Source organism: Cystoisospora suis (assembly GCF_002600585.1).
Source record: "Cystoisospora suis strain Wien I chromosome Unknown contig_979, whole genome shotgun sequence".
Classification (NCBI taxonomy): Eukaryota; Apicomplexa; class Conoidasida; order Eucoccidiorida; family Sarcocystidae; genus Cystoisospora; species Cystoisospora suis.
The window spans coordinates 1-68,037 of NW_027153780.1; the positions used below are offsets into that span (position 1 = coordinate 1).

A 68,037-nucleotide genomic window follows, 5' to 3' on the forward strand; every position below is an offset into this window, starting at 1 on the left:
GGCTTTGGCGGGCATATCACAGTGGACTAAAGTTCTGTGTAGCAGTGGTTGATCCAACACACTGCAATGTTGCGCCGCACTTTTGTTCGGGTCGGCGGCCCTCAAGCTTGCCGAAACAACCGCAGACTCTTTCCTCGCGCGTGTAGTTCAAAGTTCACCATGCGTGACACTCGACTCGTCGGCAATAAGGTAGTCGGTCAGCAAGTTGACACAGCCAGGGCAAAACCCGTCGTTCCGTTTCCTCGTCGCACAGCACTCTGCCGTGCTGGCCGACTCGATCTCCAGCCGTTTTATCAGACTGGCGAGTTCGCAGTCTGCGAGCTTGTCAAGAACAGCCCGTTCTTCGCGGGCTCTCTGGCTCAGGCATCCGAACAGTATCCCCGGCAAGGCACTCCGCTCTAACTGAGAGGACACCAAAGAGGAGTCTGCATTCTGACGGGGTAAGTGTCTCCCAGAATCTCACTACGGAGACGACAATCTGAAGTTTCTTTCGTGCCCGGCTTCAGAAACGAGGTAAAAGCCGAACCAAAGATTCCTTTCGAGTCACACGCGAGGTAAGAAGAGCCGACTACGCTGACCTGCGTTCCTTCCTCAGACAGTGATACTTTATGTGCGCTTCTTGTTTACAAGCAACTTCGGAGTGTCGTTGAAAACTGCAACGGGCTGTAAGCCAGGCAAGGTGCTTCCACCCCGGACAGATCTTCCGCCTGGATCGCGCTCATATTTTCCACCTCCGTTTCTCCTGGAGGGCATCGATGTACCACAAAGAATTTCTTCTTTTTTGGATAGAGACTTGCATTTTTTTCAGCAGTGTCTCCTGTCCTTTCTTCTTTCGTGGTTCCTCTCCGTTCGAATGGTTGGCGGGCACACCGCGAAACACCCATCTTTGTGCAGGGCGCTCGTGCTCTTCAATTTGCGACACACCACCACCGGGCGGAAGACTTGCTAGTGAGTAGTCGGGTACTGTGGTCCTTGGTTTGTGCGTGTATAAATGCTGTTGAGTATGTTGCTCAACTCACGAATTTCAGAAGCCCTTCCACAAGGATTCGACAGGGGGTTTTCGTCGTCGCTAGGTATACACGCCTTCCTTCCTTTTCAGCTTCTCAGTCGCAACTCTCTTCGCCACCCCGGCTTTACCCCCAGACTTCTTTGTGTCTTCCTTGCTGCTACTCTTTGGTGGACGGCACTGAACGCCAAGTGTGCTGCCGGGTTCCTGGGTCGTAGCTCTCTGAGAAAAGATCTGCAGCGACTTGGTTTAGCATTTCCAGTGGAAAATACTGCGATTCTTTCGGAAAGTCGTCCTTCTTCCCGGGAACGAGTTCGCAGATTTCCAGACTCCGCTTCTTGTGTCCATGAGAACCATATTGCTTGGAATTGTTTGGGTCCTTTGCGCAGCAGACACCGCTCTCTTCTCCTCCCTAATTGTAGTGAAACTTCAGTGTTTTCTCCTCGCTTTCTTTCTGGCGCCGCCGCTCTTCCTCTTGCTCTCGTCGGAGACTCCGCTAAGCCACTTGCCGCTATGCGCCGCGGTGTGCTGTCGCCTTTCGTTGAAAGAACTCGATCTCGATTGGCTGATGTTTGTGTGTGTTCGGGGAACTCTTTACTAGCTGTCAGTGACTCACTCCGCCGCCCTCCTTCGTGTTTTGGCGATACTCGTCGTCATCTGCGGTCTCAACAACACATGAAAATAACTTCTGCCATCGGGCTGAACAGCTCTCCTCTGCCCGAATCTTCCATGTCAGTGCTGTTACGTCGCGTCATCTCATCGAGACTTGCCTGCTTTCTCGCATCCTGCAAATTCAGCAGTGGTAGAGGAGGTGGAGGAGTTGGGGCGACTACTCTCAATCTTTCGAGACTGCCATTCCTGAACAAGCCTTCAGCATCTGCTTTACCTCTTCTTTCTTCTGCGCCAAGCAGTGCTTTTCATTCATTACCCGGAGATCGGAACCACGTCTGTTTTTCTGCTTTTGCTGGCAAAATGGCTCACAAGATCCCATCCCCTCCAACTGTAGTTAAGACAGATCCTACGGCAATCCCACTTGTGGGTTGCCAGCCTGCTTCCAAGGTAACCAAGATATTCCCTATTGCTGTATCAGTCCTTGGTTCCTCTGTGTTTGTTGCGTCTCTTCATCTGCCGATATCTGTAGATTGTCTCGTCCGCAGCGACTACAGGTCCTCTGTACCCGTACAGGCCCTCAGTTAGGCTTTTCCAGTGCCTCCTTTCACGGTCTGTGCGCAGTATGTCTCTTTCTTTTCACTTCTCTTACTCCTCTACTCTTGCTTGACTGCACGCCTCGCATTTACGTGTTTCATCTTCCTCTCATTGATCAGTTTTCCCCTTGCACATGCTGTCTTCAGTTTTTGCTGTGAAAAAGACATCTACCTTTGAGCCTCGTCGTCGCTTCGTACTTTATGCAAGGTGACTAGTTCTTTCTGTTATCCGATCCCTTCTTATTCCGGCCGTCCTCGCCAGACCTCCCTCCTTCCTTTGTTCGTCTTACTCTCAATCGACTCTCGGTTCCTTTCTTTCCAGGTGAAGATCGAGACTGCAGATATCGCGAACGTAAAGGATTTCAAGGGTGACTTCCTTGTCTTCACGGTCCTGGCTCCTGGCTCGTTTCACGATGGCCCAGCAACCTGCCAGGCGTCCTCAGGCGCTACCGTTGGGTTACCGGATGCTGCTAAGGCAATCGATGACTCGGTAGGGCACGGCCTCCTTCAGGAAGCTGTCGAGGCTTCCGATTTCAAGGCGAAAATGGGGTAAGCTGTAATAGACGTGGGTATACAAATGTATGTGTAGCAGCTCGGCGTTTCATACGTACGGTTGTATGTATGCATGCCGGGCTGTTTGGAAAGAAGTATCTGACTGGAGATTCGGTTCCCCGCGCTGAGCATGTGGGGAAGAATCTTCTCATCGCTCTTAGCAGTGGAGAGCGACAGCAGACTTCCTTATCTGTGCCCTTCATACAGATAAGACTTTTCCAGGCAGCGCGGTCAGCATCACCGTACGTGCTAGGTTGCGTATCTTCTATCCCCTTCTCTCTCCTCCTTTCGTTTAACACTTACCGCCTGATCACCCTTCTTTTGCGCCATAGAGCTGTTATACAACGCATATCTATGATCATAGGTTGACCACAGGATACCGTTCGGGTATCATATGTAGGCAGACTCTGTGTTGATCTAATATCAACAGAGAACTCATTAGTTGGGACCTAAGTACGCTGTCAGATGTTTCAAGCCATATCTGGAACTTCTGTATCTCCTGGAGATCTCTAAAAGTAATAGACAGAGAGCATTCTGCAAGATCTCAAGTTCGACGCGAGGAAATCAGAAGGAAGATGTACTATTCTCCGTCGCGCACGATGACATACCTCGCTCCGCCTTCTCAGCCGAGTTCAGTGAACTGCTCAGTTCGAGCTCTTTTGCGTGTAACGAACTTTGCACAAGACAGCTTCACACGGTGCGCCTCGCCTCGCTGTCTTCCTTTCTTGCCTGTGTACGAATGCTTCGACAATCAGGTGTCATATATCTGTACGACTCCCATCGAAGGATTCTTCGTCTATCCGTCAGCTAGGTTTACTTGGATTCGGGGCTATCTCCGAGCTGAAGCCAGCCACAGTCACGAAAGCGGCGACAACTCTAGCAAATGTTCTGCTCCAAGGTGCTGCGCAGAAGGCAAAGACTGTTGGTGTTGTGTTTCCGTCCTGCGGCAAATGCTGCCCAAGCCCCGAGGGTCAGAAGGCCGCTCTCCACCTCAAACAGAAAGTCGCCCAGAGTTTCTTAGAGACGCTTCTTATTGAACTCCAGCCGGATGTCCGGTAAGGAGTAGCAGCGGACTCTTCAGCTGCCCTTCATCAAAGTTTCTCTGGACACGGGGATGGAGCCGTGCACTCAAGTTTTAGTCTTCGAGGGAACTATAACAAGCTTTCTAGATGTGAGTAATGTGGGTATATATGTATATATACCCGCCACACAGGTACCGTACAGATATATATATATATATATACGGGTATATACGCCGGGGCCTTGTCTACACGACTGTGTCTATACACTAGGGTTTGTTTGAAGATGGCGCGCGGATGAATGCAGGGGTCGTGCTCTGTCTCCTACATCCAGTTTACCCTTTTGGAGACTTCGCCTTGCATTTTCAGTGTGCAGAAAGAGTAGAGGGTCAGCTATATCTGAGTTTGTAATGCGTATGTGCGAGGTACATTTGTATATGACCGATATGGAGTGACATACGGAGAAAACTGCATGCACATTGGTGTTTGTCTTTTCGTTTCACTTGTAGCTTCAAAGGACAGAAAGAAGGCAAAGAAGAATGCTCGACACCCTCATTTAAATTGGAGAATCTCGTCCTTTTTACTGACACTGTAGATGCGGTCAAGCCAGCAGTCGAGGTGAGCACCTCTCCTTACTACACAAAGTAATATCTAAGGGGGGGGTGGCGGGCTGGGAGAGGTATCAATCAACGGCTTGCTTGTTCCGTGTGCGCTTTCTCCACCTTCCACAATGATCATCTAACGCACTTCATCCTATCACATTTGCGGTGTCGTGCTTACAGTACTGTAGCTACGACTCAGGAGGTGGGGGTGATGTCTCGCATCTTGTATCTATGAGGGATTTCATTCAACCCGCTCTAACACGAGCTTCACTTTGGGCGGGTTCTTTCAGCATGCTATCTTCGGTGTACATTTCTTACTGCGTTGAACTTTCAGACTATAGATACATAGAGATAATACAGTCTGTTTCTTTTCTATAAACATCCACTAGAGGCACTTCGGTGATGGTCTCTACGGTGCCTTCCGGGGACAGGGAGGAATCGTTATTTCTAAAAGAATGATCTAGAAGCGGGATGCAAAAGAAAGGCAGTGTAGACTAGCAGGTAGTGGCCAGAGTGGATGCAGGAGGTATCAGGGTTTCCGTGTACTACTTCGTGATCTTAAGAAAAAGATTTCTCTTACAATGCCCTTTGCAGCCAAAACAAGAGAGGGCTTCAAAAGAAGGGAAGTCTGTGATGTCATCAAACAACACTTTGAAGTAACCCAAGAACACTCGACATACCTCTCTCTCGAATCTATCTATGGGTCGCCAGTGTCGAATAGTGAAGTCAAGAAATGAAGACGATGTCTGTCTCATATCTGTCATTATGAAACGAGAGTGTATTCTGCGTGTGATGGGCGGTACTCCTCGCATATGTGTATTATAGAATGTATCTCTCATTGAACCGTAGACTCCGTTTATGCGAAGAGAGTCTGCTTTTTTCTATTTGGAAGCTTTCATCTCTCTAAACCACTCACTTGTTTCCTTTCATATCTTATTCCTGTCTTCGTCACCCGCGAGTCTTCCTTAGCCATTTGAGTATGTCTCTGCTGTTCTCGTCAATGCCCTTCTTCTTGAAGAGATTCATCTCTCCATGTATCATCATAGTGGTTGCTTTATGCACCTCTGCTGCGGATCCATTCAGAGAGCTCGCATCATGGCTCCGGCTGTCTATTTCGCTCAAGAGCTTGTGAACGCTCCAGCGAACTACTGCAACCCTGTCACTCTAGCACAGACGGCGGTCGATATGGCGAAGAAGGTATGATGAGAGGGCAGTCAAGAGAGGGAGGAGAGAAAAGGGAGATGGGGGATTCAATAGAAGGGACAGAGAGAGAAAGGAATGGCATTGCTTGCGTAGTAAGACAGAATGAATCAGAAGGAAGAAGAGCGACGGAGAAGAAGACAACAGATGATAGATGAAGGAAAACCACGTTTTCTGTGGTGCGTGCTCTCCCTGTTATGATGATGACAGTAGAGATAGGTAGGGCCTGATAGCTAAGGAGGATAGGTATGCATCTCAGCACAAAGAAAAGGTTAGAACATTTCGTCACCTGGATGATAGGTATCTACGGTGGGCAAACTATGAATGCTGTGTGACGTCCAGGCAAAACGATGACCCTTTTCTTATGAACCCTGTGCAAGGAAAGAGTATGTTCCATATCTCTACGTATGTGTGTACGGGGTAGGTATGTATCTGCTTCATATATGCAGGTATTATATGTCATATATATATGAAGTAGAAGAGGTTCTCTAGGCACGTATATATCTGCATCTAATCTCTGTTGATGATGGTGTATAGAAAGAGTCCGTGTAACAATTTCTTTTTGTCGGATTTTGACAAACCATGAGTCGTAAAACAAGATACCATCGAGAAGACTCCTTCCTTCCTCTCAGATTGTACTCTTCAGAAATACAGCAGCACGGCCTGCTTATATTGCATTACATCTAGATTTCTCTATCCCCAGAATTGCAGCTGTCCTCTATCGTATTACGCTCACAAGCTCATACATATTTCTTCGTCTTCTTACGCCTTCGTCTGATTCTGCTGCTTCCCTTCTCTTTTCTCCTCTCTCGTTTCTTTTCTCTTCTTTCCTGCAGATGGGCTTAGAGGCAGAAGTTCTTCAGCAGGATGAGATTGAGAAGCTCAAGATGGGGTGTTATCTCTCTGTGAATAAGGGCTCTCTCTTTCCCCCTCAGTTCATTCACTTGACATACAAGCCATCAGGTGCTCCGAAGAAGCGACTTGCTTTTATCGGAAAGGGTGTATGCTTCGATGCTGGCGGCTACAACATGAAGTCTGCTGCCTCTCAAATCGAAATGATGAAGTTCGATATGGGTGGAGCAGGTAAGAGAGAGGCCATAGCTAGTATGTCTATCTATTTTTTTCTCAGTGGATCATACCCCGCGTTGGCTGTGTGGGACTCTGTGTGAAGGTGGGAGAGGTGCATGTGATACCATCGGTAGGCGAAGATGAGAGAGGTCATAAGAAGAGGAGGACAGTCAACACGTCGATTTTCGGTTGTTGTGAGAAATCTCTTGATTGATGAGTAGATCCACTGCAGAACTCAGGTGTCTCCGGGGCCTAAGTGGGTCGCTAACTAACGGCTCTCTATGCTCTTGATTCATCTTGTATCGTCGTGTTAAGGGGAGGTTCTATTCTCTCTCTTCTGTCGCTCTCCCATGTTCATTTAGTGTCAGAAGATATGCTGCTTTAGACTCTGTACGAGAGGGGGTCTGTTTATCTGAGAAGAGAGAGATCTCTTTGTTGCTTGATCTATCTAAAACTGTTCATATCTCCTTGCTTTTCTTATCTATTCAGCCGCTGTCTTGGGAGCAGCTCAAGCTCTGGGAGCATTGAAGCCGGAGAACGTCGAGGTGCATTTCCTTGTGGCTGCGTGTGAAAACATGGTATCTGAGAAATCCTATCGGCCAGGAGATGTGATTACAGCTAGTAATGGAAAGACAGTGGAAGTTGGGAATACAGATGCTGAAGGACGTCTTACTCTCGCGGATGCTCTTATATATGCGGAGAAAAACCTTCAAGTCGATCAAATTGTTGATGTAGCGACTCTTACAGGGGCTATTATTATCTCTCTTGGATATAACTATGCTGGCTTATTCTCGTCAAATGAATGTATGGCAAACAAGATTCTCAATAGGTAAGAGGAAAGCCTGAAAGGAAGAATTAAACAAGTTGGAAGTTGCTTCTTGTGAAGAAGAGGAAAAACAAAGGATAAAAAAGACAAGACAAGATGGATTCCTAAGGGAAAAAAGAGGAAAAGGAGGGTGACTGATGAAAGGGCTATACGAAGATGCTGTAAATACAGTAGATCTAGTTTGTCCGTTCGAGTAGCAGGCATGATGGCAAGGTGTCGGTATTGAGTCCTCAGCAGGTGGTATGTGTACGTATCAATGTATAAGTGAATATCTGTGCATGAATATCTGTATCTCCTTGAGCTCCTGGTTGGGACAGGAGAGGTAGTATACCTGCCAAGCAGCATGCATGCATGCGTGCATGCATTCGCGCACCTCGTCGCAGTCACTGGGGGATAAGAGATGTATTCGTTCATTCTCACTTGTACCCACTATCTTCTTACTCCGTGGAATTTCTTCTCAGACTCTATCGTTGTTTCTCTCTGTTCTTCAGAAGACCGTCAATTTGTATAGCAGGGGAAGCGTGCGATCATCCATGTATCAGCTTCGCTTAAATCACAGTCTTCTTAGAGCATTCCGTTGTGATGTCTAGGCCATCCTTCCAGATTGGTCCTCCTCTCTTCTTTCTTAGGTTTTTGTTGGAAGCCATGAAATACAAACAGAAGAGACAAGAAGATAGGAAATCTCGATGTCGTGAAGAAATGGGAGAGATACATTGGTTCGAATACTAACGTATACTCTAACAGAATGTATGTCAACACCGGGATACGCAACACAGCACTTACAGTTGAAGGATTTCTTCATTTACTCGCTCTCTCTCCGGATTTTGTCCCTCTGGGTGTATGCACGTACAGCGCGCAAAACACAGGAGAACTCATGTGGCGCCTGCCTTTAGTGAAGGAATACATTGAAGCACTAGAAAGTAAATGCGCGGATATCAACAACGCAGGAGGAAAGGGGAAGGGTGGCTCAATCATTGCGGCTGTCTTCCTCAATGAATTTGTCGAAAAGGTCAGTTCTTCGCCTCCTCTCTTCTACTCCACAAGTCTTCCATGGTGTCTTGCCGCTGAGGATTAACCTATGTACACAGTTTCTTGTCTTGCCGTCTACCGTGTTTCAAACGTGAACCTGTTTCGTGAGTCATCTCTGTCCTCTGAACACGTGAGCGGGCACCGTGCATCCCCTCTGTCTTGTGTATATCTACCGTCTTGACACCTATTCTCAGTTCTGCACATCTATTTAAACATAGACAGATTGTGAATTTCTTGAATGACAAGGGGTGGTCTCATTGAGGCTCTTGTCGAGAGGAATAGATCGATCCCCCTGTCATGTGGAATTTTTGGATTTGATATCCAAAGAAAAAATATCAGGGAAATCTTCAGCGTGAGCGGAAGAACTCCTCTGCTTCTGCTCTCTGGTTTCTCTTTGTTTAGACCCCATGGGCACACATCGATATTGCTGGAACGGCATGGGACAATAAAGCGAACAAGGCAACGGGCTACGGTGTACGTACACTCACGGACTATGTCATGAGCGTGAGCGAGGAAGCTAAGACGCAATAAGAGGACACCAAGGAAGAGGAGGGGGGGGGGGGCTGTCCCTTTTGATCTACCAAAGATACAACGCTCATAGTGACTTGAAGAACAAGTCACTATGAGCGTTGTTAAGAAAAAGATGTCTCTCGAAAGAGAGAAAGAGGCTGTGTTGTCTTGTCTGTCGGTGGTGGAAGAAGGGAAGTGGAGGCGCAAGGGAGGCTCGCCAGTAGTGAAAGAACGACGTGAGGGTCATCCTCGGTGGGGTGTACGTACACCAGAAACTCGGGGAAGGAAGTGCTGGTTGGTGAAGTCTCTAGTTCCGGTTAACGAAGGGCCCTGCACACATCGTCATCTTTGTCTTTTCCTTCTTTCAGGGGCGTTGTATCTACGATTCAGACGGGAGGGACGGCGATTGACAGCGTTCATTGATTCTGTCGTTCACGTCTCTCGCTTTCTCGTGTCCATGTGCATGCAAAGAGCGTAAGCTCAGTCTTGGTGTACGTACACTCAGCCACCGGCGTGGTCGTTTGTCCGAACTCACAGACATTATCATGCTCAACCAAGTGAATACCCAGAAGAGAACTTCCTGAGAGTCACATATGTGATGAAATTCTGAGCAAGAGATACATGCAGAAACGTACATATGTACATACCTACATGGGTACGCTTTTTCTCCAAGGACAGAGAAAGGACGGCTCTCTCCATTGAACCAACTCAGCCCAAAAAAGCCCTCCAGGTAGCATTGTCGGAGGTCACACTTTTTGAACTGAGGAGCTAGTTCACGAAGGGTACGTGTAGTTGGTTTCTATCTTGTTACGCCTTCCAGAACCAGAAAGAGGGATGTGCCATGCATTATAGACGTCTCTGTCTCGAGTAAACACAATCTCTTCAGTGTGACCACAAGAGCATTTTCGAACACTGAAGCTTCGGAAGTAGGTCGACTGCGAGGGTAGAGGAAATGGGAAATTGACGAGAATAGAGACGCCGAAGGGGAAGGTTGTGATTGTTGCTCATGCAGTCGCACAGATCGCACAGATAGGTCCCTAATCGCATAGTAGGCCTTGGGTTTCAAATTTGTTCTGCCCTTCCGGCCTTGATATACACTGATGCGCACCATGTGTCCAAGCAGAAAAGACGAAGCAAGAATATCTCTATGTACTCATGCACACATCCAACATCTACAGAGATAGGAGAGACAGGAAGAATTCGAATGCCAAGGACAACTTGATTTTGCGTGTCTGTGTATGCTTCTGTAGCTGTACAACTAGCTGTATGCGCACGCTCGGTCGAAGATCCTTTTGTATACCGACACGCCTTGTACGTCGAGCAGTCGTTCCCTACAGGGATGCTGGCCCGTGTTGTAAGTGTGACGTTCTTTACATACATGATATGTATGTATCTATCTACATACATGGCATGCAACGCAAAGCGAGCGTGAAAAGGAGGACTCTCGACTTCTGTCGACGCATGCCCTTTCCCGTCGGTTTCTGTAACCGCTCGTCTTGTGTTGTACGCCGAAGGTCTTACCCTCTAGTTCGCCGCTGACTGAGCAATCTCGAAGAAACAAGGAGAGACACCAAGACATGGATGCCTGCGTAGGCAGCTTTGCCTGAATGGCTCGTGCTTTTCGATCGACAGCATCGGGTAAAGTTTGCGATCTTAATGCCTTGTTGGATCAGAATCATGTCTCTTTATTATTCCAGTCTCAAAGGGGATGGAGTGAGACGTCAATGAGAAGGAGATGACAATGCGCGTGCATGCATGTATGCACACATTTTGACGATGTCGAGAGGTAATGGTCAGTGATAATGGCCTGTCATGTTCCTTCTCCGACGAAGGAACGCGCTTCCAGGAGATTGGTGGAGCGTCTATGCAACCGTGATTCATTCGTGCACGGTTGATGCAGGCGCCAAGGGGCCGCCGCCCTGTATCGTCAGCAAGTGACACGATATGTGTCACCAGTATGAGTGTTATACTTTTGGCACGGTCGGTCTCAAGGAGTCAAAGCAGTCAGTCGAGGTTAGAGTACCCGCGGGCGTGTTGGGTGGATCGAAGGCGGGTCTAGACGGCTATGTTCTTCATCTCAAGTATCAAGGTCAGCACTTAGAGCACGCGCTCTAACGCGTGTAGATAGATTTTTGATTAGAGGAGTACACAAACGTGCCTGTAGTGTCGAGGAGGTACAGAAAGGGGGGGGAGGACATATGGAGTCTGACCGTTTGTTTCTGGGTAAGCGCTGAGAAGAACTCTTCACAGCGACGCTTCGTCTGCTCTATAGACCACTCTAGACCACTCGTTTCAAAACATTGACGATTCTGAGGAAAAGTTTCCCAGAAGTCCGGGAACACGTCTCCCGTGGCTGCTGAGGTGCGCTGAAAATCGTGCAAGGAGAAATGATTGAATGAGCTCTTTCTGTGGACTAGCCCACAGCAAGCGAGTTCAGTGCCTTGCATTGCCAAAAGAAACGGGGTGACACCAAGGATCGCAGTTCAATCGGACAGCACCACGTATTAGAACAGCGGCTCCGCCCAGGTGTCAAAGCAGATGCCTCTCTTTCTAGCGCCGTCGAAAGAACCGCACTTTCTTCTCAGTTGCCACCCATCTGTTCTCACCGCAGGGATCAACTTGTAAGAACTGAAATTGGTCACCAACTACAGTACCAGTGTCAGCTGGATCGGCTAGCAGACAGGCTGCGCTAACATGTCACTATTTTAGTATCAGGATAATCAGCGACCTGTCGGTGGTCGGCTACCTGACAGAGAGTCACTTGAATCGGCTACGAGACGAGAGTCATTTGAACCGGATAGTTGGACAGCGGGTTATGTGAATCAGCTACCTGACAGCGAGTGATTCTAATTGGCTATTGAAAAGCGAGTCATTTGGATCGGCTACCTGACAGCGGGTCCTTTCGATCGGCTACCTGACAGGGAGTCATTGGAATCGGCTAGCTGAGAGGGAGTCATTGGATTGGTTACCTGGGAGCGAGCCATGCGCATTGGAAAGCTGAGCGAGTCGTTTGAATTGGCTACCTGACAGCGAGGAGTCCTTTGAACAGGCTACCTGTGAGCGAATCAATCTAGCCGGCTGCCCGAGGGCAAGTCATCTGGTTCAGCTACCTGATAGCGAGGAGTCACTTGAATCGGTTACTGATAGCGAGGAGTCACTTGAATCGGCTACCTGACAGCGAGGAGTCGTCTGAATCGGCTCCTGACAGCGAGGAGTCATTTGAATCGGGCTACCGGCGAGTCATTCGAACGGCTTCCTGACAGCGAGTCAATTGATTCGGCTACCTGACACCGAGTCAATTGATTCGGCTACCTGACACCGAGTCAATTGATTCGGCTACCTGACAGCAAGTCCTTTGAAGCGGCCACCTGGCAGCAAGAAGTCATATGACTCGGCTACCTTACAGCAAGTCCTTTGAACTGGCTTCCGAGCGACTCATCTGAATCGGCTGCCTGAAAGCGAGCCGTTCAAGATCGGCTACACGACACCGACTCATCTGAATCGGCTACCTCACAGCGAGTCCTTTGAACCGGCTACCTGACAGCGAGTCATTTGAAGTGGCTCCCTGGGCGTGAGCCATGTGCATTGGATAGCCAAAGGAGTCAGCCAGTCATTTGAACAGGCGCCCTGACAGCTAGTCTTTTGAACCTGCTACCTGAGAGCGAGACACTTGAATCGGCTACCTGACAGCGAGGAGTCATTTTGACTCGGCTACCTGACAGCGAGGGTCATTTGAACCGGCTACCTGACAGCGAGGGTCATTTGAACCGGCTACCTGACTGCGCGGAGTCTTTTGGCTCGGCTGCCTGACAGCGGGGAGTCATTTGACTCCGATCTCGGCTACCTGACAATGAGTCAATTGATTCGGCTACGTGGCAGCGAGTCACTAAATCAGCTATCCGAGGGCAAGGCGTTTAAAGCGGCTACCGGAGAGGGAGTCCTTTGAGTCGGCTACCTGAGCAAGTCCCATTTGAATCGGCTACCCGAGCCACTTGATTCGGCTACCTGAGAGCGAGTCACTTGAATCGGTTACCTGACAGAGAATCAGTTGATCGGTTACCACTGTCCCTCGAAGGAATGGCACAGGCACCTCGAGGTGACTTCGACTTCTTCAGATTTCCTGACGGAAGTCAGCTGCCTCGACTGCCTGAAACTTTCAGCTGAAGCGGCTAGCCGGCGCCGCCAAGCCATACGGCATGTATGCAAGCGAACACAATAGAGTGCATGGCGTGGCTTTTGCCATCGGCCCGGCGAGAAAAAAGAATGGGTAGGTTTTCTCAAGCATTCAAAGTCATTTCAAATGATGGTGACACTACCTCGAGAGACACGGACAGAATACAGAGAACTGCAAACACGCATATGCAGGTATACGTTTCTTTTGGGCATTGCGGTGACGCAGGACCTTTTAGAAAACACCTGAACCCTACCTAGCTCGCATAAAGAACGGTGATGGGATCCACCTTGGTGCCCCCGGTCATCGTCGGGCTTCTTGCCGCTGACTAGCTTTCGCGGTCTTTCGATCCACTAAAAAGCTTCGATTGCTGCGGCGTGCACGCACCCTGACGATTTGATAATACCCTCTTGGCCTCTTGCTATACTCTACTTCCGTGAACGGGAGAGAAGCAAAGCAAGAAAGAGGTGGAGAACGGCAAAGTGCAATGGTTGTCACAATACCAGACCACACCTTATGTCCTTGCTGTATTTCCTTATTCTCGTCTACCGCACGATGGCTGCGTTCTCTGGCTCCTACTGCCTTCAAAAAACAATCTCTTGTCCATTAGGCCTCAACGGAAAGGGTTTAGGCTTCGACCGCATGCACGCCCTGACTAGTTCTATGCACTGGTGTGCGCGCTCTCCCCTCCCTAAAGCGAATACATGCCGGAGGGAGAAAATTATGCTCCTGCTGCTGCCCTGTGAGAGCTGTTGAAAAGCCTCGAGCAATCAAGTCGATGTTGAATCGCTAGAAAGAGAAAGACCCTTGCAAAGCCTCGAGAGCCTGCACGAGAGACACAGTTGGGAACCCAACGCATCTCAAAAATGTCTGGGCACGCACAGCGATCATGTTTCTCTGCCTGCAATATTCCTGATAGATGGTTCATAACCGAATTGCATTGTAGGCCCACAATTCCTGGCACACAATAGAACAACAGAACCACGTAGCTACCGTACGTCCACGTGTATGAAAACATACGAACAAAGACCAAAAACTCCTCGACACCGTCAGTCTGAATTTCATTCACACCACCTTTCGTTGCTGTTCTGGGATTGCTTTTGGTGCACCCAGAAGCGACAATTAAGAAAAGATCTACATACCTGTCTGGCTTCCCTTCTCTCTAATGGCGTGTCTGCGTGCTTAAGCTGACGTGATAAAGACGAGAGAAAGCAAAACGGCGGGTCTCGGAAGGCAGATCTGAGGAGGTCAAGAAAACAATGAGAAGGAAAGGAGGCCAACAACAGTGGCACATGGGATTGTCCACACCTCAGGAGATTTTCTTTACTACTCTCTCTTGACTTTCTGTTTGCACGCATTCATGAACGGACTTCCGTAGAGGCTTTTCCTTTTTGCAACGCGATGCATGTGCGCAAGCCTCACACGGTTGAACGGTCTGTGGCGCTCTCTCAAACCACTCCGGCCTTCTAATTGGAGATTACTAGGGAAAAACAATCCAAAGTGAGAGAAAGAGACATGCAGGTTTGCGTGCCCCACTCATGTAGAAAGAGATATCGCACAACCTCGTGTGCAGCGTATAGGAGAGTGTCGCGCGAAGCTGCGTAGGTATATTCGGGAGGAGATATTCTTTGTTGCTTGATCTATTTGTTTATATCTCCTTGCCTTTCTTATGTAATCAGCCACTGTGTTGGGAGCAGCTCCAGCTCTGGGAGCATTAAAGCCGGAGAATGCCGAAGTGCATTTCCTTGTAGCTGAGTGTGAGTGCCGCTCCTACGACCCGAACACACATCCATATAAAAACGACTTCACTACAGATACAAGCAAAGAAGAATTCACTCCGTAGAAACAAGGGTAGCAAGAAAGGAGGGGAGTCTGGCGTGGTGGGATTTCGTCGTAGGACCAATGACAACTCTTACCCTAGACTGGAGAGAGACAGTTCCTGCAAGTGTTGCGAACACGCTTCCCTGAGGAGAAGCATCCACACTCCGCTGCTCTGCAGGGACGATAGACATATTCCTTGCACGGGTTCCTCGAAGTTTCTCTCCTCTCCTGTTGTCTGTAGTGACATAGCAGTCTTCCTCTGTTCTTCAGATCTCCTTGTACATAGCCACGCCCACCATGCCGTCCGCAGAAGGAACCCACTGGAAATGTAAGCTGTTGGTGGGATTTGAGAGGGGAAAGTTGAAATCTCAACAGGCAGATTCGATCCCGTGTTGTCCAGACTCTTCTGGGAGGGTGTTTCATGTTGTCGAAAAGAAGAAAGAAAACTCCAGAACGAAGGTAAAGAGGAAGACAGCGCACAGGTGGCCCACCCTCGATGAAAAGTCCGGTCCCGTGCGAAGTCTCTAACAGCTCGCATCTACAAAGGATAGGACAAAAGAAAAACACTAGGTTGTTTTTCGATCGTACTCTGCAAAGAAAAAAGGATGAAGTGAATAAAGATATGCCTTCAGTTGAGAACGAATGCTGAGAGCAATACATCGACCTCCAAGTGCCACACGTAAGGCCACACACACACAAGCGCATTTCACGCATGCATGCAGCATTGTTGTGAGTATTCGCTAGATGAAGTTATTCTCCTGTCTCCCCTTCTCCTGCAGAAGACAGGATTCACACATACTCACTCCTCATACATGCAGGCCACAAGCAAAGTCACATTCACGCATAAGCTTTGAGAAGGGGCTACTCGACGCCAACCAAAAATGTGTAAGAGACAACAGTGAAGAGTCACGGTATCTGGTATGAGTCCACGGGCCAAGTGGACAGGAGGTACGTATACACGAGATGGAGAGGTAAGTTCTGTCATCAATAGAAGTCCTACTCTCTTTGACAGACCGATACAGGAGAAGGCCTCGAAGGAAATGCCCATACAAACGTGACTGCGTTTCCTCCCCTGTACGCGCCTAACATCGGATACTGAGACGCCACCCGGGCTTGAAGTTGGCTTCCAGCGATGGTGTTGCGGGAAGTCCTCAATGACACAAAGCTTTCTCCGATCAAAAAAAAAATCGGAAGTCGCTTTGTCCTCTAGAGAGGCCATCCTGGACACAACCCGAGGGCCTATATCTTACCGACGGTGAGACCGAGATGTGTAAAGATAGGCAGCGGATCCGCATTACTACATCCAGGAACGCACTCGACAGATAGACGAACGTGAGAAGAAAATAGGCAAAGACGCAAGTAACATCTCAACCTTACTGATTACACCCGGGTACCCTACGAGCCGGAGCGAAACATTTTACAGTCGCGAGTTCCCTTGGTTCTCCGTATGAGGTTATTCGTGTTACATATTCACGTAGATATAGATATACTTGAACCAACACACGTGCGCTTACGTGGATAGAATACGCTAGTTGAAGTAGTTCATCGACGGTATAGCTTGTGATCCCCTTTCTTGCATCTCTTCCTTCTTCGTCTTCTTCCACTCCTTCCTTTTCCTGCTTTTCTTCCCCATCATCATTCTCTTTCGATTCCCGAGTGACAGACGATGACTTCAGATGTTGTTCCGCTAAGGTAAGAGTCTGATCGAGGACAATCTGGTGAGCGATAGAAGGTAAGGGAACTCCCAGATCGCCAGCATCATTATAGATCTGTTGATTCATGCACCAGCGGAGAAAAGGAAGCGAACAAGTCGCACTGGAATCTCAGTTTCAGCTGGCTCCTGGTATCACATGCTCTCATGCAAGTTGTCTAAAGGTGTACCTTCAGGGGCCGAATCCTCTCTAAAAGAGAAGAGAAAGTTTCTACACAGAGCAACCCCCTTTTCTCCTCCTCCCTTTACAGGTTTTCTCTCGTCGCCTTATATCCCCCGTCGAACCTCAAACCGAGCGAGATGATAGTGGAGTAGGCTGCCCACCAGCCTCCTGTTGAAGAATGACTAGCACTTCTTACAAAGCTGATACAATCCACTTAGAGGGCGTCTTTCCGAACAGAAGAAATACACGACAGAGAGAATTAACAAGCAGGTACGTCTACCTTTGCCCAGGCTCTCTTGACATCCAGAGTGAAAAGCGTGTTTGATTCAGTAATAGCGTGAACGAGAGACACATATGTTAGACCGAAGACCATACACGGAGATGCATTGCATTCTATACGAACACCATACGTACATAGTACGCACCTTGAAGGCACGCACGCACATTCACACACCCGCTATACTTCGTAGAAGCAAACTCCTGATCACAAGACACACAAAACGCGTACACCCCAGAACAATGCATTAACGGACAAGGCAGACACGTGTGATATGACACTGCCTGGAACCGCTACAACTATGCACTACTAGGGAGTTATCCTCTGCTTCTTCTACATACCACCATAGCTTCTTTGAGACGAGCATCAGGTGAGCAATCTGGTATGAGGAAGACTGAACGAAGCGTTACAACATAGGCGGCAGGGGTGATCGGGATTTGCCTACAGTGACAGAAAGAGAAAGAAAAGGATATTGAAAGACCGGCATAATCCCTTCGACACAACTACCGTTGGAAAAAAGGAGCCGTCCGATATACGGCGTTCTGCCTACGAAACGGAAGGCTTGTGAAAGTGCTGAACACCACGCGAGGCAGAAACTGAATGACCTAAAAAGGGACCTCATTAAAGAAGCAGCACACTCCCGGAGGACGTGTACCGTTAGTAGAAACTCGACCACACCCTGACGATTGACGAAAACTCTATGTGAAGTCCTACCAAAAGAAAAATAAGGTTTGAATCCTTTCGATGCATTACGATCCCTCTGTCTATATATGTCACTATCCAGGACTCTCCAATACAGAGACAAATGGTTCAGAGTTACTAGCGGACGAACTTCCTCCAAGAGTACGACTGGCAGATATTTTGATGCGTAGCTTGCGCTCTTCTCTGCAGGAAGATGCCTAGACTGATGCAGTTTACAGCGTCGCAGGAGAACCGGCAGCGAGGGAAGGAAGCCAAGCATATGAAGCCCTTCAAGGTCTATGTGGATTACCGGGAGGGAGTCAGAGCTAATTCAAGAGAGAGAGGAGTAATACTTTGATAGGGAGATAGAAAGGGAGTTTTGGGTGAGGGAGACCAAGAAAAAACAGAGATCAGATAAAACGCTTGTTCTCTTCCTTCTCTCGCTCACCAGTTTTCTCTCATAACAGCGAAATACTGCCGAACCTCCTGTGGCCTCCCGGCCTGGATGGCCTCATCCATAAGAGCGAAGAGAAGGTGAGAAGAAGGAGGGTACCGTAAGAAATGTTGAAACAGACTCAAGAGCTGTAGACACATGACGAAAGAATGAACCAGTCCGAATAAAGCACGTCACGTATATGCTGCGAACCTACAAAACATAGTCTACTAAGTCCCCCCTCACTGATCTAATACGCCACGGATCCCCTTCAATGTGGACACCATTCTAACAGGCAGGTTCACTCGGGGTAGCACCGAATCAATGAGCGACGACGCCAGTGAATGACAAGCCAACCAACAGACGAAACGATAGGTTGACAGGAAGCGGACATCTTGCTTTCTTTGTCCAGGACCCCAACTGCCTAGGCAGCTTGCTCTTGTGCATGGCAGGCATCGGGGGAAGCAAGTAAACCAAGGAAATTAGGAACTATATGAAAAGAAACACCATAAATCTCGACCCTCTGTAAGCCGTAAGAGTCTGGTTAATGTAGCGTGTGGCTTCTTCTCAAGCTCACACGAAGATGCGGTACCTGAGAGGCCTCGTCTCTGCGGTTGCAGTGGAGGGCAAGAGCGAAGAGCTTATCTGAGAGCTGCCAATCTGGATTGAGCCTTCCAAAATTGATTAACAGATTCAACCCTTTCAAGCACCACTGAAAATCTGCCTTGCTCTTCGCAAGACGCCAGGCCACTAGTAATGCCTCTTGTGCGCTTAACACTTCTGGGACTTCAGAGGGAGAACAGAAAGAAGAAGACGATGGAGAAACCGGATGTGTAGTTGTTCGTCGACTGTGAGGAACAGGATCTGAGTTAGACGCGCTCAATGCAGCAGGCTTTTGCCCGTTTCTTTCACTAGCTCCGAGCTGTTCGCAGGACAAGTTTCTCAGGTATCTCCATTTCCTAGAACCAAGGGGAAACGAAGCATGTCGTGGCAGCCACTGCTGATGAGGAAGGTGAAAAAGTTCATCAAGTCGAGACACACACTCCCGCAGTCCTTGTCGCCGTTCCTCGTTTTTCTGGGACGGGAGCTTTGACTCCGGAGAAGGAGAAGTTTCGGAAGGAGAAACAGGAGATCCGTGAGATAGCGTTGAACTTGATTGCTGTGACATCGACCTTCTCTCTGACACGGATAAGCGATGCGGAGATTGCTCTCCTGGAGCTGACGAACTAGTACGAGGACCCCGATGGAAACGGCTAAAACGACGTATGACCGGGATCTCAAACTGATTTTCCCCGGAGGGCGCAGCAACCGAGGAAGAGGAAGACGAGGGTCCATGCGCATTAAGGCGGGACGACTGATGTACAATGAGTTTCTGAAGGTGTTGATTAAGTCGGCCGGCACGCTGGTCGCGTCCCTGCGCCTGCTGTGAACCTTGTGTGCTGTGTGCCCTTACACGAGTCGTGAAGGGCGTGCGACTTTCGAGCCCACCACATGCCGCAAGGCTGAAAGCACCACACAATGATCGGGTACACCTGCTTGTGTTGGGACCCGCGGACAGGGAAGGAACGGAGCTGAAACACGGGATGGCAGAGGCCCTCATGATGGGAGACGCCCCCTGTACCAACTGAAGAAAGATGAGAAAGAAAAGGGCGCCTCTGACGGAGCAGCCTTCTTCAGAAGAAAATGGGAGAGTAAGATGCCAGGTGAACTATGTCTATAAAAGAAAAATTCACATTCCGGGAGAGGAGAACGCAAAGAAGAAAAGATGCTTTGCTGCAGCGAGAGACAAAACACTCCTGCAGTCAAACTGTGCGCGGAAGTTATCGGCGGACCGAACAAATTCCTGGACACGCTACACACAAGCGGTAGCAACTGCTCGAGTTGTTTCAGCTCTTCGGACAGCCATCGGGCGACTGAAAGGCGACGCTAGAAAGCGGTCGACGCCTGCGGATGTCTCCATGCGGCGAACCATTTTCCCTATCTTGCATGCGCTTCTCTCAAGGGCGTCTCAAGGCGTGCCCAGCCCCGCCAAGACCGCTGCGCAAGAATCGATTGTTTGTTAAGGCTCCCCAGTGATGTGCCTGAGCGCCATTTTGTTGGGGTCGTTGGATTTCGTGTCAGTTCCTCCTGTAGCGACTATTCTGGCTGACGACTACAATTGAAGCAGCCTTGCGTCCACTGCGTTCTTGGACCGCGTCTCTCTGAGTCTCAATGGCCTTTCGGCAGGCGCAGGGTGACGTCTATACCGAGCTGAAACTCTTCATCAGCTTCTCTGTCGAGATTCCAACGCTCCGGATTTTGTTAGCGCTTTCAGCGTGTCAAGACTCACCCTTAATCTGTGACTCTCCCCCTTCCCGTACAATGACACCGTTACGGATGTTGCGCGTCGTGAGAGGCGCGGCAGTACTCATTGCCTTTGTGTTTGTTTGGATTGTCATGGCCATCGCCTAGTAAGGCTTGATAGCAGGTCGGGAGCCTGTGCGGGCGTTGTTGCAAGATGGGAGAGGGACTGTCTTCTGGTGTCGCTCTCAGGACTGCTCTGGGCCACGCGTCTGAGGTCACGGGTCCTGTCGGAGGGTTTTCGTGTTTGCCAGGTGTGGTTATGGCGTCATTGTCTGAACTGCTTACTCAGCTCATGAGTGTGGAACACTGTAGGCCATCTCTCGGGGAAACCTCGTGGACTGTTGTTACCGGGAGGGTTTCTCGCGACAGCGACGTAGCTTGCAGCTGGAAGAGCATGGCAGGCCGGAGGGATAGTTGTTGTCTTCTGTCGAAGAAATGGGTTTTTTCCCGAGAGGTGACAAAGGTGCCCGCGTACAGTGCGACGTGGAGGATTTCGTGTTCATTTGTACAGTGGGATCCCCAACTGGCCCACAGACATGGGATCGCCAACTGGCCCATGGACAGCTCCACCGTCACTGGACAATGATTTACGTGGAGAATAACCTTTGCATTTTTTTTTGACGTGGCGTTCTTTTCTCACTGCACAGGCAACTTTGTGGCGCTGAAAGCGTGCGTGGAAGGAATTTTCCGACTCGTGTTGTCAGCAGCTTTGTGTACGGAGATAAGCGGCAAGGTGTAAGACTGGGATGTAACGCAGCGGACACAGGCAACACACGAGTGCTGCGGTTCAGGTGAGACGGCGGGGTACACTCAGATGTTTTGTTTGGGTTTTGGGACTCTGTTAAGACAGTATGCCAGCGACAGCACGCGAAAACACAAATGCACCCGTTACTGGGCGTTGCGTGGGCGCCATGGGGCATCACGGTGTTCTTTAGCGTCGCCGTATTTCACCGCACGTTCAGTCTGACTGCCCCTGGAGGCGGTCTTGTCTGAAAATCGGACTGACAGAATTCTCTGGTCCAGTCCGCTCTGCACACTGCTCGAACATCTACGAAATCGAAACTTGTTCGCGACATCCCAGAGACCGGGGGCCCCAGGTCTGCGGGGAATATGAGGAGGCGGTATCCGTCACACAAGCGATTAGGCGGCGTAGAATTTGGTGGCGATGTAGAGTTTCGTGGCGTCTCTTGAAGGCACGGCGAGATGCCAGCCCCATATGCGCCCCGGAGCTCGTTTTCGCTGTTGACCAGGAGTTAGTCAGCAGCAGGGCACCCTTGACCGGAAGCAGCTCGCAGCAGACAGTAGTGCCGATACGTCGGCTCTGGTATGCACGCGGAGGGCAGCCATGAGCTTTCGGCGATCTGCCGCGGATTGCCGCTGGAACATTGAAAAACTACCTTCTCAACACGTTGATGTTACGTAGTTGCAAGCGTAGCTTTTTTCATGTTGGGCTGCACATCACCGGCGTCCAGAACGTTGGCGCTGCTTGTATCCGGACTGCAGAGGATGGGTCAGTGTTGAGCGTCGATGCGACACTTGTACTCCCGGGTTGCTCCATCACACCTCCTTTCGAGCACCCTTCTGTGGGCAGTCAATCCAGTTCCCGCATACAGCCGCAGGTCTGGTACACAGCTGCTTACACATCGTGGCGTTCTTCGTTCCCTCTCGGTGAGTCAGGAGGCGGCCGAGTTCTTCGGGAGGTTGAGGCAGTCCACGTCGGTACAGAAAAAAAAAGACTGAACGCACGTAGATTCCGGCACAGTTGTTCTGCCCCCTCGGACCGCAATCCGCACCCCAACAAGAGCGCGCCCCCTCACAAAGGAGCCAGCTCTGGCGTCCTCTGCCGGACTCTGGTCCACCTCACACCGGCTGAAAGGGACCAGGTTCTAGCGAAGTCAAAGGAGCGTGCAGACACGATTGCTTTCTAACACCAGAACAGGCGGCTGTGCTCTGTGCGTGAACCTCTAACTCTCGCTTCAAAGTCTGTACTATGCCTAATGGGTCTCGATGCCCTTGTCTCAAACGTGTGCTCACTCCTCCACTTTCCTGGTCCTTTCAAAAGATGGCAACAAAAAGTGACTGCACCTCCTTTGTGTTCAAGTATCGTTGTTCGGGCCGAACCAGGGTGTTATGTCTGGCTCCTCTGAAGGGTCACTATCAGCTGACAATCGCAGCCGGCATCTTTCTGTTGCCTGAGCTGCCAATGGCAACTGTTCTGCCGTGTGCCGGGTGGAAAGGGGTGAGGGCAACGCGTGAGCAGGCAGCAAGACCAGCTGACAACTGGGGTAGCAAGATGGCGGGAGTTGTCGATGTAGGAAACCAGTTCGAAAGGACTCTCCTGTTTTCTGGAATCTTCTTTGTTTTAGTGGAAGGTGTTCGGTCCTTTTTTTCGTGGGGAGAAGGGGAAGTGTGCGCTTCCCAGACGCGTGGAGTCTCGAAGTGTACATACACCTGGTCATGGCACTCCTTCTGCGGTCTTGTCGCGGCGGTGCCATTTCTCTCGATTGTTTCCTTTGTTCCTTTTGAAAGTTGCCTCCTACTTCTGGCTTGTTGTCCTCTTTTCTCTTTTTCTGGAGAGCTCGAGGTTTTCCTGTGTTCCTCCGCGTCTCCTCTTGGGCACGCTGCCCGGAAAGGAGCACCCCCCCCTGTCCCCCTTCCACATGCCAGTCCTCGATCCGCGTACAATTGATCGCGAGCTCCCCGACGGCTCTTCCGGTGTTTCTGTTACCTCTCCATCTCTTAATTAGTTGCGGAATAAACAGTCCTTCGGTCGTAAACCCGCTGACCGAGGCTTGCCAAGCTCTGCTGTCAGCTTGAGGTCGCCTGGCCAGCTAACAGCAACCGCGTGCTATTCGCGGTTAGAGGTGTGCGTGCTATGTTTGCTGAGCCCTGAGGTCAATAAGAAACTCGCGCGTCGGGAACGAAGTTCAGTAAAGAGACGTTGAGGGTCTCGGTTCTTGCCTCGCGTCACATCAGCCGTCGCTGTCATCAGTTACTAGCGCGCAGATTATCCCGCAGCTTCGCAGCGAGGCTTCAGTATTCGTCTGCGCGAGTCCAGCGGCTGCCTTTGTCTTCTTTCGGTCCGCTCCCTTTGCCTTTTTTTGGGACTGGGTCTTACGGTCCTCCTCGCCACTCGGCGCCATGTCGCCCCAACCAACGAAGGGGGCGCCTGCGACTAGCAGGCCGGCCCTCACAAGTCGTCGGTCCACGGGAGCCATCTACGAAACTTCTGGAAAGGTATGCTCTTCAATTTCACGTGTCACGTTCCTTCGGTAGCGGCGCCGCTCTCTACTGTATGCGTACACCTGACGCTTCTTCAAGTACGTATGTATACATATCTTCTGAATTATCTATATCTATATATCTATACGTATATAGATCGGTGCATATATCTACCTCCAAATGTAAACATACCTGGTTGAGTGGTTCTCGGTCGGTCTCCGGTAGATATGTGAGCGTTATCCTGGTGCACCCAACGGCTTCAGCTCACTGCCGCACGGGTGTAATTTGATGCAGCTGTCCGAAGTACTCATCAGGCTGACATGGTTTCTGTTTAATATACATTGCTGTTTTGTACCTTGTTGGCGACACCCGTCCAATGTCCTCCTTGCTAGCAAGGGCTGGGCCTTCGCACAGTGCGTTACTGCAATGTCAGTGAGTGCAGGGTGAATGGTAACGTATCGACTGCAATGCATTTGTGTACCTCCATGCAATCGGTACGAGCCCAACCATCCAGCTAGATTTGTATCTATGGGTGTAGTGCTCTAGGGTGTCTGCCGGAGTGTCTTGCTCCGCGGATCTGCAGACTGCAGGCACTAACTGGGAAGCATTGATGAGATTGTATCTCTTCCATCGTGTTGGCGTCTCGCAGGGGCCTCGCTGTAGTACTTTGTCCTGGATGCTCTCTGTATACATGCCTGTGCGCTTCCTGAATTCCATCTTCCTCCTTTGTATCTCTCTTTATAGACAGCGTGCGTGTCAGAGTCTTTGTGGCGTGCATGGGCGTATAAGTATATCCGTCCGCGTGTGATGTCCGGCTATCTATGTATACCTCAGGGTCTAACGTTGACTCTCCCTGTGTAAGGCGCGTTTGTTCTCTCTCAGAAACAGGCTTCTATTCTCTCATTCTTCTCTCGGCAGCCAGATGCTCCTCTGTCGTCTTCAAGTGCCCCGGCTGCAGGAGAGAGGAAACGTCTCTCTTCACCTCCTGGCCGAAGCAACGAGGATGTCCACAGTAACACAGATGAGGCTCAGCCGCCACAGGCTGACAAGAAAGCAGGTAGTGAGCCTACTGGAGCGAAGGAACTTACAAAGCCAAATGGATCACTCAGCGGATCTTCTCATTTCTCCGGGGATACAAAACCCGTGAGCCCTAAGAAGAACCAACCTCGACTTAGTGTATGCAAGAGGGAGGATGATTTAGAAGAACAACGTCAACGGGATGGGTGTACACCTCCGTCGAAGGATAGAAAAAAACTAACCGAGTCCAGCAATCGAGCGGAAGGTGATTTCTTTGATGCAAAGAGGCATAGGGTAAGTAGCAGCATCTTCTTAACCTTGGTGCCTGTAGGAGCTTCAGTGTAAGGAGATATTCTGAGTCTGCTCCTTCACTTCTGTGACCAAAACTGAAGTAGCTTATTTCGGTCGGAGAGCGTACGACGGGGAAACGTTTCTGTAGGATTGAGGAAGAGCTCCTTTCAGTGGTGGTAAAAGCACGTTTTAAGGCAGGCAGTCTTTGCACTCTCTGGGCTCACAAGGGGTGTATGAGAGGTAGAGAGCGCGGTGAGATTCTCAGATTCAGTTCGCATTCCCCGGTCTCTATACGTGATAGACGCGGGTGGCTTTAAGGATAAAAGGTTGCTGAAGCAGCGGGGGATAAAGATGGACCGCCAAAGCGAAGCACCGATAAATTTCTATGTTCTTTTTTTTCCGAGATGATCTGCGGTGTACAGACAGTACATTGCCGTTTTGGGAGGATGGGCCTCGAAAGCATGATGTGAAATCTGGGTTTTTGCAGCCATCAACTCCAGCAAAGAATACTGCTGCTGAGAAGACTTCAGCGGCTGGTGAAGATCCAGAAAGGTAGGTCAAGCCAGAAATACCGAGAGTGCCGGCTCTCTATTTTGTATGTATTTATATGACACCTGCCAACGTAGTGTACATACCCCTGTTTCTTTCCTAACCGTCCTGAGGTCCCAGGGCCAGGGTGTTGTCAGTCCTAGGTGGGTGAATGTTACTTCCCGGTGTCCATCGTTTTCTCTATGTCCGTACACAGCAATATCTATGTATACATTTGCCTGTGTATTTACATGCAGTGTCATGTGTTCATTGAACACGTTATAGATGGTCATGGTGGAAAGCGGACTCGCTATCCTACTTCCTTAGTGTTTGTTTTGTCCGTCTCTCTTCTGTGCAGTGAGGATGTTAGAAAGTTCAAAAGAATCAAGAAGGGAACGAAGGTCATTGAGGAGGAGGAGGAGGATGAGATAGTTCCAACGCCTAAGGGTGCAAAGAAACACGAGAAGAAGAAGAAAAAAGAAGAGGAAGAAGAAGAGGAGCAGGAGGAAGAAGAAGCTTCGATGTCTGACAGTGATAGCAGTTACGCAGATGAGAGTGAGGAAGAAGAGGAAGAGGATGACGACGAATCCGATGAAGAAGAGGAGGAGGAGGAAGATGAAGAGGTCCCGGTAAAGGCAAAGAAGAAACAAACGAAGAAGCCTCATGCCGGTAAAGCTGAAAACTCTAGAAAACTCGGAGGAGGAGAGGAACGTTCTTCTCACTCTGGATCTACGTCATCACCCTCACGGAAAGCAAAACTGGCGAGTCTTTTATACTCTCCATCATCTTCTTCAACAACGTCTACAGTGTGTCAGTCCTCTTCTGAGACTGCATCTAGTACTCCTCTTTCCTCTCCGTCGTCTTCTTCAGCTCCTCCGTCTGCAACTCCAAGTGCTTCGCCCTCTGTGAAGAGCGAGCTTGGTTCTTCTTCAGCACTCCCTGTATCACGTGCAGTTTCTTCTTGTCCCTCTTCCTCTGCTTCTGTGTCTTCAGCTCCAAGGCCAAAGACTGCACCTTTGGGCGATGATATTGAAGTTGTAAAGAGAAAGCTACTAGCCTCGCCAGCCGCACAGAACTGTCACTATTTCCGGCATTTCATAGAAGACTATTATGCATATCATCAGCAGTTCTGTTTTCCTCCTTGGGTAGATCCAGCTCAAATGAAAGATAGTAAAGGAAGACGTGCTATTGACTGTGATCCGTCATACGATTTTGGTACCTTATGGGTCCCCTCCCCGGATTCGGCTATGGGTAGAGCGCATGCAAGACCTCACCTTACACCAGGGATGGCGCAGTACTGGGAGATCAAAAAGAAACACTTTGATAAGTTGATTCTGTTCAAGATCGGGAAGTTCTATGAATTCGTATATGGAGATGCATGCGCTGCTCATAGAATCCTTGATTTACGGTGGATGGGAAGAGTCGACGGGGAGACAAAGGCTCACTGTGGGTTTCCAGAGCAAGTCCTACATCAACAGGCAAAGTTGCTAGTAAATGCTGGGTATAAAGTCGTTGTGGTCGAGCAAATGGAGACACCTAAAGAGCTGGAGAAACGCAATAGTCAAGCGATTGCAGGGACTCGAGATAAGGCTGTTAAGAGAGAGGTATGTGAAGTCATGTCTGCTGGGACAGTTCGACATGCCGACATGTTAGCTAGTGGTGCACGATATTTGCTCGTGCTGTATTTTGGAGAGGAAGAGGATGACGAAGAAGGTGAAAAGGAAGTTGTTATGCAAGAGCAAAGAAGAGACATCAGGGATGGGGTGCATCATAGGGAGACAAGTGACGATGCTAAGCAGAAAGAAACAAGAAATGCACAGTCAACAGCAACAACAGGAGGAGGCGGGACGGGTGATGGAGAGGGGGCTTTTATTTCAGAGGAAGAAGACTTTGAAGCGGCGCTTAATCTGGCCGAACAGAGTGAAAAGGGGAAGGAGAGAGGTGAGAATAAGGATATGAAGGGTCCGTCAGGAGATGCAGAATCAAACGAGAAGAAGTCTGGAGTGTTTCGCCCCGGTTTTGCTGCATGCTTAGCAGATGTCTCGACTTGCCGTATATCCCTTTTGAGACTACCCGATGATCCGTCAGCAGCATGGCCTTCTCTTCGCCTTCTTCTTGCTCAGACCTTACCTGTTGAAGTTGTCTATTCACCAGCTAATATGCCTCCAGGTGTCTTGAAACTCTTGAAGCTCCTTCCCTGTGCTCCTCAACTCTCGCCTCTAGGGTCTTTCCCCGATCTTCTCAATTCTGCAGCAGAGGTGGAGAGATATGTTTCTTCTCGTCTTGACGCTCTACAAAAGAACAAGAAAGAGGAGAGTCGGCAGGAACGAGAAGAGGTCAAGAGCGAAGACGATGCAGGGACAGGAAGTTCGGGATCTTCTTCAAGCACTGATCCAGGTTTCACTGCTTTATCTCTTTTATCTTCACTTAGGTTATGTCTGCGACTTTGCGATAAATGGTCATCTCTTCAATGCGCATTAGGAGGTCTCTGCGCATACCTTCGCAGTTCTCGGTTAGATCAGTCTGTTCTCTCTATTGCTCAGTTCGAGCCCTATAAACCCTACGATCCAGCATATATGCTTCTTGATGCGAATGCCCTACGGCAACTGGAGGTCTTACAAACTCAAGAAGGAAATATCAAATACTCCCTCTTCGGATATCTTGATAAGACCGTTACTTCATTTGGTCATCGTCTTCTTCGTCGATGGGTTGTAGCTCCATTAAGAAGAAAAAGAGAATTAGATGAACGTCTCGACGCTGTTGAATTCCTTCTTGAGCATCCGTGTGCTACAGAGGAGATCCGGAAACGGCTATCTGGGTGTCCAGACATCGAGCGGTTAGCTGCGAAGATCTGTGCGCAAGGGCTCCAAGCCGAGCGAAAGGCAGTGTATTTTGATCATTTCCATCAAAAGCTTCTAGGAGAATTCTTGAAACTCCTAGATGCCTTTGAAAATATTGAAGGATTGACAAGACACCTTAGTGAAGTGGTACTAGAAGCACGTGGAAATCCACAAAGCCGAGAGATGGGTATAGGAGAAGAACAAGGTGGGGGTAGCCACAGAAGTCATAGATTAGAGATACTCTGCAGAGGAAGGCAAGATGGAGGCATTTTTCCAAGTCTAGGAGGTCTGATTTCTGAGCTTCGGAAGAAAATCGCCACAGACAAAGACGGCAGTAAGATACCTGCTCGGGTAAGTGTGTAGTACACATTGTAAAAGAAAAGGAAGGACAGCGGAAGAAGAAAATATAAGACAGTGACTTGCTAAACTTCATCTCGACAGTCTGTTGTTTCGCCTGAGCATTGATACCGCATGCAGCATGTGTTGTCAGGGGGTGGGGCTTTTTTCCACGAGTAGAGTTGATAGATAGATAGATAGAGGATCCGTGAAACTAAGGAAATCGAAAAGTGGACAGAGTCTATGAATGGGATAATAACCTTCCTGAATTCGTGTCTAAGATAGTTTATTCTCCGAAGTGGGATCCAGAAAAGCGTAAGGCGGGTGGCGCCATGCTTGTCTTCGTCTCTTGAAAGTTCTGCTGCGGAGGGGGGAGAGGGCGCCCCGGTCGTGGAGCTTAGGGTATCTAAGGCCTATTCTCTACGTGGCTGTTGTACAGCTGTGACTAGTAGTAGTAGCAGATATGTAATTTCTATCTCTTCTTTTCTAACCGCATCTATGCATGCGTCTAATGCAGTCATAGACGTATAGGAGAGAGTCGGACTCTTCTTAGAAGCATGCGATTCGTGTGTTTGAGGCATGGACTTCGGAAGTAGCTAGTGCGTGCGTGGACTGTTTCCGCGAAATCCTAGCTATTGAGGTGTGTCTCTGGAGATTCTTTCTGTGTTTACAGGGGGTGCTACCGGCGTATGATGAAGTTGAGAAAGACATGGAGCGTAAACATGAGCAGTTGGAGAGATGCCTTAGCAATCTACGGTCCGAATGGAAGATGCGAAGTCTGATCTTCGTCCACTCCAAATTCAAGTACGATGCTATGATCTCCTTTCCTCCCTTGAGTGCACAATACTAGCGCTCACTTGGCCCCCCCTTCTTTCTCTCGTCTTTCTTTCTCCGAGAACCGACTGTCTACTCGACGCGCAGAAGGAAGGAAAGGAAACCATTGTCCCTCTAATCACTCTTACTCACACTTAAGCAACCTTTGCCGTTTCTGTTGTCCGTACCTGCTCTGTCCGTAAACGTCTGTACGGGTGATCATTAATGCGAGTAGATGGCTGTTCTACGACATGCCACCAGAGTTCAAGGCCGAACTTCTACATACGGAAACACAAGACGAGGGACGGAGGCAACCTGCACTAGGCTTCTTCCGATTTCTCTCCCAGCCTCCCTCCCCCGCGTCCGCCTGAGTTTTCAAATGTGGACAATATAGAAGTGCGAAACCTCTTTCCTTCTCCCTCTTCCTTACTTCTGCTTGACAGCAAGTTCCTTTCATAGTGCTGATGCGTCTTCTCCGTGGCGTGACCCGCAGAGCCAGCCTGTACGTCTTCTGAGGCTGGAAGAGATCTTAAAAGGAGTATGGGAGACTGCTCAAAAGGATGACAGAAAATGAGAGAGAACATGTGTTTCTCTCGTTTGCCGGTTAGATGAATCTCTTACGCATCTCGTGAACACCCTGGTAACCAAATGTGCGTATGCGTCAGTTGCTGCCGTGTTTTGTTCTTAGGTACGAAGTCGAATGCCCAGATGGAGTGTCTAAGCAGCTTCTCCGGGACTATGATTGTGATGTAACTTCTTCCAGAAAGGGATTCATACGGTGAGATTTTTGAGTTCAGTATCTCATCACATGTCACATAAACCGCCGGCCTTCTATTAGAGGCTCAAGTCTGCTAGAACTAGCTCCCGATTCCAAACACACGCGGGTCTGGTGAGAAAACCGAAGCCCGTCATTCCAAGAATCTACCTTCTTGTCTCCTAAGAACTAGTAAGATCCTCCGGTCCATACAGTCCAATAGAGACCCCCGGTATCTCTGTTCTTGTTCCGCTTTTATGGTCTCTACCGAGGAAGTCAAGTATTCCTCTAGCTCTACAGAGAAAGGTATATGTGTATGTATATGCATGTGTATTTGCCGGTTTCTGCGTGAAGAGAGGCCCGTGCCGTCCTTGCTGGGGAAAAAAATAACATTGCTTCCACGTGCAATGGCGTGGGTCTATCTCCGTGTATTCTTTTGTTTGCAGAACTACACATGCAATTGTGTCTCTCCATGTGGTTCTCCCTTGTTTGCATAGCTTGTTCTCCGATGAAGCTTTCTGTAATGCGAATGTGCATACGTACAGGTTCCGGACACCAGAGATCTGCGAGCTTGTCTCTGATATGGAGGGTAGGTTTAGAACGTTGTGGAAGACTTAAGGTGCCATTATGAAGTGTACCGTTAGCCCACCACACAATCAAGCATACACAAATGATGGAAGCGCACGCGGGAAGCCTCACATACGTGGATGTACGGGTATACATGCTTATACATGCAGAACGCATGTATTCCACCAGTTTCTCGTTTGTTCTTTCTCTCGTCTGTCTTCCCTCCCAGTTCTTGTTTCTCCGGTACTTTTATGTATGTATATGCATGTGTATTTGCCGGTTTGTGCGTGAGAGAGAGAGGGCCCGTGTCGTCCTTGTTGGGGAAAAGAAATAACATTGCTTCCACGTGCAATGGCGTGGGTCTATCTCCGTGTATTCTTTTGTTTGCAGAACTACACATGCAATTGTGTCTCTCCATGTGGTTCTCCCTTGTTTGCGACAGTCGTCCGTTCTCAGTCCTCTGATGGCCATACACAGCCTTGCGTACGAACAGATACTACTAATAAGCGAGTGCTGAGGATTATCTCGTAAGCGACTCTCGTTCAGTTGGTATATATGTGTATAGCATGTATATGTATATACATGTACGTGTATATGTAGGTGAGTTTGGCTTATCTGCAGCATCCATTTGGAGGATATGGGGACGCTCTCGCTCTGCTTATGTCTGTTGTATGTACGGTGACCGTGTTTGTGTTCAGACCTAGAGCAGCAGCGAAAGGATTTATTTTATCCTTTCTTTTCCATCCTCTTCAACTCCTTCTACGCCAACTTCGCAAGCTCCTTTGGCCGTGCTATTCATATTACCGCAGAACTCGACTGTCTTCAGTCGCTGGCATACGTTGTCGCACAGCACCCAGGTATAGGCCGATCTGAAGTTTCCTGCAGACAGGGAAGGGGGGGGGGTATATATGTGTGAATGGCTCTCTCGTGTGAACATCGTCATGGTGTCTTTATGCGTCAGGGAGACCATGAACAGACTCGACTATTGTACTCCAAGATTGTGGCACACTCTCTACTTCCTCTGTGTGTAGAAACACACAGTTGTTTACCTATCTCTCTTTGTTTCTTTCTTTCTGTCTTTCATTTCCTCCTTATTTCTTTCTCTACCTTACTTTCTTGCTGTCTTCTACCTTTATGTAGCTGTGTAGAAGTTCCGCCTTGATGCTTGGAGATATATCTGCACAGAGCAGACGGTAACTATAACGTTTGTTTCTTCGACCCTGTTGCTACCAGAAGTTCTTTCACTGCTTGTTGTCCCGTCCCACGGTTAAAGTACACAGGAGTAGTGTCTGCTAGAAAGACTTTCATGTGCCAGTGGGAGCGATGGAACAACGAGCTTATCTTCTTACTAGGTTAACATTCCTTGAAGGTATAGGGGACAAGCTAGGCTACCATCTAAGGTGGTACGCTCCTATTGGGTTCCCGCTAGACTGCTAAGGGTTAGAACTCGGAGATTCTGTTGATGCCAATGCCTTCTGCGAAACAGGGGGTAGCGGTCGGATGTGCCGTCCAAAGATCTTAGAACCACGTGATGACGAGCCTCCTGTCCTCTCCCTTAAGAACTGCAGGTAAGAAGAGTCTGCAAAGCTCGTAGCTTGCTACACAGGCAGCAGAAAAGCTGTTCCAGAAAGACTCGGTGTGGGGTAACGATATATAGTGATGATGGAAGACTTTCTAAACAACCATGAAACCATCACATGTCGAGGCACAAATGAAACCCGATGAAGCGCCTGCTTGACTCAGATGGAGGGATGCTTCTCTATAGTTGTGAAGTTTTCTCTTCTGAGTTTGTAGACGCAGATCTTACAACAGCATGTGTAAAGGGTAAGGCTAACGGCGTGAAACAGAAGTGAGAAGAAGTGTTTGATGTACATCTTGGTAGAAGGTAGAAGGATGACAGTCTGATTCTCCCGAAAGGTTATTTCGAGTGTGTCTCACCAGTCAAGCATGCACATGGAAGGAGCTTACATACACCCTAGATAGGGAGAGGTGTGTGTGATGGGTCCTGTGGGCCTACAACAGGCATCCAGTTGCGGAGACGCTGATGGATCATTTCGTTCCGAATGACGTCTACTTGAATACAAACCATCAGAACGAGAAGAAGAGAACTCTCCTTTTGACGGGTCCCAATATGGGAGGCAAAAGCACCCTCTTGAGACAGACTTGTCTTTGCGTCATCATGGCACAGATCGGGTGCTTTGTACCGGGTAAGCTTACAAGGTTTTCTTCCACGCTATTCATAATTTGCCTTTGCTGAGATGTTCCTCGTATCTGCTTCAACAGTACTCTACTTCATCCGACTGGACTTTCGACATCTCGGAAAGGGAGAAGAGGACAGAGAGGAGCCCGAACAGGGGAGTGGGGGTCTAAAAACGTAGACACCTTTTGTAGAGAAGATACATTGCCGGTTGTTTAGAGGGTCGGCCGCACATCTTCGCGAGTGGGCTGTATGTACATACCCTGCTGGATGATATGATGTGCAAGTGAAAATACGACTGTGCTGTAGCCCATGTGATACGACTGTAATATATGTGTGTGGTGTCTACAGCGGACAGCTGCACGGTGACACCGGTAGATCGGGTTTTTACTCGTCTGGGGGCGGAGGATTTCATTCTACAGGGTGCAAGTACTTTCTTAGTCGAGCTAAAGGATGTCTCCAATCTTATGAATTTGGTGAGAAAGAAAGAATCTCTCGCTCTTCCTGCTTTTCTTCTCCTTCGTGTTCCTTCGGTTGAGTGCGTCACGCCATCGGCAATCAGCACAACGTAGCACCAGTTCTATGACATGTAGCAAGGACGTGGCTGCTACGTGAGGTCTGTGCAGTGCGAGGCTTGCATGTCGTTGTGCCTCCTTCGCTTCGGTCTTCAAGTGAAGGATTCTTTCTCTACATTTTCTCTAGTGAAGGACACGAAGGATCAACGTGATGTTCTGTGGGTAGTACACACACTATAATGTGTTGGTCTCCTCCCTTTCGGATAGGCCACCATGGTAACACCTCTTCTGCGTTGTGATTCTCTATTTGTCTAACTTCTTAATGATCTTCCATGTATCTATCTATAAGGGAATCTCTCCTGGTTGATACATACTGCATGAAATTTATTGGCGAGTAGGAACTTGCGTGGTGTCTGCCCACCCGGCGAGGCGGTCTCCTGCGACTGCCTTTGTGGCATATCGGCTTTTCAGAGCGCCCCAGAAGTTTAGTTGTATCTATGTATGTGAAGGCAGATGTGTAGTGGAGGCAAATGCGGTGAGCTTTCGTCTGGCAGGCGGCGACTTCAAGGAGGAATACAAACACCTTCTGTGCCAGGTCTTGTACTGCGAGAGCAGATCGGTGGCGGTGTACATACAGTATAGTTGGTTCTTCATTTCAGAGAATAACGGCCAAGCTCGAAATGGTACGTTCTCTTTTTCAGGGAACGCGTCATTCGCTTGCAGTAATTGATGAATTGGGACGAGGCACTTCTACGTTCGATGGCACGGCGATTGCTCTGGCTTCGGTGGAATATATCACGGATGTTCTTCAAGTAAGCATCTGGGTGTATGTACAGTGGAACTTGCAGTCGACCTTCTGATGCTTCTCCCATCTGTCTCCTCGGCACTGTGCATGGCAACATTCAATCATAAAAGGACATCAAAATTTCGGAGAACGCGGTGTGTGTGTCACTTATATACATATGGTAGGGACATATTTTTACGTGTATGTATACATATCTCTTGATACGAGCTCCAGTAGAAACATCACACCCTTCCTGTTTGGACTGAAGGAAAGCGTAAGACCGACCAGGTACGCACTTCTCTGTCTCTGGTGGCAAGTAAAATGCTTATCTCATTGAAAACCCTCTCAGGTTATTTGGTCGCTTCTTATTTTCTTCTCTTCGCTTCTACCTCAAGGAAGTCCTCCTTGGTTGCCGCCAGTCACAAGTCGACAACGGGCAGAGCTCTCACATTCTCTTGTTCATAGACCGTGAGCCTCCTGTTTTCGTATCGTGCATACTGTGTTTCTTTCTCGTCTCCAACTTGTTGAGCCTCTTATCATACTCAGTATGAGTTTTGATGTTTTGCTTCGTGTTTTACAGTGCCGCTGTCTCTTCGCAACGCACTATCATCTTCTTTGTTATGAACTTCAACGTCATCCTCACATCTTGAATGTACACATGAAGGCGGCGATTGATGAGCAGCATGGCTCTCTGGCTTTCCTCTACAAGCTGGCTGATGGAATTTGTCCCAAGTCACATGGCATTCATGTAGCGAAGCTAGCAGGAATCGAACCCGAGATCTTACAGTAAGATCCTTAGCGTCCTGGCGGTCGGGTGTAGTAATGTTGTTTTGTTCACAGTAAGGAAGAAGAGTTAGGAAATCTCTTTTTCTTGCTGATAAGTCGTTTGTTTACAAGTCTTCTTGTCAGAGTGAGGACGGAGGACAGCAAGTTTTCCTTGAAACAACAGCAGTCTATACCGAGTTGGATGAGATCCATTCTTCACCGCGTGCCAGTACCGCTGCCGTCCAGTACCCACAGCTGTGTCTCGGCACGGCGCCGACCACTTACGTATATACCATCCTCCAGTCAGTGTGTGGGTACTCCGTATACAAAGGTGTTTTGTAAAGGGCTCGTGTCAGGGACATCTACCTGTGGTAGGTTTTCGTTCCTGTCATGCTGCAGTATGTGTGCGCACATACCTGTCTATATATATATATATATATAGACAGTGTATACGTTTTCTGTGATATGTGAGTCCGTGAATCCCCAAACACACATATATGGATTTGGATGTATGGGCGTACTCGCGTCGATGTCCCGATAAGTTTGTCCATCTGCTGGGTTGATACAGTTGTTGATAAGTTTGTCGCAGTACATAAGCAGCGCCGCTGGTGCTTGCTGAATGTTTCTGTTCGTGTAGATGTGCGGAAGAGAAGTCTTTACGACTCCAGCAGGAGATCGTTACACAACAGAGACACTGGCGGTTATTTAACGTAGCCAGGAAACTCATCGGCGCAAACAACGACGCGGAAGTTGGACAGTATTTCAGAGAGAACAGAGAGCAAGTCTTGAAAGATCTTGCGGACGAAGAGACTGAAGCATCTCAGGAAAAAGATGATGATGTTGATATGACAGAGTAACTTCAGCTCAAGAACAAGAGACCGGAACTAGCTATCTCTCTCCAAAGTAAAAAACCCCTGGCTCAAAGAGCTCTTCAAGCCGAGTGAAAGGGGTGGCTGCTCTGGACCCACAACTGACTACTGAGCGTGATGGAAGAAGACACAAATAAGGTACTGGTAGGTGGCTCGCATAAAGGAAGGGGGAAACCTGGGAGGTACACGGTTTTTCAACAAGACTATAATATATTTCTCGAAGAATAAGGGAGAAGGTCACAGATAGAATTCTTGGATGATTGCTCCCTCTGTCTCCGTGCGTTTTGAGGGTGTTTGTCCGTCATTCTTGTCGCTCTCCTTCCAAGGGAGTTTAGACTTCAGCTGAGAGTCAGGGCGAGAGGGAAAGTACAGCTGCTCCGAAGCTGATGTGATGAGGGCCTTGTGTACCCCTCCGTGCTCTTGGACCCTTATGGGTTGTTGAGTTTTTCTTATTCCCGTTGCCGCCACACGGCTCGTATCGTCTTCCTGGTGTGCACCTCCCTCTGTGTCAATTTGGTGCGCCGTACAGAGATCTTCGCATGCGTGCTTGCATGCCGGTTCTCTCGCATTTGATGAAAGTGACCCCACCAGCATTTGGATAGGTTCTTTAGCGGAAAGCGTTTCCGGGTGGAAAGGGGTGGTGAGTCTAGAGTGAATGCTGGCTCAGAGATCATACGGAAGGGCGGGAGGGAAGGGTGTTTGTTGTGCTGCTCTTGGTTCCTGTTTGTACGTCTTGGCGGGGAATTCAGCACAGTGGTGCAGTTCCTTTCCGCTCGACGTGTGTGGGGGAGAGCTGACAGAAGAGAGTTTTTGATCGGTGGAATCTCAAGCTGCAGTCAGTGTGGGAGGGGGGAAGTTCCCTGCATGCACAGGTACTTCGATTCCATACGCGTGCATCTACTCTCTGGTCTCGTGCCTGTCAGGACACAGGCAGAAGTCAGAAAGGTGGGGCGGTGACTTGCAGCTGAGAGCCTTGCTTACACGCAGTTCAAGGCCTTCCTGCATCGTAGGTGTTTTCCTGTCTCTAGACTTGCACAACTATCTACTACTTGAAGTACTCCAAGTGGCAACTCTCAGCCGTGCGACATCTCGACGTGATTTTTTGTCTCAGCTGAAAATGCCCTTGTTGCAGGTTGGTGTGTTCTATTTCCTTAGCACAGCTATCCTGTATTATGGTTAGGTACCTATCTGTATGCGGAAACATATGTATACGTATGCATATGCACCAGACATAGGAACTGTCCGTACACTGAGTGTCGGTGTCTTGATGTCTGTTTCGGAAGTGTTTCAAGCCTAGGCACGGTTTCGCACACGGCATTTGTGAGTATCCGAGCTGTTACTTCGCTTCCTTTTCTTGGACCTGGAATCACGACTCCTGGAGGGATACAGGGAAAGGCTTGACGTTATTCCTAAAGATCAAGACACTTGGTTGTTTTTTATCTTGTCATGCATGCCTACACATGATGACACACAGCGACTTTGTGGGAAAACTGGCTTGCATGACACCTAAGCGTTGCATGCGGCTGATAGATGGAGCATGGAGGGACTGTGAATTTCCATTTGAAAAGAAAAAGAACCTTCAGCGCTTGAATTGCTACTTTTTTTCCAAAAGTATCCGTTACCAGGAACTTCCAAAAGTGTGTAAGCAAAACAGACCCATCTGCGTTCGGAGAACACGCGACGAACTCACTCATGATGGGCGACTGAGTTTATCTGCCCTGCCCTTCGCTTGTCTTTCTTCCTGCGCTTTCGTTGACTCTCGGCTGCCCACGCCTCAGGACATAGACAGACAAGGAGAGGAAGAGAACTGCGGTTGCTGTATGTACAGAAGTGAGCGCACAGTAGCCCTCCCGGGTAAGCATTGATTTAGCTCATCCGGACCATCGCACAGGCCGACGGGTTTAAAGTCCCTCGGTCGGTTTCCTCGCTGATTAGGGAACTGTCGAAGAGAGCATGGCACAGCTAACAGGTACGGGATGCCATAGTTATAGGTACTTGAAAACCGAAGAAACCCTTCACGCGGGAGAAATTTGCTAGTCTCTACATGCATCGACTCTCTGAAGTGCAGCTGCTGAACAAGGGGCTGACATCGTGTCACGCTACTCCGGGCCTGCTCCTATTACTTAAGCAAGCAAAAAGCTCCATCCACGTTCTAAACAGAAGATCGTATTCGCGTATCTCCGATCTGATAGTGTGACACTGGCCTCGAGTCCGGAATTTCCGAAGACGCCCGTGTCCTTCTGGACGCCCGTATCTCCGGCATTGTGACTTGCTTGAGGGACCGGTCAGCTAAGCAACATCTGCTTGCCTTTCCCGGCCCGGTGGCGTTCAAAGAAGAGCAGCTATGCAGGCTTTTTCTCGGCTGAGGGAAGAAACACGAAGAGTGTGCATTCAACGCGCCGAGAGGCAAGCTGATACGACTGCTTTGAAGATGTGCCTATCAATCACTGGGCTTTTGTGCTCCTTCTCCGCACAGCCCGCCGTTGTCACTTCGCCTCAAGACAAAATCGCTTATACTATTGCTCTCTACCCTTGTCCCACAGAAAGAGTTACAAGTTGCTAGCTTTGAGTACGCGACAATTCTTCCAGCTCTGTTCTGTATATACAGAGCGGACTTGCCTACGTGTTACACAGCCGAGAGACTCCAGGTACATCCTCTAAACGAACGCCGGTGGCGCGGGTTGCGCACTCACCGAATAACAATCTGGGCATGTCGTGTAGAGGATAGATGGGTAGAGCTCAAGTGATTAGCTGAGTGGAAGACATATGTGCATGGCTGAAAACGTTTCCGCATAAAGATGCACGTCGCTCCCGGCCGCCGCCATGTATCTACGCTGTTGTTAGCCCTACCGGTTTCCCTCCTGCCCTAAAATCTACACAGGCCTTCATGGAGAGCAACTGGGACTTTCTAGAAAGGTGAAATGGCTTGGCTGCATCCAATACAGAAAAGACATGAGGAGCGGGAGTACCACAGCAGTCGCCTGGGAGGACAACAGCGATTTTTGAAGATACCCGTTTTCTCTCCCAACCACCAAGAAAGTCAATAAGACAAGAGGTCCTTCTTAGGCGCATGCTAACGGACAAAACCCTCCTCATATGAAACTTCAACGCAATCTCTCGGATATCCTTACATCTTGCAGCCATTTGACGTGAAGACCCCCTCTACCTCGCACTCTCCCTGGAGTTCTGACTGATATCGCAGACGTCGCGGTTGTTCCCAGCCATCCAGAAGTTCTGAAGCGAGACTGTAGACGAACAAGCGGACCTTGCAGTATGACACGCTTACACCAAGTTATAGCTGCGACACTCTCTGTTCGCTTCGCTCTCAGCGGTGAAACTCGTAAGTCCAGAATATCCATACGGTTACTCTTCTGTCATCAGTAAACACTACAGACGGCATTCTCTCAGCCTCTTTACTACTTGTGTTCTCCCTCCCCCCCCTCCCCCTCTCAGGACTGCAACCTATCATCTTCGCAGGTTCACCTGAGGTCTGATCGCGCACTACCAAGAGACAGTGATCTAATCTTTTTCATCCCACAATGCTGCACCTTTCTTTCCCAATCCTTCCCCGCCATCTGCGTAGAGTTTCCCCCCACTCCCTCCTGCCTGGGCTGTAGGAGTACCATAGGCAAACCATTGCCTTGATCTCGTCCTCACCAATCTTAGATCATCCTGTGCTACAAGCCACTCCACTTCTGCGGGACTTAGAATGAACTCCTCCTTTCTATTATTCAAAGCAATCGCTAAAGTTCCACCTGTTCCTTCGTCGGATAACTGTTGCGCATCACTTCTACCATCTACGCTGGCTGCTGTTCCTGCTGGTGTTCTCCCCCCTTCTCCATCCCGTGGCTTCGCTCCTCCGCCTCCCCCGATAAGACTCCCTCCGCCTTCAGGACCTCCTCCCGACCCGGACAGAGTGCCTGTCATTCCACTACCGGATGGGAGCCAAGGATATCGCAGGGAATTTCTAGTTACAACGCCTCGAATATGCTGCTCCGTACCAGCAGGAAGCCCAAGAAGAGCTTTGACTCTTACGCATATAGCTGTACCAACTGTCAGAAGGGATATACTTGTTCGTACTCTTCCTTCCTCATGGCTATTACCAGACATCCAGAAACAACCCCCCGGTCCCGTGCCTGCTATTCCTCCTCCCACTCCAACTGCGCTGTCACCACCGCCATCTAGACCACCGACAGCGTCGTGTCCTGTGTTCCCTGTACATGCACCTCTCCCTCCTCCTCCTCCGGCGAGATCCATGGCACTCAAAATACCTCCCGATTTCGAGGTCTGGTTGCTTTTCTTTCCTCCTCCTGTGCCTAAAGGCTGGAAGAGTGCGCCCCTCCCGCCTACCGACACATCGAATGGCTTGATCTCTTGGAAAGCAAAAGATCTTTCTTTTGCTTGTTCCGCCTCCCAGTTCTTTAACATTTGCGCGTACTCGCGAGTCTTCACAGCAGCTTTATATCTTGCGACAATTCCAGGTATCAGTTCAGGATTCGGGGCTTCATGTCGGTTCTTAGCGTACTTCCACGGGTCAACACCCACCAGATATGCCAAAATCTCAAGCTGACATGTACGCGCGCATGCCAGGAATGCTAACCCGTGCCCAACTGGAACGCTAGGAGGAGGACGTTGAGGTGTAGGAACCTGATTTCCCTCTAGGCATTCCCCGCTTGGATTCTTTCCGTCCCCCGACCCCTCTCCTCCCCCGGCCGTAGATGTATTGCAGTTACCGTCACTGGGCACCGCCTTTTTCTGAGCTGAAGCCGAGGAGTTACTAGATTGGGCGCGTGATCTGCCACTCGTGAATTTGGACCCTAGGACAAGGAGTAGATCAGGGAAGTCACTGATAAGTGCCATACATGCTTTTCGATCTTGTTTCAGCTTACGCCGAATCTCTGTTTGAAGTTCCTGACGTCGATGATTACACTTGCATCTACAGATCTTATCAACCCCCTGTGGGGCCGGGCAGCACAAAGGTTTAGAAGAACGAGAAGGAAGTGCAGCAGAAGTTCCAGGGAAGTTCGCTGAGAACGAGCCTGGAAATCCAGGGGGAGCACCAGCAACAGGTAGTATAGCACTTGGACATGGAGAGACTTTGCCACTACTACCGCTAGCCATAGCACCACCCCGAGAGTCTGCAGATGAGGCAGTAGAGCCGGAAGCCCTGACAGACGTTGAAAGAGAACCTGACTCTGAAGAACCTGCCGCAGTTGCACCGTTACTAGCGAGCCCTGACGAGGGAACCACAGAGAAGGGTGAAAAGAGGAATGCTGGGATGTCATCATCCGCAGAAGATACAGGAGACCATGAGAGAGCTGACAACGTTTTCCCTGTCGAGTCTTGCGGCTTAGATGTATACACATTACCACCGCCCGAATCGCCCCCCGCTGAGCAACCTAGGGATCCTGCACTTGATCGAGCACAAGACACAGTGGGAATACACAGGACAGGCGGAGCAAGAAGAAAGAAAGAATTGTAGACGTTTCCCGTTCCACGTTGTCTTTTCATCATCTCTTTCTCAGAGAACCGCATCAAACACATCTTAGCGCGCTTGAAGAAATGACAGACTTGGCCAGGAGAAAAAGAGAAGTTTGCTGAAGACGAAAGGAAGGGAGGAAGATGACAGGTAGGTAAAGACAGAAGACGAAAAGTTAAAGTCTCCCCTGCAGGTAGCTGGAAACGTCTGCCCGTTAATTCCGCTACAACATACTGAGATCCTACTCGGGCATCTGCTGTTGTATTTTCATTTGGCGAAGCTACTTCATCATTCTCAAAGGGAGACTGCGTGACAGGGCAGGTCGGAATCTCCGTTCCTTTCTCTGTTTTGATACCCGTCCGTGTGGTCGCCTCCTCCTTCGTCTCAGTATCTTCTACGGGTGCAGTACCGTTTTTCTCATATGACTTGTTTAGATTAGTACAGGGCTTTATAGGAGTTTCTGCACCGCCAACGCTTCTCCTGTTCAGCGCTTCTTCCAACACACTGATCTGTACATACACCCGCGTCCCCACAGCCAAATAATTTAACTGTCGGAGAACCTTTGCCTCTGGGTTATATGCAAGGACCATCGTGTCGCATGGATCCAAGGAAGCAGCAGATGTCTTGGAGACACCCTGCTGAGGAAGAGACAAAACAGAAGAAGGAACGGTTGTTGTCTGTGAAGAAGAACGAGTACATGGGATAGGTGAGGATGGCACATTCCGATTAAAGGCTGCCGAAGCAGATGACGATGATGACGATGTGTCTGAAGTTCTTCCCCCTTCCTCAGAGACTTGAGTAGGTGGAGATGATTCTAGTCCATTACCTGAAGAAGATGGGACCCCTCCAGCGCTGTCTGTGACAGCAGAGAACGGACAAGGCTTATGAGAAGGAGACGAAGGCGAGGGAGTACAAGGTGGGGTTTTAACTGGAATGGATACTTCCTGCCACGATTGAGAGTCACCTGGGATTCTTTCTCCCACACCTCCTTTTCTTTTCTCTATTGATGGCAGGGGCAGGCAAACCCCAAAAGTACCCGCTTCAGCACAAATAGAAGCATGCGGAGATTGGACGGCAAAAGGAGAGAGATCGCTCTCTTCTTGTAGTCTCCTCTCAATCTCTCCAGCCTTATGACTGAGAATGGGTTCGGAAGGAAACTGACTTCTGTAATACAGACGGTCAAGGGACTCTAACACGCTATCGATTACGTCGCTCTGATCAGTAAGATCTAGGCCTTGAATAATGGATGCGATATCTGTAGATGAGAGATGAAGATACTCCAGTCGAGACCCGAGAGAAGAGAACAAAGGACGTAAGATATGGATGTACACATCCAAGGTTCCGTATCTACACGGGCTGTGAGTCATGTCTGATACGGAAATCGAGCCAGGTGGAAGGCAAAGCGACGACGAAGGATTCCCATCTTGACTAGAGGGAAGCAAATCACTGTACGCCAGATTCCCCTTGCTGCTATTCTCGATGACGCTACACGGATAGGATCCTCCTGGTGAAAGGTGACCTCCCGACGAAAAGAGGCCTCGGGACGGGTAGGCCGATGGATGAAAGTCAAATTCGCAGGGAAGAACAAGAGACGGCTTTATCTGTGTTACATGCCACCCAAACGGTTCTCTCTGGTCACGTCTTCTCCACTCGGGCCTTACACGGCCCAGGGTAAGTAAAGTCGACAAACACAAATCCTCTATCTGAACCGTAGTACACGGAAACAATAAAGGTGCTGGAGGAGGTGGAGGAGAGAGCAGATATGATGAGGGGGGTGAAAAAGAAGAAGACGGTGATGGAAAGGAAGAGGAAGGCAGCCCGCAGGTCTCTCTATCTTCCTGAGGCGAAGACAGCCTGGAGCTATCTAGACGCGTCGAAGTATCGGAGGAAGGCGATGACTTCTCAAGCTGTATCGGCACCGAATCTGCACGAAAGAGAAAAAAAAAACACAAAAGCTGAACAAACAGACTAAGCAACAAGACCGACTCAGATACAGATAGTGCGAGAGGGCAGAGGTAATCTGTATTTACCCGAGTGTGCGTACTCTGCTATTGCTTGACAACAGTGACACCGTGCCTAGGTCCGTCTATCCATATGAACGATGCATCGAAGTGCTGCATTTATTTCCTGTGGACTAACAAAGTGAACACGCATGCGCAAAACAGAGACGAGACGAATATATACTAAGATTCCTCTCTTGACCCAGGGACAAATGTGAAATACAGGTACGCAACCCCTGTTCACTTAGATGGACCCTAAAGGCACGTACCACACTCCACATCAAGACCCTTCAGCGATGTTCTCGCCTCCTGAGTCCCATCTACGTCACTCACTATCATGCGAAGAGAGAAAACCTCACAAACATCGCATTTCCGCGGAAATTACTCCTGCCACATGCAGCCCAGTGTTGCCCTGCATTGTTACAACAGTTACACCGCACGTTTTTCCACTGAGGTAAAGAATTTAAATTCCCTTTCTTTACCTTGCGTTATCACACATTCTTCACGGACGCTGTCTAAACTGTCCGTCGTAAGTGCACCCCGTCACTGTCTACGGAACTCACCTTCTTCACAGCTCTGCGCCGCTCCATCCTTTCCTCCGTCCTCTTCAGCTTCCTGACTTGCAGATTGACTTCTCTCCTCTTCTTCTTTGACTCCCGCGCCGCAAGTGTCGTTCCTCAAATTGGAGGGACACGATTCTTCCTCTTTCGCCGAGGTGACGGGCTTGTCTGCCTCGCCTTGGTGCTTCTGAGACTCCTGACCGGCCGCCTCCTGTTCTCGCGTCCGTTCGTTGGAGGGGAGATTATCTTTGTCTGCTTTGGCATCCAACGCCGGAGTCACCATCTTCTCTTCCTCCTTCTCCAGCCCCTCGCTTCCTTCTGTACCTCCTTCCGGTCCCGCTGTCCTCGGTCCAGCCTCTTCATCCTCCCCACTTTTCAAACAACCCTCCCTGGTCTCGTCGTCTCGGCTGTTCCCGGATTTATCTTTGCCTTCTTGCATTCTGCTTTCGTAGGTGCAGGCCGTCTCTTCACTCTTATGTTTAAGTATCCTTGCCTTGCAAGACTGGATCTTCCTGTCTGCTAAAACAGTCGCTTCGAAAAGGTTTCCTTCCATTGCCGCAGCTTTTCTTTGGAGACCTAACAGTGTGAAGGCTTCTGCAGCTTTCAGTTCCTCATGAGAAGGAATAGGCCAGCATTGACTCGTCGTCCTTCTTCTCTTTCTCTTATTCACCTCTTCCCCCATGTTGTCATCCTCCTGTCCCAAATTCTTCAGTCGTTCCTCATTGAAACAAGAGAGACCGCCCTCCTTCTCCTTGTCTCCCTCCTTGAAAAGACTCACACAAGCTCCGTTCTCCAGCACGCGCAGCCCCGTCTGCAGTTCTCCATCCCTTAGAACGGTAGAGGCCTTTGAATCTCGGCCCACTCGGTCCCCCTCCTGACCAGCCGGCAGGACCTCTCTTCCTCCCCCGGCCCCTGCTTCCAGGGTAGGGGGGCTCCTCCACCTCTGGGTCACCCGCTGCCACCTGCGCTGCATGAGACTAGCAAGAAGACTCTCCTGGCCTTGCAAGAGTTGCTCCTGCTGATGCAATAGATACTGCTGTTTCTGTACTTGTTTAGCTAACTGCTGTTGCTGTCTTTTCACCCCTGGTCCTACAGGTACTCCACGAGCTGTCGCAGAAGGGCACGCGATGCTCCCGGCTCCTCCCTCCCCTCTTTTTTCTTCTCGTTTTCCAAGCATTTGATTCTGCTGTCCTTCTTGAGATTCCCCCGACTCAAAACTTGCTAAATATCTGAAGGACATGAAGTCACCTGATGACGGTGGGGGTGCGGCCTCGGGACTCGTGCACAGCTGACTTTCTCCCCCATATCCTTCGTGTCCGACACCAGGGTCAATTGGCCGTCCATTAGGTAGGCTCATCGGTCGAGGTATTCCGGCATATTTCTCCTGAAATCCGTCCGAGCGAAAGCACCCCGTTTGCTGAGATGAAGTCACACAGCTACCGAAAGTGAAAGGCATAGATGAGGCGAGCATTGCCTGGTGAGAACTTGAGGGCGCTGGAGACGCCGGAGAGGGATGAGAGAAGACGGGATATTCACTACGAAGAGAAGACCTTTCCGAAGAATACATGTAACTCTTTGAATCTGGGCCTTGATATTCGCCACTCTTATTGTCACCTGATGTGTTCACAGAAACACAGGACAACTGACCAGAGGTCGCTTTACCAACTGTGTTATTCTGTGATTGAGAAAGAGCTAGTCTTTCCGCCTGTCGTGCAGCCCTTTCCTCTTCCCTCTTTTTTCTTCTTCTCGCATTGGCTGCTGCATTCGCTTTCGCTCGACTTGAAGAAAACTTGTCCCGGGCTGCAGCATTCAAGGTATTATTCACAGAAGACCCAGCCCGTACAGCGCTCTGCTGGACCGTACCACCGCTTTGTGTTGTCTGGCTATTGCCGGACTGGGTCCCGGGAATGATCTCTCTAGATGAGCCAGTAGTAGTAGTAGTTGGTTCGTTGCTCGGCCATGTGTCCGCACAAGGAGACGGTCCAGGAGGAAGTGAAGAACTGGACTTGTTTTTTTCGGCTTCGCCACTTCCGACCAACGTATCCTGCTGTGCGTTACTATCGAGGACCCTGTTAGTATCTCCCGAGGGCAACGTGTATCCGTGTCTCCCCGGCTGTGTGTCTTTCTTTCCTTCACACCAATTTGCTTGGGTCAAAGGAGCAGCGGCTGGTGTTTCTCCTCCATCTGCACTGCTATGATGAGGCATAATTCCACTTTTACTCTTCCCATCCCCTGACCCTCCTCCTCCTGAAGAAGGAACCTTTTCCCGTAGGCTACACTGCTTTTGCTTTGCATGTAGGGCTTGGAGTCGAGATTCTTCTGCCATCCTCTTGGCTGCATCAAACCCATGTTTCCCAACGGCGAATGTTTTCTTGAAGGGTCTTCCGTTCTCACTCCAACGAGCAATCCACTTTTCTCCTCCCCGGTCAAAGACAACTCCGGGGACGGGGGAAAGATACTGACTTTGCTTCTGACTTGTATTCCCTGTTGGACAAGCTCGAGGTTCACCAGGAGGCGGAGACGGAGCAACCTCTGACACTCCAGCAGGTGTCTGGACACTCGCAGATGAAAGTGGAAGTCTAGTTACATCATTAGTTTCGCCCCCCCCGAAAGGGTAAGGATGCTCGGCAACAGGCACCCCCTGGTGAGTTGCTCCGTGAGGAAGAGGAAATGGCACTGCCGACGCGGACCCATCCACACAAGTTGTCAGCCCTCCTTTTTGTGCTGGAATTCCCCACCCTGTACTGTACTGCTGTGGAAGACCTTTTTCTTGTCGAATTCCGCTATCAGATTGCAATGCTGATGGTGTTGCAGAAGGCACGCCCCCCCATCCAGCGCTGCTCTGAAGCGCAGCGCTTTCTCCGTCACCCCCTTGACCGCCGCTTCTGAAAGGCAAATGTCCCGGACCACCTTCTAAAGACTGCTGCGTCGTCGGCAAGTGAGATGCAAACTGTGACTGAGGCCCAGTGTTGCCCCGCGGCATGACGGGACTAGGTGAAGAGTGCGAAGAGACAGCACGCCCTTGAGACACTTTCGAAAGACAATTCTCGGATACAGGTGAAGATGCGGTGTGAGCAAAAGTGGTATTTCCTTGCTCGGAAGACTGTGGCATTTGTACCACTTGACTGGGCCCGTGAACAGCCACGCGTGTGTGGCCATAGTATGCACCACCACCACCGCTGCTGGAGACAGTGATGCCGTTACTAGCGTGATATGCGTTTGCAGCGTCGGGCGGCAGTACAGGTGGTCGAAAGAGATCCGTGTCTCCCGGTTGTGTGTGCTGCTGGGCTTGAAAATGCGCGGTGACGGGTGGGGGCACCACTTGCGTCTCCGATCCGCGATGCATACGGAACTCTTCTTGCCGTCCCCCTGTCCGCAGACAAGGCGATTGTGACTGGAAGGAGAGCCCAGGTCGCTGCGCAGAAACATCGCCCTCTCCGACCATGCCGTGTTGCTGGAGAGGCGGCTCGGAAAACGGAGCGGACTGATGAGACGGATGCACGAAAGCTGCTCGTGAACCCACACCGACTGCAGACAGCGGCTGTTGCATACATGCGCTCCCCCCGTGGGGAGAAGCAAACGGAGGACTCTGTGTGACATGATGTCCGTTACATCCTCCTGTCCTCATCGCACGTGTATACTCCTCTTCCGCTGTGCTTCCAGGTGCTGTCGGCGATTGGGTAGATCCTCGCGGGACAGGAGAAAGATATAAAGAATGCTGCCCCGAGTAAGCCGGAGAGGCGTGGACAGGAGCGGCATGCAGCGGCGGGGCACCTGAAGCGGGAGTGAGTGAAGACGACGCCAAAAGCGAATCCGAAGCATATCCCTCCCGTGACTGTTCACGCTGTGATAGTGGATTATCTTGCGATCGTGAGTTATTGCCACGCCTCACTCCGCATGCTCCCTCTTCTCGACCCAAACCCCCTTCGAGTCCAGAGACACCTGGAGGCTGAAACGGGACGGCACGAGCAGAATTCGGCATCCCGTTCTGTATACACACAGAAGAGAAGGCACCAAAAGAGGTCTGTCTATTACATGGTTCGACAGGAGAACGGGGAGTACCAGACACATCCCCAGCGAATAGAGGAGAGCACGATGGGCGTGAAGAGGCGGTGGAGGTGATTGAGGTAGAAGGCCCAACAACAAAGGAGGGCGATGAAGTTCCCGGGGAACCACTGGTCGAAGGAGAAACTTGGCTTTCTGATCTTTCGCTCTCGGGATGGTGCCCACTTGCTGAAGCAGTCAGTCTGTCATCCGACGAGCCCCTGGAAAGAGAAACCGCCCCGGAAGGAGGCGCTGCTCCGTGCACACCCTCTACTACAGAGATGAAACGGTGACAAGCTGATGAGCGGAGATCGTCATGTGGGAACGAATAAAGAGATGTAGCTACAGATGCCGTCGAAGAGTCTGAACCAGAAAAGGGTCGTGAAACTCGTGTGCTGCCCGAGTGAGAAGCGGAGTGTGATGTCTCAACTCGTGTCTTCTCTAGAACGTGTAGAGAATCACCGCGTGGAGTGTCACCAAGACAGGGAAAAAGCGTGTAAGAGAAACGTGGGGAGAGGACCGGTGCAGGTGCTTCTGAGAGGACGTCCTCGAAGGTTTGTTCTGTACACGTCGGCTGTCGGCTGAATTGGATCTCTCTTTCCCGCCGTGACAGAGACAGTCCTTCCAGTGCACCCACATGGCGCACGCTCTCCTCGTCATCATTGAAGTGCGATGTCGCTACCCTCCCAGGGACCGACGTCGGTTCGGCAAGGATACCCACTATGCTAGGTCGATGCAGACGCCTCCTGGTAACCTCAGTGTCAGCAATCTGATTCGCTTGTCGTGGTGTCGATTCTGTTACTGGAAAGCCCTGGATACCACGATCACACGTACGTGTCTGGGGAAGAAGACCCTCGCCAGCCCCACCAGAAGAAAAGGGCCGAACCGCGAAAGACGCCTGCCCCGGCGGAGGTGAGGGCGATGTCCCGGAGCATTCACCCGGAAGATACCATGCCGCTTCAGGAAAGCGCGACGAAGACGAACAGCTCCTGTACCGAGAAGAAGGGTCACAGAAAGTGCCCGGACTAGCCCCCGCTCCAGAAGAAAGGGGAAGAGAAACAATAGAAGAAAGGCTAGGCGGGCAAGGTGAGGGGTGGATACCGGAGAAGAAAAAAGAATCTCTGCGGAAATTGGTCATCTCTTTATTTAATGAAAAACGATCTGATGAAAGAATGCTCCCGTTATGTAACAGTTCTTCAATTATATGCCGCTGTTCAGCTCTCCAGCAGACCTGGCCCCCCTCACGCTGAGATGCTAACATACCAAACTGCCGGTGAGACGTTTCCTTGGCGGAATCTGTCCTTGTTGAGAGGTTGAAATCTGAGCTTTCGAAGTGAAGTCCCTCTGCTTTCTGGTTGTCCCACCTTGGGCGTGTTTCCTCTGACAAATAGAAGGTTTGCCCTCGTCGTCATCTGTATTACAGACAAAGAGCCGGTAGAGTGAGACTCGACAGAGAGAGGAGAGGTGCTGAGTTGATGCGCTGAGAATCTGGCACCCCCTACCGCTACTTTCGAATGTCACCTGATGTGTTTGCCCGTTGTGTCGGATCATCCGCAGAGCCCGTACGGAGTTCTCAGAAAGAGACTGCGTTGACCGGAGCGGCCCAGAAGGACTCAGGAGTGTATTTCTTTTGACACTGCCCGTCAACGCAAGAGAAGAGAAGTGTCCCCCTGTATCCTCTGAAGCTGTTGTATTTTCCTCTTCGTTCCTTGCTCCACGCCATGATTTCCCGCCTTCAGATTCAGTTGAGGTGGCTAACCTGAAAGAACGGCCTCCAAAAAATCTGGAAGTGTTCTGCTCAGGAGACTGTCGTCTTGAGGGTGCTCGGAGCGAGTTCACCGACGGCGACGTAGGAGCCTCATACACCTCAGATGTGTAATGAATAACCGATGATCCAGGGAATAAAGGAGAGAAGCAGAATGAAGGGAATGTATGGCGGGAAGAGGACACGCGAGACGACACGCTGGCACGTCCATACGGGCCACTGGGGCATGAAATTTCTCCACTCCGAAGAACATGAACAGACTACAGGGTTCTCGGAGACGACCCGGGGAGCATGCTACGTCCGACAGAGGACCTGGAAGTGCTCGTGTCGAAAAGAAATTCCTCTCGTCCATAACCGCCCAGACAGGCATTTTCTATTGGGACATACACAGGAGCGCATGAGCGCTCATCCCGCTAGAGTAGTCTTTATGTACTGAACCTCCCTTGAGAAGCAAACAGTGTCAACCGAGAGAAGTACCGAGAACTACGTCAACGGCAAAACTGTAACTCTCTGCGACACCGCTGCACGTGCACGTAGATACGACGGACCAGTGCAGATGCTCCTACCACCCTGAACTCCAGTCCACATCCTCCCGCATGCGGAGACGATACTCCAAGCAAAAACTTCTAGTTTTCCAACAGGGCCCAGCAATGTGTAGTCATCCGTGCTTGGGCTCTTAACAGCAGGAGTTCCTTGCGCGCAAGTTGAAAGACCACTTTACCGAGACCCCCACTCCAACCGGTGCTCAGGTATAAACATGAACGCACACGTACAAAGGTATCACTTTGAAACTCCTCGGAAGTGAAGCGACCACGGCTCTGCAACCCGATCGACCTAGGTGGCTCTTTGGTACAGAGGAGGAAATGTCAATAGGACATTTTATCCTCTGTAGCTATGAAAAGAGTGGTGCGGCTATAAGGGAGTCTCTGACGAATGTCCAGAAGAGGGCTCTGTCTATTCCAGCATTCAGCGCAGGGACAACAGCTGAACAAGGACCCGCAGTGGCACGTACGAAGTCCCGGCGTCGCACGGCTCAGCCTCTGACGGGATATAAGCGAAAGAACTACTCAGGACAGCCCCCGTAGCGGATAGAGATAGTCCAGACAGAATCTGATTCTTGAGGGCCACCAAAAAGCCTAACGAAACTCAAGATAACGAGCTTACGTCCAACAAGGAACCTTGCGTCCTTCTGCAGCGCGTGTCACGAACAGACGGTTTCATCAAGAGTTGACTCCGCACTTCAAGGCTGAGGGGAGGAAGAACTAGCCGTCGCAAGCGTACCATTCAACTACAAAGACCGGGAGTCCGGGACTTCTTCATTGTACTCTCTACTCAGCAGTTGCCATACCGTACTCACAGGATATGCCAATGCATAAAAATGCACTGAATTCCGGGGGACCTATCGCAACACCAGCACAAGGTACAGGTGGCTTGAAACATCCTGGAAACTTCCCGGATACTCGGGCCAAGCGATCCGTATCCAGCCAACACACGATCCGGATATCCGTGGTGAGATGCAAGGGGACCATGCAACCTCCCCGGAAATCCCGAATCAGGAGGGAAGAGCCTCACAAGCATGCGGCCCACGACGAAAAGCGAAATGGATGAAGAAGTCCACAGCAGTGAGACGGGAAAGAGCACGGGTCCTGAACAGCGTCGAACGTCTCGGGAGAAGGCCTGGGTGAATCAGCCAACGGAACCAGATCCAGATGACGTCCACAGCACCCTGTCAGCAGGGACTCGCGGACGGACAAGCCTCTAATACTCTTCACAAAAACAAAAAAAATTCGCTGTCGAAGAAACGGCCAGCGCAAGACTTCCAGGCTAAGAAAGCGCATGCATGCAAGTTGAAAAACACGGACAGCGACAAAATGCATCCTGGGGCTGAAGCAGGGGTAAGAGACGGCGTCGTTCGCGGCTTCCTGCCTGCTGCAGATTTGCGCGCGCACAGGCTAAACCGGCAACAGTTCCGCTTGGCGGAAAGAAAAAGAAGTTGCCTGGGTCCGCGGGAGCCGATTGCAACGTCCAGCCCAACCTTCAATAATTAGATCTTGTTGCGATTATTGCGAAGAACGGCATTTCCTTTCTGTGACCGTAAACATCTAAGCTTCCCTTATACGGACCACTCGCTGCTTTTCTGCTCTTCAGGGCTGGAGAAGTAATGTTTATAGGCAAGGAAAGGAGAGGCCATATGCACAGGAAAGGCGTCCACGCTCGCGCAGGGGGCCATGTTTGCAAGGCGCTATCGATCTACGCACATCGTTACACTGTGGCGATTTGAATCTGAGGGACTGGCGGGGCATACAGTGCACATATCCTGTATCGGTGAGGGTCGAACCCCAGAAAGCACGGGTTGCGGAGAGGCACGGGGTGATCCTGGTAACACGTAGACACGTGCTGGGGACTTGAGGAGATTTCTGACCGTTTGAGAAGCCGCTCGGACTGCAGCCAGCCCCGTCTGCTTTTGCTGAGACTGTCAAACTTCTCATGTGCCTAAGCATGTAATAGGGAGGCCCGGTTGCACGCGGATCCTCGGAGAATCCGTCTTCTTCGAAGCGTTGGTGCCTATTGGACGCTGTCAGTCGAGTCGTCTTGCGCCTCCACCTGATCGAACCTTGTTGCTTGTCCTTGCGAAAGTAGGAACGCAGGTCCTCTACGTTCAGTGGTTACCCTGGTGCATGTCCCCCTCGCGCTCTTTCCGGACCCGTCAAAAGGGTCGATGTGTCTCTGTGAGGCTGATGTCGTGTAACGAGCGGTGTTGAACGAATTTAGATCTGAACGGTGGCCTTGCACCACAAGTAGCGTGGTCCTGCGTTGTTCACTTGGCCGCGCTGACACGAGAATGCGCAACAGTACAGTAGCCTAGGGAAAGAACGATCAACGCCGCAACTCCGACATGGCATTCTTTACCCGTCGTGGCACCGTAGCGGACCGTCTAAAGGGCCTACAGTCGCGCGCCGCCCACTCCTGCAACCTGCGGCTCGGCTGCCGGGTCACAATCGCTAGCAGTGCTCCTAGACCCAGATTGGAAGTAAATTTCAGCCTTCCTTAGCTGATTTCCGGACTCTCAAAATGACGTGCCGCAGTTCACTCGTCTTTCTCCCCGCGCTGCCAAAACTTGCACACCTCTTGGACAAAAGTGTCAGGGGACCATTAGTGAACACCGATTTGCTCCGCAGCTCTAGGTACTATGAGTTCCGCCGCAGACAGTGCCCACGATCTCTTGGGGCAACAGGGGTAGTCCGGGGGAAGGGCTGGCGAGTGTTCCTGTGTCACTGGGGTGCGCTGCCCTACAGTGGGTAAGATGACACCAGACCAGCTACGATAAGCAACACGGGGGGAATGCGCGGGCTCGACGGTTGAACAAGGCGATTTAGCATTCGTTAAGCGAGCTCCATTGCCGTCTGCTGGGCAGGACAGCAGCACAGCAGCGGGGAGCCCGAGAGCAGCAGTTAACTTAAACGGGCACGGTAGACCTTAGCAGTACGGATACTCCCGGCATAGGAGCGCTGGGCTCTAACAGTACGGAGAACCCGGCACGTCAACTCCTCAGCTGGCGTGCAGGTCGGGAAAAGATCAAGAGCCGAAAGGCTGTAGCCGTCAGAATCCCTTGGAGTGTCTAGTGCTCGGAATGTGCGTGTTGAGGGGGGCTGCATACTGCCTTCGTTTCCTCCAAGTGCAGACTGGGCAGGCGGAGCGGCAGCAGATAGCAGCTACGCCCCATCGAGGAGGAGTACATCCGTCTTTGGAAAAAAAGACGAATCAGGACTGCAGCTTTCTTCTCCGAGTGAAAGTACTGATAAGGGATTAGCCGTAAACTGCTGGGACAGCGAACCACGTGAGAGCACACCTGCTTTCTCAACGCCGAAAGAGCACGCTGGCCCTATATCTTGGGGTCTTCGTTGGAGTTTGGCTAGCCCTAAGGGGTGGCAAACGGCTGCTCTTTCTCCACCTTCCTCTTGGTTTCAGTACAGGTAGACAAACAGGATTTGCTGCCTAACCATGCTTCCTGAACCCTACCGTCACCAGAGCAAGATGGGTAGCATGTATAGCACGTGGCTTTACAAGCACCGGACAGCGTTTCCTGCTCTCCGGAAGCTGTGGAGGTAGCTCTCACTTGTGCTTGTGAGAGTACTCCAGCTTGAAATAGTTTCCTCCGACGCGACAAGAAGAGCGGCTATGCGCGGCGTGGGCCGCGCTCAACTTTGTGCAGAAACGGCCGCACACACTCATGACACTTTACGGGCTGCCAGCGGCCGAGACCTTCATCACACTAGGCAATTCGATCTGAGCCAGCTGACCTGTAAAGAGCTGAATACGACCTATCCTCAATGTAGCCGGCAGCGCACGAAAAATGCTGTCGTTCAGTGGCTGCAGCGGCGGTCGCGCGGTGTAGGAGAGCGAACGAACCAAGTGACAAAACAGTCGATCAGACAGCCGGGCAGCCTGGCCAGCGGACATTGAGAGATGGTGTCCGATTCTTCGTACGCGTGTGCAAGGGAACCAAGAAGCGGCGCAATCGCAGAAAACCCTCTTCAACGTAGAGCCGCTGTGCCGCTGTAGAGCCCAGAAGTAACCTGTGAGGCTGCGTCGCATGCAAGCTGGTGAAACACTCTTTCATCAAGCGCCCCGGTGACATGCTGTGCTGGCGGTCCAAGGTTGCCATTCATCCCCTCCCCCCTTTCCACACCCCGTCACCGGGCGCGCACCGCACTGGTCTGGGGTATGTGTTTCAGAAGCTTAGCCTGGGGGGCAAATCCCGTAGTAAACGGCCGTAAGTGATCTCTCCTTACTGGCTTCTGTGTAAACTGTAGTCCTGAGTAGCATCACTCCCGGTAATCCTTCATGCGCTTGTCCTGGCACCGGCCGGCCGCGCGCCCTCCTACGGATCGTCTTGCGTGGCAGAAGCCGGCGGCCTGCAGCCTCACAGTGTCTTTGTTGCACTACGTCCGTGGTAGCTTCTAAGTTTCTCATCCGTCAGTTCGCTCCTCTGTTTCCGTGTATGTCTGTGACGACGCGTAGGATTTGTGGACTCACTCCTACCGCAGCCGTGGCGTGGCGGTCTGGGAAGGGAGGGGGCCGCCGTCAGGACATCACTGTATCACCTTCCGTTGTTCCGGGGGAAACCCGACCAGAAGCGATGCGGTTTGGCAAGTATGTTCAACCATCTGAATGAAGGCGGTTTCTTGGCTTCTCTGTTACTATTTTCCTGAGACTCGGCGGAGTTCTGCGGCTTCCACAGTACGCTTCACATCGAGGACAGTTCCGCACACCACGCGTCTCTAGAGGCCGTGTGTCTTGGCAAACTCTTCTCGCGGCGCGGCGCAGCCTTCCTGTTCACACACTGCGGAGTTTTACGGCCTGGTCCCAGAACATTTCGAGCTATGTTCTGAACTGCTGGTTGTACCCAACTGTACACGCCGAACCCCCCTGGAGGTTTCTAAGGTGTCCACCAGGTGCGGGAGGGGCTCACGGACTCCTCTCGTCCTCTGCGACTGTCCGTGCTGATATTTCAGAGTTTTTGTAGGGTCAGCCGTTCCCTCCCTTCTTTATTGCAAGAGCTTTTTTCGTGTCGATGGTTCCCCATGTCTCCGGTCCACAAACCCGCCCCCTTGGCCTCGGTACCTCAAGTTCACAGGTGGTGTTGCTCAGAGTGCGCATGGTCTCTCACTCCCACGACAGGGCATCTGGAGTATCGTCGGCCTTTCCTGTTGATAATAAGAGAGCATTTTTAATGAGCGTCCGAGCGCTGGCGGCATTGTAGTAGTATCCTAGCAGTTACGAATGGAGTCCCGGGCCGGGTCAGCGACCATGACGCTCTCGCCGAGTGAGCGATCTGGTGATGTCTTCAGGTTCGGAGATACGGGAAGGAGCACGTATATGACATCGTCTCGTCTTCTTTCCAATTCACAGACCTTTCCGCGGAGTGCGCTGACGGGAAGGGAAGGTGACGGCAAAACTCTCTCTCCCACTAACTCACAGCTGAGTGGTGGTTATTCTATAACGAACTACAAGAAAGGATCGTATTTGTCCGCACAGTTGGCTAGCGACCGTCTCGATGAACGTTTCGAAGGGGATAGAGGACGGGACTCATCGCACTTTGACCATGCAGAGGTTCACAAGGACGATCTGAAGACTAGCGGAAGGGAACTACTGAGTGTGTCGCACTCGCGGAGTGGCGGGACAGATGCAGGAACCAACCGTCTCATTAGTCTCGCTAAAAGCGGTCTGATATCTGACAAGTACTTCGAGGGGACAGCAGGGAACACATTTTCGTATTCGGGGAATGGCACTGGTAGTAACCTTGCGGAGAGAGGCTATAGCAAGAGTACGGACGACAACAGAATGATGGCCACGTCGTTGAATGAAGGGAGTCTGGTCTCGCCATCTCCCAGGCACGCATCGCAGAGTGCTCTTTCGGCGAGCCGACATCTTACCAACGCAACAGCTGCTTTTGAGAGAAGCAAATCTCCCAGTCGAGGAGTCAGTACTGAGGACAGTGTACCTGTTTCGGCACTCCCAAAAGCAACAGGGTTGTTCTCCCCCTTCAGCGTTTCTCGGGGGTCCACGCGGGGGGCCGAAGAATACCGAAACGTGCTAGGGGAGAAGCTTGCAACTGATCCAGTCCGGCTACGTACCATGTCTCCACGGGGGACCGCCCAGGATGAACGGGGGGGACTGGAGGATTTCACCACCGCCGTCAGTGAGGAACGAAGTTATTCACTTCATTCTCAGGATGGCGGATTTCGCGTAGGAACTAGTCATTTGCCCCCGTCCACGCCGTTTTCATATCGTGTACGGGACGACCGGCGCTTCACTGCAACTTCCTATGAAAAAAGCGGGAAGCCATATGCTGAGTTGGGCGCTGTCGCTCTTGACGCTTCGAAGCGAAGCGAACTCGAAAGTAATTATACTAGAAAAGAGAGTACCTCGATGCGTACCGGCATCACTCTGGGGGACGTATCTCGGGAGTACCGGCGCAGCGATTTGCATACACCTGAAGCTTCTCTAATGGGTGGCGACCGAGGCGCACTTGCTTCACAGGTTACAAACAAAAACCTAGACGTGGGAGTTATCTCTACCCGGGGTGATCAGTGCACCGGAGACCAGGAGGCTCGTGGTGCAGAACGTCAGCGCGCTCAGAATATGGAGGGCACGGCTGATCGCCGCCCGTTGGAGACTGAACTCGATAATGATGATGGCGAGAAAGTCAAGAGGAAGACACACACACGGAGATCACATAGAAAAGAGAAATCTTCTAATGACCAAAGCCGGGGGTCTCGAAAGGACACGAGTTCGATTCGGGACAGCCTCAGTGAGTGGAACAATCTGCGCAAAAGTCCGTCAGCGTCTCCTCAGCAGCACTTCCTGAATTCGTCGTCAGAAAACTCTTTGTATCTGGCTAGCGGGGGTGGCAGAGCTCCTGCCCGGGGAACATTCCCGTCTTCTTCAGGTGTGCGCATAGCTCCTTCGTTTCCTCCAAGTGCAGACTGGGCAGGTGGAGCGGCAGCAGATAGCAGCTACGCCCCATCGAGGAGGAGTACATCCGTCTTTGGAAAGAAAGACGAATCAGGACTGCAGCTTTCTTCTCCGAGTGAAAGTAGTGATAAGGGATTAGGCGATAAATTGAAAGAGACCCATGAGTCATTCAAGCCAAAAGGGGGAACGGGCGTCTCTGGAATTTCTGCACTGGGGAACAGTCATGTCGGTGGACGCGCGGATACGTCAGAAGACGCCAACACTCGCATACGCGGAGACCTCCATTCTGGTGAGAACATGAGGTACCGCTCAAGTCACACCCGTCACGTAAGCAACCAAGGTGTGAGGGAGACCCTTGTCGGTAGCGCGCCTTCGCACTCGGACGCAGTTTCAGCACGTCCTTTGTTCTCATCCTCCACCTTAAATCACTCGACTCTTTCACTCGCTGTCATACGCTCAGGAGATCCGGGCTCGTTACCTGCCACAGCCGGAAGCTCTACTATCTCTTCGTTTCAGAAATCACTAGAACGCGACCACGAGCCTGCAAGTTCTCCGGGTGGTACTGTTCTGCCTGGTCCTGCCTGCAATGCATCTGCATCCTCTTCGTTCCTTTCTTCTGTCCCTGGAGGGCTATCCTCGCAGTTGGACTGGATGTCGAGGGTAGGAGAAAAACGAGGGGATTCGTTTCCTCCTCGTCAGAATATTTCCTCGTCTCTTTATGGACCAGTAGACCCCCACCACACAGACGACGCTTCACGTGTAAAAGGCAGTGATGCCGACCAGCTGACTGAGTACACGCAGGTACAACATCAGTCGGTCTTGAGCAATTTTGATAGAGATCGGAGAGGAGGAGGAGGCCCGACAGACCTTCTGAATGATGACAAGATTGCTGTTTCCAGTCGGATACGTTCGACAAGTGTTGGAGGAAGCCAAGCGACTGGTTCAAGACATAGTAACGAAAGTGCGGGCTCGAGTCGCATACGTAGTAGCAGTAGCTCTGCGGTATCCCAGTTATCTGCACGCCCGGGCGTGACACGAGAAGATACTCTTCTTTCGCGAGAGTATGACCTCCAGGAAAAGAACGCCACTGCCCATGACACCTTGGTCCCATCGGGGGACAACGGAGTCGTCGTAAGAGATGGTGAAAGCGAGGAGAGACGAAGCAGAAGCGCGAGTGAGAGAATAAGGGATCTGTCACAGATGAAGTTCATGACAGCGTCAAACAGTCTCGAAAGCATAGGAGGTGTATCGACTCGTGCGCCGCCTTCCTCACTTTCGGCTCGCATACATCTCCAAGAGGACAAAGGTAGCAGCACTACCGCGTTGGAAGTGACGGGTGAAAGCAGTACCCACACTAGCAGGACTAATACATCTGCAAACTTACCAGGCCCGGGATTCAGTTCGAAAGGAGGACTATTGGGCACAACACCACCAAGTACTGCGTCTGGACGTTCAGAGAGCGTGGCTGGAAGATTCTCCAATGTGTGTGTGTGCCAGGTGAGTGGGAAGACTTGTTTCTCGAGAGACATCTCGCCCGGGGATGCTTATAAAGAACTCGTCTTGTGCGCCGCTCTGCACCTGCGTACCATGCGTCCGTCTGCTTAAGATTTTGCAGCTCGGCTTACGTAGAGGGAGGGGGGGGGCGGTGTCGCAGAAGGCTACTTGTGGGGGTCTTGTATTCTAAACGCTGAAGAAGGCGCAAGCCTGCTGCAATTTGCGGTTGCTGCCAGCACATCGTTAAGCGGAAAGGTTCGGCTATCGAATGGGTGGTTCGTGAGACATCCACGTAGCTCAGCTCTTTCTGAATCCTTACCCTCTTCCCGAAGCTCGAAACCTGTATGCAGCACGACTCGTTCGCGTGCCAGTGCAGGGACAGAGAGCTGATTATCTTGTAATAACCTGACAGATCGGTCAGGCGGCGGACAGCGAGGCTGGCGTCAATCTGTTTTCCTGTGAACTCTTTTTGCCTACTGTGGAGCAGCTTTTTCACAGTTAGGCCAGCGAAGCAGTCTCTTGTCCCACTGGCGATGGAGATTTCTCTTACTTAGGGTTTTGTTCAGGCGGCGCACCGTGCAAGAATGGGGATCTGATATTATGGGCGTGTGTTTTCTACGAGGGTGGGGGCTATCTGCCTGTGTCAAGAGGCAGCTGAGGTGTGTGCTAGGTGTACATTCAGCCCAGTTATAGTAGACATTCTTGTAGTACCCAAAAGTTTAGACTCCTGTTGTATTACTTGTGTGCTTCCCACAGGCTAGTCGGTATATGGCTCGACAGAAGGCTCATTATGAACAGCAGCTGCGTCGTGTTGAGGAAGAGCGTCAACAACAAAACCAGAGACGACGCCTTCTGGGTCAGCAGGAAGCACAAATCCAAGAGTTACAGGCCCAATTACAAAGACAGCGAGAAAGTGTGATGGACGAAGAGAAACAGCTGCGGCAGATGCGCGCGGAGTTGAACGAGGAACGGGGAGAAATGGAGAAACGTTGGAAGGAACTTGAGACACAGCATCAAGACTTGTCAGAAAAGAAGGAAAAGTGGCGTAAGACCTCACAACAGAAGCGTGAGGAGTTGCACGCCCTCACTACTAAAGCCGCAGCGGAAAAGCGACAGCTAGAAGAGCAGAAGAAGGAAATCGCAGTGATGCAAGCCGCGGCGAAAGAACGCGCTGCAAGTGTCGAGGTATGTCATAGGAGGGACAAGTGAGAGGCCGGGCAGAGCGACTGGCAGGCAAGGCAATCGGTGATGCCGACAAACTCTTTTTCAGACGCCGTGCAGAGCTCCACTGCGATGACGTGGGCGTAAATACTTCAGCTAAGGACCGTGCTGCAGCTGTTGTATGCTATCTTAGCCTTTCAACTGAATGTCTCTATATGTGTATGAACAATTCCTGGATACGTAAAGCACCCGTATTCACACACGTACGCGCCTTCGTGTGTATGTCTGTAGATATCCGTAGATATGTAGCGGGATGGTTGGTGACGTGTCCGGGACTCTAGGGCAGCGGGACGGGAGGGCACCTTGGGTCCCCAACCATGACAGCGCTCGCATCGGTTGTCTGCTTGTCTCCTTTTCAGCAGCTGGTGCCATGTGTGAGTAACATATCTCCTATGCATTTAGCATTTCAGTTCTGATCCTACAGATATCTGTGACTACTTCACCGCCCACTCGTTCTTCTTGTTGTTTGGACGTCAGCCATTGTGGCAGTGAACGCGAATGCCGTTCGTCCCTTTTCTCCTTCACTTCCCCTATTATGTGGTCTTCATGGCGATTGAAGGGGACAGTCGTGATCTCTCGTTTTCACCTGAACTAGGTTCTATGGAGACAACTCGAAGCCAAGCCAAGGATGCTGTAGACACATGTGCCTGCCTACTTGTCAATGCCTGCAGGGGTGCCTGCATACGTATATACACCTGACGTGTTGGACGATGAAAAGAACATGAGCGTTTAGTTTTTCTGTGAATCTTTCCTCTTCATTTTTTTCAGCGAGCACAAGAAGTTTTGAAGCGTCAGCGCGCCGATCTAGACGAGCTACGTTATTCTGTTGAGAGAACAAAGGCCCAAGCAGACGCTCGTGCCGAGCTGAATGAGGAGGAGAAACGGAACTTGAAGGAGAGAGAAGATGAGCTGAACAGAACAAGCGAGGAACTTCATAGGCAGGGACGGAATCTCCAACAGAGAGAATCGTTGTTGAAACGGAAAGAACAAGACTTCTCGATGAGAATGGAAGAAGGGAAGAAGAGGGAAATGGAGAAAGAGTCACTCTGGGCAAAGCAAAACGAAGACCTCGACAGACGCATGTGTTTGTTAGGAGAGAAAGAGAAAGAAATCGAAGCGAGGGAAGGTGAGTTGAGACAACAGCAGTTGAACTGGGAGAAGGAAAGAGAAAACGAGGAGAAAAGGCTAAGAAAAGAGAAAGATGAGCTTGCAGAAGGGCAAAGGAACTTAGAAAGAGAGAGGCACAGGCTGACAGAAGAAGAGGCTGAGAATCGGAGGAGACTAGAAGATGAGAAGAAGAGACTGGTGAATGAATTAAAGGAAGAACGAGCACACTTCGAAGCAAATAAACGAAGATGTGAAGCAGAGCTAGATGGAGAAAGGAAGCTTCTAGCAAGAGACCAAATGGATCTTGAAGTTCGACGGGAGAAAGAGAAACTGCAGAGAGATGAAGAGAGAAGAAGACTAATGAGCGAAATAGAGGATGCTAGGCGTGCTTTTGACACCGAACAAAGAAGACGGGAAGAAGAATTAGTAGAAGGACGAGAAGAATTAGCTAGAGATAGGAAAAGACTCCAAGATCAAGAAAGAGAGACAAGACAACAGCTGGAGAGAATCTCCGATGAACTAAAGGCAGATAGAGCGACTTTTGAAAGAGAGATGGCAGAGGAAAAAGAACGCTTCTTACAAGCTAAGAAAACCGAAGAAGAACTTCTGAGGGCAGAATTTGAAAGAGAAAAAGACAAGCTAGAAAGAGAAATGAAGAAGAAAGTTGAAGATTTCCAAAGAGAAAAAGAAGCATGGGATGACGAGAGAGAAAGAGAGATGAAGAAGCTTCAAGCTGAGATGGAGAAAGCTCAGAACAAACAGGTGAAAAGCTCACTCGGAAGACGTCATTCATTCTTTCTTCTCTTTCTTACGGAGTCGAGGGTGTATCAGCTTGCCCGTTAGCGGAAGAAAGACCTACATCACTCTCTAAACGTCCCTCTTCTTTCTAATTGTTGTGAGTTCTTGGACAAAGCGAGTGAAGGGTATCTATGCCGGAGTATCTGTGTGCCCCTGCATGTACAGTTCTTTATCGTATAGACCCTTGTGCATGTGCGTGTATGTATATGCGTTTATATCTTTCTGTATAGTCGTAGACAGCTTGCACAGTGTCTTCTTATTGTTGTCCTTAGGCCGACTCACCATCTGCAGAGAAATCTTTTTTGGAGAGAACGAAAGGTGAATTTCCTGTTCTCCTTTTTTTTTGTCTATAGGCCGATGCTGAAGCTTCTCGCCAGACATACGAAGCAGAACGCGTGGCCGTTCAAGAGCACTGCGCGGCTGAGATGAAGAACCTTCAGAAGGAGAGAACGACTTTTGAAGATGAAAGGAAGCGCTACGTTGAACAAGTGGAAAAACAGCGTATACAGTGGGAAGAAGAAAAGGAAGAGTTTCTTAGACAATTAAACCGTCAGAAAGCTGCCGCTGAGAGGGAACTAAGAGAACAAAAACAAGCAGCTGAGGACATGATTGAAGAGGAACGACAAAGGCTGTTACAGCTGGAAGAGAATCAGAATCAGTTGTTCGAAGAGCAGATGAAGCAAGTCCGAAACACAGAAGCAGAGCTGGACCTCCAGAAGATGCGACGACAGGAGGAGCTGTCGAAGCAAATCGCAAGAGATGAATCTCTCTTTGAACGAGAGAAAAAACTGAGAGAAGAAGAACAGAGACTGCAGAGAGAAAAGTGGCAACTCCAGCAAGAGCAGCAAACTTTAGAAAGTCAAAGGAGACAGTTAAGGCAGAGAGAAGAACAGCATTCTCGTAAGGAGGCGAAACTGGATGAACGGGAACAAGAACTATCACAGAAAGCTGATGATATGAGAGATAAACTAAGGGAAGTCGCGCAATTGAAAGAGAAGACAGAACGATTGAGAGAAGCAGAAAATGACCTTGAAATCGAAAAATCGGCTCTTAAAGCTGAAAAACAAAGTTTTGAGATGGAGAAGAAAGCCATTGATGCGCAGGTCAGCGCATGGCGAAGAAAACTTTCCCAAAAAGGGGAAGAGATCGCGAGGAAAGAAAAGGAGGCCTCAGCACGCCTAAGAGACATTCAAACTCAAGAAAAGGTCCATCAAGTAAGAATGAATGAAGAAGGAAGTAGACTAAAACAAGCACCTTTCAGTCTTAAGAATAGCACGGCGGTCACGTCATCCGTGGGAGGTGGAACATTGATGAGTAGTACTCAAAACAAGAAATCTGGAGTTGCAGGGGGGGGGGGGAATGAAGCAGTGGAACAACGCATAGGAAGAAGAGCGACCAGTAGAACTCGTTCAATCTCGACTGAAAGAAGGAAGAGGTCACTTGATGGATCATCTACAGGAAATCGTACAAAATCCGGAGAAGAAAACGTCTCCAGTGACGTCGCATCTTCGGCAGAACCAAAGGATGATCAGCAGCCTACGCCAAGAACTAGTGGTGGCTTGAGTACTGCCAACCGTGGGAGCACCGTCACAGGACTTGCATCAAGGCGCAGGGGCAGAAGTGCCAACAGAGGAAACGGAAAGAACTTGCTGGAGTCAAGGCGAGACACCAGCATTCAAGATGACAACAAAGAATGTCAGTACATTGCTAATACTTCTGAAAAAAGAGAAAAAAATGACTTCTTCGGTTCTCCAATACGCGGCGTTGCTGTAGAGCAAGTTCTGCCACGGACTAGAATCTCGTGATGTGGGGGTGCCCGAGGCGGAGGATCTGCTGCATATACACAGGATACGCACACAGGGGTGCATGAAAATAGTTTTAGCACATTAGGGCAGCACAAACAGAGTGACGTCGTGCGCTTGCTTGTAAGTGGTTATGTGTATATGGATGTGTATGCCTGAATGTTGGTGGTGTATCTATGGATCTATGTCTTAGGCTACCTATTTGAGCGCCCTTGCTTCCTATCGTTGAAAGCCTTTCTTCTTTTTCGTTCGCCAAGCAGACAGAAAGAGTGAACCAATCACGAGTGAAACTCTTTCATCATGTTTGCTCCCCGTAATTCGTTGTCGTCAACCTTCTGTCCTCACATGAGCTTGCATACAAGCTCTCCGTCAAACGCGATGACTCTCGTGCATTCTCTGTGGTGTGTTTCCAGCGGAAAATGCTCCTTCATTCAACCTACGAGATCACGCGGCCAGCAGTGTAAAAACTGCAGACTTTCAGGCAGAGTCTGCTCGGGGTTTTCATGATGGTGGTCCTACCCAGGAGAACGGCATCTCTACTTCCCCTTCGTTGAAGGCTACCGAGTATGCTCGTTTCTCGCGAGATCAGAAGGATAGTGCCAATGGAGAATCAACCAGTGTTTCAAGTCGAGGATTGGTAGCAGGTGTTGCTCAAGGCAAGCATCTCAGAGCTTCGGAAGAGGGAAGCAAGATTAATGAGTCTGGCCGGACGTCCGCAAACCAGGAATCATCAACTGGTAAATACTTCAGTGGTTCTAAGGAGTGTCTCGATGCTGGGCATGTTCGTTGGTTTTTCTAGTTAGCGAGAGGCCATGTGCCAGGCAGGTATTGATGTGCTTTCTCTGCGCGGCGGTATTGTTCGAGTAGGGTGTAGAGATCTGCATGTAGTTGACTCACGTCTTCTTCACCTTGTGTAGACACCTGTGTAGAACTCTGGGGTGATCTCTGTATCACTGTGAAATTGAAATATATGTCTTCTCTTTGTCCCTCTATCTACCTGTCCGGTACTACTTCGGTGTTATATTGAGCTGTTCAGGAAGAAAGAGCCGCCATTTTCAAGCCCAGGTAGTGCGTCGTAAGCACCCGACGTAATAACAGAGATTCACAGGCGTAGCCTTAGACTACCCCGCCTTCGTGTGGGCCGTACTTTCCATTGCACGCGTGGATCTGTATCTCGGTATTGCTTCTTCGTATTCAGTGTCATCCTAAAACGTGTGGCTGATATCTGTATAGGGCCTTCTTCTACAAATCCGACCGCGTCAACTACACCCACCGGCCTAGTCAGAGGCGATGATGATCCTTCGTTATTGAACCAAGGAACCACAACGCCTCCTTCCTCTTCCTCAAAGTTTTTTTCCTTCGGAGCGACTGGGTACAAAGATGGTCGATCTTCTTCAATAGATTTACCTCCTTCGCAGCGAAGTAGCCGGAACTCGGTCCGAAGAGTCGATACAGAACCACTTGGTGAACATTCATCTGATGCCGTGCAGTCACACCTCCATCGCACTCCTTTCTTGGACGGGGAGGATTGTCCTTCGTCTCCTTTGCTTTCCCTAGAACGTCGAGCAAAAGCTTTCTCTCTTGAAAGATCCCTCGACGATAATGGAAAGCAACTGCCCTTTCTCGACGCCAGAGAGAAGTCGTCATCTTCAGCGTCTCTCACACATGAAGGGGGTGGAGCTTTTCTAAGTAGTAATCTCTTCGGCAATGCATTTCAGACTCAGGGTAGGTAATTCTCCTTACGCATCTACGATGTCTGGCTGGGCACTTGTCGAGGTCTATCTGTGTATACCTCCGCGATTTCCAGCGCATAGACGAGAATGCGGACACGAAGAGTATATTTATGTATATATGCAGCATACATTATTCGGTGTCACCGAACTTCATAGTTTCGTCTATGCGCTTTCTTTTTGCTTATCTACTTCGTCTTTGTGCCTGATGAGGTATGCTGTGCTTGCACTTTCAGGCGTGTTGGAGGTACTTGTTTAGTTTCGAGCGTTGTGGCACGAATTCAGCTTCGTGTTCTGTACATCTTTTGGATGTACTGTATCTAACGTTTCCTTTTCCATTTCACCATCGGCTAAGAGGCACTGTTGTCCCCAGGACGAGAGGCGAGGGGAGCTCTTCTCTATGTGTCTCTTAGTATAGTTCTCGTGTTTTTGTGGGTGGTGCGTTCCCAGGAGTGACATCGAAGCCACGTGACTTTTCTCATCTTTCAAGCGACCGGCAGTCTTCCACCTCAGGTCCTCTCTCTCGTCAGGCAGGTTCAGAGTTTCACGACTCACCCGCAGTCGGTGTAAGCTCCTCACCCGCTTCGCGCCGTCTTTCTTACTCCAAGGCGAGAGATTCAGTTACAGCAGAAGGAGAAGACAGCAACATTGATAGACCAAGGTACTCCTCGCACGCGGGCAGAGCGTCTTCTTCATTCGCTGCCTCCGGTACTTCTGAAGATGCCAACGACGGCAGTCTCTTTGATCGGCAACAACACCATGAGAGTTCACTTGCAAAAGACTTATCTTCGCTCCGCGTTTCCCCGTCGTCATCATCTTCGGGTCTCTCTGCTTCTCCTGTCTCTTTCGGTGGTATTTCATTTACCAGTTCAAGTAAGACCCGCTTCCCTGAGCGGACACCGAAAGACAGTCAGGAAACGCGCAGATTTGGAGAGGTTTCTCCTTCCGGTCGCCTAGGAGAAGGGGATGCGGAGGTAGAGGGGACGAGACCCCGACGCTCAGTCCTGGACAGTATACCAAGTAATCAGCCGAGTGAAAAGAGAGGCGAACCATCACATAAGAACGATACTGTGTCCAAGGGAGTTGTTCCCAGATCGACGTTTTTTGCTGCGGAAACACGGGTGTCCTCGTCTTCATTCCAAAACGGTCAATATAATGCCGTCGACGTGGTCGTGGGAAGAAAAAGTCAAACTCTGATCACAAGAGAACAAGAAGAGGAAGATTCATCTGCGAGGCATCCAGAGGGAGAGGAGGCGGAAAGAGGACGACAGAGCGAATCTCGGTGTACCCCCACTTGGTCCGTGGGATCGGCGAAGATCTCTCAGGCTAGCACCACAGGAGGAACTAAGAGAACCAGAGGTAGCATGAACAGCACTACCCGTACAGAGAGTCTACTCTCTAGCGAAAACTCAGGAATCTTTCCTTCAAGTTCCTCGAGTGTCTTCTCAGACCATCAGCGACTTTCCGCGCGCAATTCAGACAGTGCGGAGCTGTCGAAGCAGACTCGTATGACGCGGGACAAGTCAGGTTCAACTGATGGGAGAGACTCCTTCACCGGAAGAGAACCCCGTGGCAGATCTTCTTACTCCGGACTGTCGAAACTGACGCCTATATCAGAGGAAGAGAATGACTCAGAGCAACAGTCGTCTACCACAACAAACTTTACAGCTGCTTCTACCGATGTCACGTCTAGCCGGCTCTGCAGTCCGCGAGACCGAGAAACTCTTAAAATGAGGCTTGCTGCGGCCTGTGCTCCCACAGGTTGCAACGACTCAGTGGATAGTTTGCGAGGTGAAACGATCAGAGGTACTCACAGGGAGACGGAAGAGTTGAGAGAAAAAAGTGATTGTCCTATCAGTCAAGGGGGAATCACAGGCAGACGCAACTTCTCTTTCTCAGGTAGTATGGGCCTGACGGGAGAGGGCGAAAGAGCCGGTTCGCGGCAGGTATCTCCCCTACGTAGGACTGGGGACACCTCGCGCCCTGATGATGGAGGAGGAAGCTTCGTGACACGGGATTCGCTAATCTCCCACATGTCTGCCTTCAGTAACAACGGGGATTCTGACTCTGGAGAAGGTGCTATGCTGGGCAGTCGGGAGGATACCTTCAGCTCTGGTGGGAGAAGCTTGGGCAGAGTATCGCAGCCGACCAGTCCGCACACGGGATTTCTGGCAACACAACGCGGAAGAATAATAGCTGAGGTTCGAGGCCACTAGCCGTATCTACTTTTGTCGGGGGGTCGTCTTAGCTGACGACACTCAAGAGAATGAAGTGGGTGCGGCAGCGGTGAAGAGACTAACTCTGCGGTCAGAACAGAGGCATCGAGAAAGCGAACGCTGTAGCAGAAAAAAATCAGTGGCAGATGCTCCTAGGTATCTGCTAAAAAACAGCTGGATTTTGACTTATCCGGCTCGTTCGGCCTGTCTTCGTTTCCAGTCGATGT

At 50.3% G+C, this 68,037-nt stretch overlaps 6 protein-coding genes across 6 annotated transcripts in view; 4 read left to right on the forward strand and 2 right to left on the reverse strand.

The window, feature by feature from the left end:
• Positions 1-570: 570 nt before the first annotated feature.
• CSUI_002298 (leucyl aminopeptidase lap) lies at positions 571-9,731 on the forward strand. Its single transcript, XM_068062500.1, has 9 exons — positions 571-2,065; positions 2,534-2,760; positions 3,519-3,818; positions 4,292-4,400; positions 5,468-5,581; positions 6,421-6,667; positions 7,142-7,481; positions 8,331-8,487; positions 8,910-9,731. The coding sequence occupies exons 1-9, from the start codon at positions 992-994 to the stop codon at positions 9,036-9,038; spliced, it is 2,697 nt and encodes an 898-aa protein (XP_067925515.1). The 5' UTR covers positions 571-991; the 3' UTR covers positions 9,039-9,731.
• Positions 9,732-13,377: 3,646 nt separating this feature from the next.
• On the reverse strand, positions 13,378-20,148 carry CSUI_002299 (histone acetyltransferase type b catalytic). Its single transcript, XM_068062501.1, has 7 exons — positions 18,867-20,148; positions 18,290-18,423; positions 17,502-17,601; positions 16,524-16,778; positions 15,105-15,547; positions 14,331-14,427; positions 13,378-14,013 (listed from the first exon to the last, which is right to left on the reverse strand). Exons 1-7 carry the CDS (start codon positions 19,872-19,874, stop codon positions 13,978-13,980), a joined length of 2,073 nt encoding a protein of 690 aa, XP_067925516.1. The 5' UTR covers positions 19,875-20,148; the 3' UTR covers positions 13,378-13,977.
• A 202-nt stretch (positions 20,149-20,350) lies between these two features.
• CSUI_002300 (uncharacterized protein) lies at positions 20,351-21,260 on the forward strand. Its single transcript, XM_068062502.1, has one exon. The coding sequence runs from the start codon at positions 20,772-20,774 to the stop codon at positions 21,201-21,203; it is 432 nt and encodes a 143-aa protein (XP_067925517.1). The 5' UTR covers positions 20,351-20,771; the 3' UTR covers positions 21,204-21,260.
• Positions 21,261-22,949: 1,689 nt separating this feature from the next.
• On the forward strand, positions 22,950-37,763 carry CSUI_002301 (dna mismatch repair protein msh6). The gene is made up of 14 exons (XM_068062503.1): positions 22,950-23,854; positions 24,722-25,150; positions 25,635-25,699; positions 26,034-28,866; positions 29,525-29,655; positions 30,353-30,442; positions 30,865-31,007; positions 31,684-31,842; positions 32,472-32,553; positions 33,008-33,192; positions 33,534-33,658; positions 34,399-34,509; positions 35,062-35,267; positions 35,884-37,763. Exons 1-14 carry the CDS (start codon positions 23,759-23,761, stop codon positions 36,101-36,103), a joined length of 4,875 nt encoding a protein of 1,624 aa, XP_067925518.1. The 5' UTR covers positions 22,950-23,758; the 3' UTR covers positions 36,104-37,763.
• A 1,368-nt stretch (positions 37,764-39,131) lies between these two features.
• Positions 39,132-51,731, reverse strand: CSUI_002302 (ap2 domain transcription factor ap2ix-7). The gene is made up of 3 exons (XM_068062504.1): positions 51,128-51,731; positions 44,158-49,610; positions 39,132-43,518 (listed from the first exon to the last, which is right to left on the reverse strand). The coding sequence occupies exons 2-3, from the start codon at positions 49,457-49,459 to the stop codon at positions 39,635-39,637; spliced, it is 9,186 nt and encodes a 3,061-aa protein (XP_067925519.1). The 5' UTR covers positions 49,460-49,610; positions 51,128-51,731; the 3' UTR covers positions 39,132-39,634.
• A 2,985-nt stretch (positions 51,732-54,716) lies between these two features.
• Positions 54,717-68,037, forward strand: part of CSUI_002303 (uncharacterized protein) — a 13,975-nt gene continuing 654 nt past the window's right edge. Inside the window, exons 1-7 of the mRNA XM_068062505.1 lie at positions 54,717-58,939; positions 59,693-60,121; positions 60,926-62,026; positions 62,416-63,757; positions 64,278-64,601; positions 65,098-65,589; positions 66,045-68,037. The exon at positions 66,045-68,037 is cut by the window's right edge and continues 654 nt beyond it. Coding sequence (XP_067925520.1) covers positions 55,748-58,939; positions 59,693-60,121; positions 60,926-62,026; positions 62,416-63,757; positions 64,278-64,601; positions 65,098-65,589; positions 66,045-67,810 — 8,646 coding nt within the window. The 5' untranslated portion in view covers positions 54,717-55,747 and the 3' untranslated portion in view covers positions 67,811-68,037. The remainder of the gene's footprint in view (positions 58,940-59,692; positions 60,122-60,925; positions 62,027-62,415; positions 63,758-64,277; positions 64,602-65,097; positions 65,590-66,044) is intronic.

Bases quoted from the DNA above. Each gene is read 5' to 3' on its own strand.
- CSUI_002300 (XM_068062502.1), top strand. From the start codon at position 20,772: ATGGGAGAGGGACTGTCTTCTGGTGTCGCTCTCAGGACTGCTCTGGGC.
- CSUI_002299 (XM_068062501.1), bottom strand. From the start codon at position 19,874: ATGAGGGCCTCTGCCATCCCGTGTTTCAGCTCCGTTCCTTCCCTGTCC. The intron at 18,424-18,866 runs GTACCGCATCTT...ATGTGTCTACAG, and splicing joins GCAGAGACGAGGCCTCTCAG to CTCTTGAGTCTGTTTCAACA. The intron at 16,779-17,501 runs GTATGTAGAAGA...ATGAATCAACAG, and splicing joins GTCTCAAAGAAGCTATGGTG to ATCTATAATGATGCTGGCGA.
- CSUI_002302 (XM_068062504.1), bottom strand. From the start codon at position 49,459: ATGTTAGCATCTCAGCGTGAGGGGGGCCAGGTCTGCTGGAGAGCTGAA. The intron at 43,519-44,157 runs GTGAGTTCCGTA...TCTTTCGTGCAG, and splicing joins GGCGCAGAGCTGTGAAGAAG to ATTCGGTGCCGATACAGCTT.
- CSUI_002298 (XM_068062500.1), top strand. From the start codon at position 992: ATGCTGTTGAGTATGTTGCTCAACTCACGAATTTCAGAAGCCCTTCCA. The intron at 2,761-3,518 runs GTAAGCTGTAAT...TTCGACAATCAG, and splicing joins GATTTCAAGGCGAAAATGGG to GTGTCATATATCTGTACGAC. The intron at 6,668-7,141 runs GTAAGAGAGAGG...TTATCTATTCAG, and splicing joins GTTCGATATGGGTGGAGCAG to CCGCTGTCTTGGGAGCAGCT.
- CSUI_002301 (XM_068062503.1), top strand. From the start codon at position 23,759: ATGTCGCCCCAACCAACGAAGGGGGCGCCTGCGACTAGCAGGCCGGCC. The intron at 32,554-33,007 runs GTAAGAAGAGTC...GGCCTACAACAG, and splicing joins CTCTCCCTTAAGAACTGCAG to GCATCCAGTTGCGGAGACGC. The intron at 33,193-33,533 runs GTAAGCTTACAA...TGGTGTCTACAG, and splicing joins GATCGGGTGCTTTGTACCGG to CGGACAGCTGCACGGTGACA.